This window comes from Lontra canadensis, unplaced genomic scaffold, assembly GCF_010015895.1.
Source record: "Lontra canadensis isolate GAN:19392208 unplaced genomic scaffold, GSC_riverotter_1.0 scaffold191, whole genome shotgun sequence".
NCBI classification, from domain to species: domain Eukaryota; kingdom Metazoa; phylum Chordata; class Mammalia; order Carnivora; family Mustelidae; genus Lontra; species Lontra canadensis.
In genome coordinates this window covers 1,225,893-1,286,840 of record NW_022631185.1, presented here as the reverse complement: position 1 = coordinate 1,286,840, position 60,948 = coordinate 1,225,893, and the positions used below count along the sequence as shown (strand labels likewise).

Here is a 60,948-nt window from a genome sequence, read left to right as displayed (position 1 = left end):
GAAATCACATATACCCTGTGCTTTAGTTTGCTATCATTGCAGAAACAAAATACCACAAAATTAGTGGTTTGAACGATACAGATTTGTTATTTTACCATCCTGGAGGTCAGAAGTCTATCACTGGCCTGAAATCAAGGTATCTCCAAGACTGTGTTCATTCTGAAGGCTCTAGGAAAGGAGTCCATTTCCTTGCCTTTACCGACCTCTAGAAGCCACTCACATTCCTTGGCTTATGGCCCTGCATCACTCCAACCCCTGCTTTTGTCATCGTATCTTCCTCTCTTACTTGGACACTCCTGTCTCCCTCTTGTACCGACCCTTGTGATGACACTGGGCTTATGGGATAATCCAGGATGATCTCCCTGTTTCCAAATCCTAACATAATCGATCACATCTGCAAAGTCCCTCTGGCCTTGTGAAGTACCATTTTCATAGGTTCTGGGGACTAGCAGTGGACATCTGTGGGGCCGTCACTCTGCCTCCTGTGACCCCCCCCAGGAGATTCAGACACCCTGAGCCCTGATGACAAACTTGTGAATGTAACTGTGGGTGCTGCTGCTATGAATTATGTGTGGGTGGGAAAAGATGGGGAACCACCACCTTAGTATATTCGAATCCTGCATCAACTCGTCCTACTTTAAGGAAAGTGGGAATTCTCCCATTCACTTCAGAGAGGAATTTCTCTGGCCTTCTAAAGCAGCCAACGGGATTTCCAACTTGGTCACTTTCAGTAAGTGACCCCAAACCTCAGGGGCCCTGGCTGAGCTTCTAGGCAAGCTCCCCCTCATCTGTTCACCCTGAGGGGATGATTTCTCCTCTCCTCATTCGCCACCCAACATCATGTAGCCTTGTCCCAGTTCCAGTAGACAACAACGCCTATCACTTCCCTGAGGAAACAGAAAACCCCAGCATCCTTAATGGCCTCATCTCATGGAAGTTACACAGCGTGACTTCTGCCGACGCTATGAATGGAAGCAGTCACAAGCCCAACCAGATTCTAGGACTGGAGGAAAGGCAAAGCATTTGTAGCCATATCTGAAACCAGCACAGATGTGAAAGCAGTTAGCTTACCTCCTTCAGAGACCATCTTCTGGCAACAAATCAGTATATGACATTTCAGGATGAACTGACCTTGTTTGAGGATAAGGTTATGGCCTTCACCAGTGGACACTGGGCATCACGGTGAGGCCACTCCCAAGGTAAACAGACATCCCTGCATCACCAGGACTTGGAAAAGGAGCTGCTGATGTTCTCCATTGAAAACTGCTCTCTCAGAGCGCCTGGGTGGCTCAGTGGGTTGAGGCCTCTGCCTTCGGCTGGGATCATGGCTGGGATTGTGGTCCCAGGGTTCTGGGATCAAGCCCTACATCAGGCTCTCTGCTGAGCGGGGGGCCTGCTTCCTCCTCTCTCTCTGTCTGCTTCTCTGCCTACTTGTGATCTCTGTCAAATAAATAAATAAAATCTTTAAAAAAAAAAAAAAAACTGCTCTCCCCCTCCGGAAAGGTCTCCAGGGGAGAGCGGGCAGCAGGCCCTGGTAAATTCTCCAGCCCCCAGATAGTTCTCTCGAAGATGTGAACGTGTGAATATGTTTAAATGTGATATAGCCGCCCCGAGCGCAGTGCCTGATGCATGAAGGGCAATAGGACAGAGGGTGTGCCATCACCAGTCTCCAAGCACCTGGCCTCCTGACTCTCTTTCTGGAAGAGAAAGGAGTGAGGTACTCTCATTCCAGAAGGCATGACTGTGCCTCATCCTTGTCAGCATGAGCTGACACGCTCTCCAGAGGTGTGCCCAGCAGCATTCAGCCAATGTCTGGTAAGCACAAGTTCAGTATCTGACCCAGAATTTTAAACATGTATTGAAATATTATGCACAACTCAAGAGAGCCGAGGTGGAGCTGTAGAGCAAGGGGTGGGATTGGCTGCAGGTTACAGGCTGTGTGACCTGGATAAAGGCTTTTAATCTGTCCTTTCAGGTAAAATGTGAAATGTGGGCATCGAACACATGCCCTAATGCTGCCAGTTTCCTTAACTTGGTGATGAGCACCCAGCCAGGGTAATTCCTTCCCTTGAAGGAGTCCTGTGGGAAAAGTGGATGTGTAAAGTGAATGAACATTCCCAGGGAGTTCCCACACTGGCCTGGGGTTTCCTTCCCTCTAGGCCTTCAGTGGTTGTTCAAGGCTCCCATTCCCTGAACCTAACATTCCCTGCATATTGATGATGTTCTAAGGATCAGAATGACCCACTCATTTTACTTCATTTGGAATCTTGGGCCAGAGGCACTGCAGCCTTGCACAGAGTCTTCTAGAATTGGTCTGACAATGTTTTGTTTTCGCGCTGTTTACTATAAATATGAAATTATTAATGAAAAGATATTTAATAGGTGAGGAAAACACACAGATTCTATCACAGAAATATATAGTTTATTTATCCTTGTTCTCTTTTAGGCCTTGTCCATATGGATAAATACTTTACCACAAATATAATATCAGTGCACAGACTTTTTGGTACCTGGCTTTTTAAACTTACATTATAAGCATTTTCGAGTTTTACTGTTATCATTTTTTTTTTTAAAGATTTTATTCATTTACGTGACAGAGAGAGATCACAAGTAGGCAGAGAGGCAGGCAGAGAGAGAGAGAGAAGGAAGCAGGCTCCTTGCTGAGCAGAGAGCCCGATGCGGGGCTCGATCCCAGGACCCTGGGATCATGACCTGAGCTGAAGGCAGAGGCTTTAACCCACTGAGCCACCCAGGCGCCCCTACTGTTATCATTTTTAATGACCAAATTGTACCAGCAAATCAAGTGAGTGAAAAATTGAATGTTTTCCCAACCTATATTCAGTAGCAACAACCCCCCACCAGTTTTCTTATTTACTCCTGTGCAGGGCAGTTTCCTTGGTTGTCCTTTGCTTTTAAGATCATCACTCAGTGCTGCTTTCACGTTCGGATCAGGCCCGTTTGTGTAACTTGGCAGGGTCAGGCTGAAGAGGCGACGTCTTCGCCCGGCTCAGCTGGACGGCTGCGAGGCAGGCTGTTTCTTCTTGCATCTCACCCTACTGTGTGTCTTCTGATGCCCGATGAGGTGCGAGCTCTGGGTGAAGGCCTTTCCGCATTTGTTGCACGTGTAGGGGCGCTCCCCAGTGTGCGTCCTCTGGTGCCTGATGAGATGGGAGCTCTGGCGGAAGGCTTTGCCGCAGTCCTGACACTGGTAGGGCTTGGCTCCGGTGTGAGTCCGCAGGTGCTGGGAGATGGCCGAGCGGTCATTGAAGGTCCGCCCGCACTCCGGACACTCAAATGGCCTCTCTCCAGTGTGGATTCTCTGATGCTGTGTGAGGGAGGAGCTCTGAACAAATGCCTTCCCGCAGTCCTGACACACGTACGGCTTCTCTCCTGTGTGGATTTTTTTATGTACAGAGAAATATCTTGGGTTCCGGAACGTTTTGCCACATTCGCTGCATCGGCAGACTTGGCTCCCTTTGTGGATTCTTGTGAATGTGATCTGCTGAGCGCTCCGGCTGAAGGCTCTCCCACAACCACTGTTTTCTCTGGCTTTTTCCCCTTTGCGGTCCTTCTGATGAATTTTTACACCTGGACTACGTGTCACCTTCTTAACCCGTGAGCCACGCTTACGCAAGCGTTTTGTAGGGAGAGTTTTCTGGAGTGAAATATGGCTTGTGCCAAGGCCAGTGTTCGCCCGCGACGAGGAGCTTTTCTGAGGGAGGGTTTCTTCCCCAGTCGGCCCCACCCCCTTCAGTGCTGCGTCTGAGACTTCCTGGGCCTCACCCTGTGAGACATCTCTTGACATAGGGGACCAGGTGTCATCCCTTGAGAATTCTTCCAGTTTCAGGTCATGGGCTGGTTCTTTCTCACGAGTGTCAGACTTCGGAGTTAACTCTTTACTTTCCAGTGTAGTCTCCCACCCTAAAAGAACCCAAAAGGTGTGGATACGGTAAAGAGAAAGTGCTACATGGGCTAGGAGTATGACATAGCTAAGTATTCAAAAGCTGCTTTTTCCCCCCAAGAACAGTCCGATAGTCTGGGGGGACTCTGAAGAGCATGAAGGAGCAAAGAGAAGTACATGAGCTCGGCGGCTGGGGACGGGGCTGGGGACGGGTTTGGAACTGGGAACACTCTCCTGGCTCTCTGACTCCTCTTATGCCTTCAAGGTAGGCAGCAAGTCAGTCCTTCACTGGATCTGAGGCTGCTGCTGCCCACACAGTGCCCAACCCTCCAGGTCCACAGGGCCAGCTGAAGTCACGGATGGTGCACGGAACTTTCCGGGGTGTGCCCAGTTCTCACACTAGGTCCAGAGAAGGCAAGAGCCCCAACCCAGGGCTTCTGGTGTTCCCAGTCCTGGAAGGCTGGAGTGGCCAGCACAGGCAGAGCCTTACCCAAAGAGACCAGGTGTCCAAAGGTTTCCAACATCACGTCATGGTACTCAGTCCTCTGCGTCGGGTCCAGCAGCCCCCACTCTTCCTTGCTGAAGTCCACGGCCACATCCAGGAAGGACACTGGTTCCTGCAATGCCACATTCTGTGTCTGCTGAGCAGTAGGGTCATTGACAGGGACAGAAAGAAGGATGACTGGGGCCTCCCAACAGTCTGCTGAGTGGAGGGTGCCCCTGTTTGCACAGAAATGCTGACTTGAGCCGTAAGAGGCCCAATAAGTCCCTTCTCACAAAATCAGAGTGTGGGGCCCAGGCTGGAGGAAGAGTCCCTGCTTCACTAAGAGCTACAGGTGCTATAAGCAAACTGCCTCCACTCTACCCACCCCTGTGTGCAGCTCACCATTTCCCAACGACTCCCTACAGAAGGTTGCCCCTGAGACAAGCCCCCCGACTAGGTATACCCCCCCAACATGTGGTGGAACTGCCTTTGTGGACTGGGGCTGCTTGAGGGTGGGTAACCAGAGGCTACACTGAGGTCAGTCCTTCTGGGGAGCTAGCAAGAACTCCAGCAGGAAGGGGCCTCCCCATGGCACTGTGCCTATATGTGGGAGGTCTTTTGCCCATGAGGGGCAGAGTCTGCTTGAGAAGGAATGGGAGAAAGCAGAACCATTAGACCAGGACTAGACAGACATACCCCTCTCTCAACACCAGGAAGCCCCTGGATACAGCCTTGCCTGAAGCCTACTCCAGACCACTCGTTATGTGAGAGCCAGTAAGTTTACCTTATGCTTGAACGAGCTGTGAGCCACCTGCATCAGAAAGAGTCCTGACCAATGCCACACACACCATCATTCAGTCGCACTCTCTGAGCTTCAGTAGTTAGCAAGACAGGGACAGTGCTGTTTCACCTATGTCCTGGCTCTGGGATATTTTTGAAGCAAATCCCAGATAATTTTTTCTGTCATAAACACCTAAATATACATTTCTGAAGGACAAGAGCTCTCTTGTTCTCACCCAGATCCAGACATGGTCTGCAAGCCCCTGCCTGGGGCTCCTAAGTGTCTATAAATACTTGGCCCCTCCCTTTTGCCTCCAAATTTTTTGACTTCTAGTCACTGCGCCCTTTCTTGGTCTCCATGGTGGCAGCAAGGCAGTCCAGCCCTTCACAATCAGAAACTCTGAAAGGCCTGGATGGTGGGAGATGAGAGGTGGAAGGGGAGGTCATCTCACAGGCAATGCTCTGACCAGAGAAGGAAGGGGTGGCACTCCCCACTCACCTCGGGTGGTTCCTTCACTGGCCACGTAGTCACTTGCTCCTCCTCCTCTTCCTCAGGAGCAGTGGTCTGGAGAGAGAAGGTGGAGTCCTGGCCGGGTAATGCTGGGAGGAGACATCAGCACAAGTGATCAGCCAGGTTTGGTGCTACTTCCAGGACAGGGCAATGACAGCCATTTCTCTTTCTGGGACCCATGGGGCCAGCACACGTTGTGTATCTTGTTGCTGCTGCTGTCAGGGACATCTGTGCCCATCCTTCTCCTCACCAGCTCAGGTCCCCACGCTGGCTCCTCTTCACAGCCTGTGCCCAAATCCCCACACCTGGATCATTCAGGATGCATCACCCCATATGACTATAGGGCCCTGGTGTCCCCACTGCTGAGACCCCTGATCTCACTCCTTCCCTCTCCAGACACTGTTCTGGACCCAGTCCCTCCTCCAAGGCAGCTGCCTCTTCTCTCCATTAGCCTCGGCAGCTGGCCTCACATCTGTCCTCAGAAGCAAAGGCCCCACTTCTGGCCTCTGACTCCCAAGACTGGATTTATTCTCATAACACATACCCATCTTGATGAGAATTCTATCATGTTTCCTCTACCTTAGAAAACAGCTCTAACTGGCCTTACGGCCCCCTTTCAACCACAGCTCCTTCATGCCTGACTCTTCATCTGTCCCCAGCTGGTCCATGGGCTTCTATAATGACCTCACCCCCCCCCCCCCGCATCACGGGGAACGCTTAAGTGACACAAGCTGGCACACCAGGCTGCTTCTTCCTTCTGGCCACAGTGATTTGATCATGGATGAATACAGGGCCTACAGCTAGACAATCAGAGCCAAAGAGGCTTTTGTTAACACTTGGGAAAGAGAAATTCTGTGTGGGGAGGTCCCACATGGAGATAGCTTGCCTGTGAGTGAAACTGACAGAGGCCAGGAGAAGTATGACAGAGGAGAGATGAGTCCTGAGGACACTACAGGAGGCCCTGGGTCCAGCCATGTCTGAAGCTAGTAGATCACCATGGGACTTTTTCAGTAAATTCTCCTCCCTTGGCAATCACAATTGAGAGTCCCAACTAACTTGCTGATCACAAATGCAGGATTTTTAGAATTATCTGTAAGCCCTCTCTGCCCCGTCCTCTATGATATAAACTGACTTCATCCCAAGGTGTGAAACGTATGACAGACTCGCTTTCATCTCGTGAGCTCTACAACTATCTCCTCGGCATCTCTATCAGTTTCCTGTTGCTGCTGTAACAAATGACCACAACAGTGGCTAAAAATAGTATGTATTTGCTTTCTTGTGATTATAGAGATCAGAAGTCTGACACCAGCCTCACTGGGCTAAAATCAAGGTGTTGGCAGGGCTACCATCCTTTTGGAAGCTCTGGGGAAAAATGTATTCCTCACCTTTCCAGTTTCTGGAGGCCACCTAAAATACTTGGCTTCTGGCCCTTTCTCATGTCACCCCACTTCGGGGGTCATATGTCTTCTCCACCCTTAATGTTCACGACTGCCTCTCTATAGGTACCCTTGTGATTGCATTTGGGTCCACCTAAGTAATCCAGGAAAATCTCCTCGTCTCAAGACCCTCGGTTTAGTCAATGGCATCTGAAAAATCACTCTCAGTGTGTGAGGTTATATGTTCAGTGTCCGTGTTCCATGGAACTCAGCCGGACAGAAATCAAGTTTCATGCCATCTTACCCCCAAATGCACCCTACACATGTACTCCCATCTCCGCTCCCCACCACTGTCACTCCTGCCCTAGCCACCACACCGCGTGGAGGGCACAGTGATAGCTCTGGGTGGCCAATCTGCTTCTCATTTTGACCTTCTCTGTCCACCATCCAGAGCAAGCTGCCACCTGGTAGGTCTTTAAAACGCAGTCAGACCATGCCGCATGTCTCTAGGGAGAGTTCATGGATTGGTTCCCACTGCTTTAGAGTGACACTTCTCGTTGCTTTAGGACAACATAAAAAATCTCTTCAAGGGGCCTGCCAGCCCTGCCTCTGCTCCCTTCTACTAAAGACCTACCCAATTTCTCTCTAATTTTGGATTATACTGTTACTGCTCCCATTTTGGCCCTTCACAGGTGATGCTCCCCTGCCTGGAACACCCTGCCCACTTCTTTTTTTTTCTTTTTTTTTCTTAAAGATTTATTTATTTGGGGGGCGCCTGGGAGGCTCAGTGGGTTAAAGCCTCTGCCTTCGGCTCAGGTCATGGTCCCAGGGTCCTGGGATCAAGCCCCGCATTGGGCTCTCTGCTCAGCGGGGAGTCTGCTTCCCCCTCTCTCTCTGCCTGCTTCTCTGCCTACTTGTGATCTCTGTCTGTGAAATAAATAAATAAAATCTTAAAAAAAAAGATTTAGGGGCACCTGGGTGGCTCAGAGGGTTGGGGCTCTGCCTTCGGCTCAGGTCATGATCTCAGGGTCTTGGGATCGAGCCCCGCATCAGGGAGCCTGCTTCCTCCTCTCTCTCTGCCTGTCTCTCTGCCTACTTGTGATCTCTGTCAAATAAATGGATGGAATCTTAAAAAAAAAAAAAAAAAAAGATTTATTTATTTGGGAGAGAGAGATAATTGGGGGAGGGGTAAAGGGGAGCTTGAGAGGGAGAGAAGCAGACTCCCTGATGAGCATGGAGCCTGCCTTGGGGCTCAATCTCTCGACCTGAGCTGAAATCAACAGTCAGCCACTTAACCAACTGAGCCACCCAGGTGCCCCTTCCTGCCCACTTCTGAGTTCCACTCCACACCAGGTGTTGGCTATAGCAGTTTGCCTCCTGGAGCTCCGCCGGCACCCTTGAGTTCTTCTCAACCCCGTATTTGTCACATGCATATTTGTCAAATTCCCATCAGTCCTGCTGGACCTAAGGCTTACTGAGCTCATGAGTCTGAGTCCTGTCTGTCTTGGTTACCACTTTATCCACAGCCCCCACTGAGCGCACGACATCAGACAGCACTCTGGAAGGGTGTCTGGATGGCTCAGTTGGTAGAGCATGTCACTCTTGATCTGGGGGCTGTAAGTTCAAACCTCATGTGGGGTGCAGAAATTACCTAAAAAAATAAAATCTTAAAAAAAAGTGCATTCGGGGCACCTGGGTGGCTCAGTGGGTTAAGCCTCTGCCTTTGGCTCAGGTCATGATCCCGGGGTCATGGGATCGAGCCCCACATCGGGTTCTCTGCTCAGCAGGGAAACTGCTTCCTTTCCTCTCTCTCTGCCTGCCTCTCTGCCTACTTGTGATCTCTCTCTGTCAAATAAATAAATAAAAATCTTAAAAAAAAAAAGTGCATTCTTGGAGTATACCTACGTGATTAAAATCACATTTTCTATTAGCTTGTAGTACAGAAGAGATCCCAAAAGGACGAAAATGAAGGCTTTAACTGTAAGCTTCTCTCAGAAGCCTCGGGAGGTCTGGTTAAAGAGTGTAGCCCCAGAGCCTACCCAAAGGTTTCGGTAGCTGTGAAGTGCAGCCCGAGACTCTCCATTTCCACAGAGAGTTCCAGGGATAAGGCCATTCTCAGATTCCCTGACCTAGAGACTACGGTAGGTACTTCAGCAAGGAAGCATCTAAAACTCTGACTCGGAAACATGTTCGGGAGGCAGATGACCTTGGCCTAAATGGAAACAGCATGACCTTTCCCCAAGCTCTCCCAGGAAGCCTGAGTTCCTCCTCTCCCCATCCTCCAGGATGCCCCCACAGGAGTGTCTCTCTCTACCCCTCCATTGCACTTACTTTCCTCCTCAGACATCCAGGTTACATCCTCCACCAGGGACACTGCCTCCTGGCAGTCCTCTGGGTGCTGCGACTCCACCCACATCCGGAGCTTCCTGGGCAGTGAGCCCAGGAACTGCTCCAGCACCAGCAGCTCCAGCATCTGCTCCTTGGAGTGCGCCTCGGGCTGCAGCCACTGGCGGCACAGCTCACGCAGCCGGGCCAGGGCCTCTCGGGGCCCCGCCACCTCCTCAAAGCAAAAGCCCCGGAACCTCTGGCGCGCGGCCTCAGGGTCAGCTGGCTGCTTGCCTAGCTGTTGAGTGGGCTCCCCAAGCACATCTGGGCTCAGGCCCTCATCTTCGGCATAGAGGGCCCGGATCTGGGCGTTTCGGGGACGAGCTACCTCTTGGTTCAGTGTGAGGACTTCAACGACTTCAATCTTCATCAGGGGATTCCCAGCAGGAAGAGGATCCAACTGAGGGTCCAGTGGAGCTGTAGGATACTCTGTGAGTCAAAAAAGCACAGCCAGTCAGATGGCCAACAAGCACATCAACATTATCTGCCACCAGAGAAATGTAAATCCAAACCACTGTGAGATACTACCTCACACTCACGAGGAAGGCTATTATCAGGGATGAATGGTAACAACTGTTGGTGACTATGTGGAGAAATCGCTGCTGGTGGGAACACAGAATGTTGCACCATTCTGCAAAACAGCCTGCCAGCTCCTCGAAAAGTTAAACAGACTTACGTTATGACCCAGGAATTCTCCTAGATATACCTCCCAGAGAAAAGAAAAGAGAAGTCAACACCAACACTTGTAGAGGAATGTTCACAGCAGCACTATTCATAAGTGCCCAAACCAGAAACAACTCAAAATGTCCAAATGAAGAATGGATAAACCAAATGTGGTATACCCACACAATGGAATATTATTTTGCAGTAAAAAGGAATAAAGTACTGACACAGGCTACAGTACGGCTGAAACTTGACAACATTATGCTGAGTGCAAGAAGTCAAACACCAAAGGCTACCTATGGTATGACTGCATTTACATGAAATGTCCAGAAGAAACCAACACAGACACAAAATAGATTAGTGGTTCCCAGGAAATAGGGAATTGAGGCAGTTGGGGAGTGTTGGCTAATAAAAATGATTTTTTGGAGGATGAGGAAAATGTTTTGAAATTAGACTGCAGTGATGGCTACGGAACCCTGTGAATATAACGAAAATCACTGAACATACACTCTCAAAAGGTGAACTTCATGGTATATAAATTATATTCCAATACAGAGTGGGGGAAAAAAGGAAGAGGCAAGAAAGATTAAGAGACCTGTGATGCTGTATAAGTCTGCAGCCATGCACAGGGAACAGAATCTGATCCTGCCTCCATGGGGGCCAAGATGACTGGGAAAGTCAGGGGCTCTGTCTTGGCACAGAGTTTACAAGAGCATCTGCTGAACACTGAACAGAACTCCAGCATGGCCCTAAAATACTAAGGAGGAAACATGAGCCAACAGGAAATAAGAAAGCTCTCTACAACTCCCAGGAAGAAATGCTAATTGACTAAAGGACTTAAAAGCTTTAAGAAAGAAAAAAAAGTTAATAGAAAAAATTTAACCACGGATTATAATTTACTTTCATTAGATTTATGATTCTATAAACAGAAATGGCAGGGCTGATGTCTAGAAAAAAATGTACCCTCTCACCCTTGCTGTTTTCAATACACATGATTAGCACAACTCTACCTGGAACAATGTGGACTCAAAGCCTTAGCAACAAATGCCCAGGGGAAGGCTGGGGGACTTTCATCAGATAAATCTACTGGTGGTCCGGGAGCTTTCTGAAGAGAAACACAGATGTAAAGACACCAAGAGGAGCGCCTGGGCGGCTCAGCGGGTTAAGCCTCTGCCTTGGATCATCGGGCTCTCTGCTCAGCGGGGAGCCTGCTTCCTGCCCCCCATCCCCGCCGCTCTCTGCCTGCCTCTCCGCCTACTTGTGATCTCTGTCAAATAAATAAAATCTTGAAGAAGAAGAAGAAAAAAAAAAAAGACACGAAGAGAATGAGTATTCAGAGCGAGTGACACTGGAACCCGTGTCAACAAGCCCAGACCACCAGAGCCTGTGTCACGACTGCCAGTGTCTCCTTCTGCCCTCCAGGGAGAACCTTCCTTTCTTGCTGCAACTCTCCCCAGTCCCTGCCTCCTTCGCAGCGGGCTCCCAGAAGACAGCCTCTGCCCACCCTCCCCTGGGGGGTCCTTACTGCACAACACATCGCTGAGCAAGAGCACACGACAGATCAGAACTGGAAAACAGGCGGTGTTAAAACAGGGCTCAAGAAAACTGTGGATTCACGTGCAAGCGTTATTTTAGTGTGACTCTTCCAGCGCAGAAAAGCTGCTGCCACGGGAAGCAAAAAAGAGCAGGGAGCTACTGGTACGGAGTCACTGCAGCTGTGTTATTCAAAAAGAAAAAGAGAAAGAACCACCGACTCGTCAAAGACGGGAACAGCGGCTGCCTGTCCAGGCGCAGCCAGTTCCCCGCCCCGCGCGAGCGCCTGCAGATCAAATCTGCCATCAAGCAACTTTTCAAGCGGCGCTGGGCGGCTGGGCTTCCCCGTTGGCGGGGAAGAGGCTCCCGCGGAGGCCGCAGCCACAAGCATACATTTCCGCTCGCTTTGGGGAGACTGAAGCAGCCTCCCTCCCCCACCCCCGTGAAACGCGGGGACACCATGTCAGCACAGCCACGCCCCCCCCCCCCCCCCCGGTCTGGAGGACCGCAGGCCGCAACTTCCGGCCGGGCCCAGAAGTGCGTCACTCGCCCGACACGGGCGCACTACAGCTCCCAGGAGCCTCCGCGACATAGACCTCCGGTGCCGCCATTTTGGGGTTCTGGGCCCGGCCCAAGCCCTGCCCGGGCGGCGGCTCCTTGGGGCTGCGGCCTCTTCCGCTCTGGTCCCTCCTACGACCCCCCGCGAGGGCGGACGCAGCTGGAACTTCCACACCCGCCTTGCTGGTTTGCGCTTTTTCCCCCCTTGGGGCCAGTGTGGGAGAACGCGGTCGCTTCCACTTAAGGCAGCGACGCACCCGGACTCCTAGTCCATCTTCGTGCCCGTGATTCGAAATCCTTCCCGTTCCCGTAGGGCTTCCCACCCCCCAACCCCTCCAAATTCCTGATGACAAGCCTTGGCTCTCCTGTGTGTTCCCCGGTTTCACAAACCTGTTGCTGGAGACTGCTGGCGCGCTATCCGAGAAGTGAGTCAGCGCGAGGTCAGGAGTCTCTCGCGATGGGTGGGGCCGCGCCCGCCGCCCAGGACGGGCCTTGGGCGCTTGAGGTTGCAAAACCCGTCCTGGGCCGCGCTTTTAATCTGGGCCACAGCCACATCCACATCATTTCCTAGGTTTATGTCCCTTTTCAGACCCCTTCCCCTAAACTTCTGTATTAATTTCATCGGGGGGCTTCCCTTTCCAACTCGTTTGCACCTGCATTGTGTCTGGCGTTTAATTACTTTCCTGTGCTCAGGACTTATGTTGGCTCACTACCCCAACCCCAACTCCTGATTTGAAGGCAGAGTTCACGTATTCCCTTTCAGTTAGAGCTCTTAGAGCCTGAAATTTCCCTAGAGTAACTCAGGAAGCCAGGGACGAAGTTCCCGAATTCCCAGCAGCCCTGGACCTTGAAAGTGCCCCTGATACGGGATATTGGGGCGCGAGGGGAGGTAGCGCTCCCTAGCGGCTCCTTGCTGGGCCACGGGTACCACTTTGAGCAATAATCGTGCATTAGACTTGAACAAAACAAAAACAAAACTTCATTCTTCACAATGCTTCCCAGCTTTCCAACTTCTAAAACTTGTTTTACTCCTTGGTTAACCACAGGGCTTATTTAGTACTTTGTCTCTTAACTGTAGATTTTTATTTCACTCCATGCCCCGTATTTCTTCTCTAATCCTAATCATGAATTTTGTTCCTCCTCTTATCTTTGGAGGCACCATGGCAATTTCTCCAGATCTTGAACTCAGTGCTCATTCAAAAATGTTTAACTCTTGCCGTTTTAAGTTTTAGAGCCTGTAGGTTTGTACGTTGGGAACTGTGCTGATCCTTGTGGTGCCGAGAGCTCAGTGCATCTGCAGCCTGGCTCTCACGGCTGTAGCCGCGCTTCAGGACAGCACATTCTGCAGGGTAATCATAGAGCACCGACTGGGTGCTACGCAGTAAATGAGACGGGCCTCAAGCCTGGAGGCTGGTGGGTACGCATCCTTCTAGGCACTGCAGTCCTCCGAATCTCATCCTTTAGACCGTCCCTCAACCACTGCTTCTGCCAGGAAGTGTTCGTCCCACTTCACAAAGTGAAACCTCTTAAGTTTACCAACCGGCAGAGCTAGAATTGGATCCTTAACTCACTGGGGCATAGTGGGACTCACTAACCCGCTCGTCTGCGTGGGGCTACCTGAAACAGTCTATCCACTGCAGCTCCAAGAACTGGTTTCCAGTCCCCCAGCTGAATGATCTGGGCTGGGGATTTGAGTAATTTAGTCCCCTCACTTGCAACTAACTATTTAGTGAGTTGTTTACAAATTCCCAAGCCTTTAGGCAAGGTGCTTAATCCTTTTTAACTTATTAGAGACACAAGTGATTAGGTATAGTATGTAGGAAAGGCTGATGGGAGCTGCTGTTTTCTTCGTCCTTAATTTTCTTCTCCCATGTTGTCTTTGCTGCTTCCCTTCCAGGGTAAGCCATCTCTCCCTCAGTGCTCAAGAGTTCATGACTAATCTGGTATCCTAAGGCTACCAGTCCACAAATATAACAGTAACTAATAGTGACTTCACACACTTGCTGGGGGTCAGGGTCAGGAAGAGTGCTTATCTCAGCTCCCCTCATCTCTGTGCACTCCCCTGTTCCTTTTCCTCCTTGTCCAGAATGTTCCCTGTTCATCATCCTTTCTCCTCCCCTCCCCATCATTCACTCTTCAGCTCTGCTGGGCACCCCATGCCATCACCTAAGTTTGTCTACCCCACTGGACTGCTGAGGATGTCAACCGGGTCTTGTGCCTTCAAAACCCTAAAGCCAGGCTCAGAGGACCTCCCAAAGGTGTTGATGATCTTCTTTACATCAAAGTCTTTGAGTAACAGTAATTACTGTTATATGAAGGTCTCCAAGACCTAGGCTTTACATACCATAATCCCATAAGCAATAACATCCGTCCTTCACACAAGGGGAAATCCATGCTGGGAGAGTCTAGGAGCCCTGCCCAGGTCACAACTGGGAACATAGCAGCTGGGATCCAAACCCTGTTCTTTTATGCCCTTTATAGCAAAGGGTGCTTCTCACAACGTGCCAAAGTATGCTTTGTCTATAGGTATTTGTACTCCCCTCATCCCTGCCTTGTAGTCTTTCTGACATCTTCACCTGGCAGCCCTTCCAGTTCTTAAGTATCACCTCCTCAGAACTGTCTTCCTGCCCAGTTCTGAAGTAGTTCTGCCTACCCATGCCACTTCCCTCCAGCATATTCCACTGTTTCATTTTTCTTCAGGGCACTGACTGCCAGTTTGAAGTATCTGCTTCATTATCACTCACTCTCTACCTTCTCTACAACACTGCCCAATGCAGCTCTCTTTGTTTAAGAAATGTTCTTGATACACTGTCCAACACAGTAGTCTTTAGCAGCAGGTGACCAGTGACCATCTGAAAGATGGCCAGTGTGACTAAGGAACTGAACTGCTTAAGTTTACTGTATTCTGTTTACATGTAATCAGCCATATGCTAGCCGCTGCTCTGGAATGCAGACCCAAGGAGACAGGGGGCCTTACTACCCTGCACAACACTAAGGCATTTTGCCAGGCGCTCAAGCAGTGTTTATTGACTCAACACAGCTTCAAAGAGTGATTTGAGTGTTTTAGCTGTCTGGATTTTCCCATATTTCTGTCAAAATATAGGAAATCTCACTAGCATTTTAATTGAATCCCACCTGTAAATTATTATGGGATGATTGCTGTTGCTACAAAGTTCCCTTCTACTTGAGAGCCTGAGCAGGATGGGAGTGCAGGCCACCAGGTAAGACGACACCTGGTTTACATTCCTCCTTCTTCCCAGACCAGCCAGGACAGAGACTTGCATTTCTGCTTCCACTGGTAGGATGGCTCCATCAACACTTCTCTAGAGGCTGCTGGCTGGAATGATGGTAGGATTTATGAAAGGGACTTCATACACTTCTAGCCTTTGTTAAATCCTCAAAAAGAAGTCACTGCATTCTACCTCTGAAACTAATGATTTAAAAAAAGAAGTCACTGCTTCTACCTATTCTATATCCCACTTACAATTTTTTCAAATAGAAATTCCTTAATACTTTATTCCTTATCAGTTCCTAATCATTTCTTAAATAATTTATTCCTCGATCCCATTTCAAAAACCTACTAAAATCTTTTAAGTTGGCTACTCCTGGTATAAGCCAAGTCTATTAGTCTATTATTTTATAATTTGTCACACTGATTAACTCTTAAAAACTATTTCAGAGGATTAGTTTTTTTCTAAGTCGTTGTTGAATTACAAGTATTTCCTTTTTAGTATTTTTCTTATTCTATGCTTTAGTGAGAACAATGCTATGTATACTTTGTGGAATCTGTCAACATTCCAACCTGTTCTGTCACCAAACTGCTCACGTTCATGGAAATTATCTTTTAGCAAGAGGTAGGAAAATACTCACTGCCCAAGTCAGTAACAGGCAGCTGGCCACTTTGTTCTAATAAAGTTAACTTCGGTATTTTTCCTGTGACCAATTTTGACAACCTTACACTTTTCCAGGTATCTTTCCATTTTATTGTTTGTTCATTCCTACACTCAACGATTACTGGGCACCTATACTGTGTCAGGGACTAGTGACACAGCAGGAAGGAGACAGCAATTTTCAATTCATCAGCATGGTTATGGGCAACATTTCTTAAAATGCAACGTTACCCTCCCACCCAGTTTCTTCTCAGGAAGCCATTACAGCCTACCAGCTTCTATATTCAGTGATAACCAACTGACACAATTGTTTTTGTGTATTTTCTTAAAGACATTGATATTACGTGCATCTATGTACTTTATACATCTTAAACTGTATGTATTTAAGAAACACATGTATCTTGGAGACTTTCACATCAATACACAGACCTGGCTCACTCTGTTACAGCTGTACAAAGTATTATACTGAAAACTACACATGCTGTTGAATGTACTGCTGTTTCCCTGTGCAGGTTTTTAAACTGCCTTTTATTTATCCTCTATTTTATCAGTTGGTTTTTGCATTTTATCCTCCCAAAAAATTAGCTTGGGTTCCTTTTTTTTTCTTCTCCATTTCTGATTCATGTATTTGAACCGTATTTATCTTTCCTCCTTCCTTTGGACTTCTGGAGTCAAATGCTTCGTAGTTCATTTGTTTTCCTTCTTCTTTTTTTTTTTTTTTTTAAAAAGCAATCTCTAGGGCGCCTGGGTGGCTCAGTGGGTTAAGCCTCTGCCTTTGGCTCGGGTCATGGTCTCAGGGTCCTGGGATCGAGTCCCGCATCGGGCTCTCTGCTCTGCGGGGAGCCTGCTTCCTCCTCTCTCTCTCTCTCTCTCTCTGCCTACTTGTGATCTCTCTGTCAAAAAAATAAATAAAATAAAAATAAAATAAAAAAAAAAATAAAATAAAATAAAAAAATAAATAAAATCTTTAAAAAAAAAAAAAAAAGCAATCTCTATACCCATTGTGGAGCTTGAACTCAAGACCCCTGAGACTGAGTCACATGTTCCTCCTACTGAGCCAGCCAGGTGCTCCTATTGTCCTTCTTATCAATTAAAAGCCATTTTCAGGCCTTGAAATTATCCCGGGAATTACATCTGGACTCCAGGCAAAGCAGTTTCCAGATAAAAGGATCAAGATTACATGGGTCCAAAAGAGCAAATATATGGAAGGTGACAGAGAATGTTTTCTTGAATAACAGTTGCACGGTATGTGACCACACTTTGCCAGGCTGAATTCTTGCCAAAAATGTTCTGATAGTCACTCAAGATTCTAAACTCGTGGCCCACTCCCTAGGATGTGAGCCTGTCAGAGTTCTTAACAGTATTATGTATCTCAAGAGTTCCCTGTATCATTACCCACCCTCTTGTTTCACAGCCTGGCATTGTCTTCAAAATCTCCGTTTTTGTTTGTTTTTTTTTTTAAGATTTTATTTATTTATTTGGCAGACAGAGATCACAAGTAGGCAGAGAGGCAGGCAGAGAGAGAGGGGGAAGCAGGCTCCCCTGCCAAGCAGAGAGCCCGATGTGGGACTCAATCCCAGGGCCCCGAGATCATGACCTGAGCCGAAGGCAGAGGCCTAACCCCTGAGCCACCCAGGCGCCCCACATCCTCTTGTTCTTTAGTTTCTTCAGCCATTCCTTCTCCCAACAGTTTCCTGAGCTAGAGACTGTCATTGTCTTAGCAATTGGGAACATATATGGGAAACTAAAAGGCGACTCCCCTCATGTTGTTTAGTATTTGTTCTAACTGTTCAGGTCAGATAACAGAACAAGCTGGGAAAGACAAGATCTGTTTTGTTGTATCTGTATACTTACGTGACCAAAGTTTTATTTAGAGTTTGCCTTCTGCATGCTTATCTGATATAAAAATAGAATGAGATATTTCATTTTTATTCTTTAATGTGGTTCTCTCTAGTGTACGTTTTTTGTTTTGTTGTTGCTATTCTGTCAAATACAGTGGGAACTAAGGTTTATGATTTGCCTGCACAGATTACATTGAGGGTCTGCTTTCATATGAGTCCTCTGATGTTGAGTACAATGAGGACTCCTACTGAAGGACTTCTTGCCAGTGGGTTCAGTGCCTCTGAAGCCTTCCTAACACTGCTTATTGCATTCTCAGGTGTTTTCCAGTATGATTGCTATGATGTTGAATAAGAGAGCTGTACATGAAATCTTACCACAGCAGTCACATTCCCTTGGCTTTGGAGTTCTGAGGTTAATTATTTGGCGTGAGAACTTTACCGCATCTGATACAACTGGGTTTTTTGTGTTTTTATTTTTTCCAGTGTGAGCCTTCTCAAGTCAGACCAAAGTGAACTAGGCCGGAAGCCTTTCCCGCTATGATAATATTCCTGGGCTTTCTTCCCTGTTTGAATTCTCATGTCAAAAAACTCAAGAATTTCCTCCATTCAAGGTCTTTGCACATTAGTGCAAATTAGCCTTTCCTTAAAGGCTGAGCTGAAAACAGGCTTTCTCACACTAAACACATTTATGTACTCTTATTCTTAAATCAATTATCCTTTGTGTAAAACAACTGATTTCCTACACCCACTACACATTTGCTTTATAGTCTGAGTCCTCTCAGGCTACACAAAGGGTGAACAGATAAAAAAGGATTCCTTCTCATCCTCCCCCAAAATAATCTCCTTGTAGAAATTATTTTTTTTCTGCTAAAGCTCACAATAATTATGAGTGTTGCTACATTCATATTTGTAGGGTTCATCTCTCTTGCTTCATTCCTTGACAGGTCCAAAGAATTAAATGTCCTGCAAGCTGTAATCTGTAGGTTGTAAAACCTGAAGGTCATGTAATCATGACCTTCAACATAGTGTCTTTATTCCATTGCTTTCCTATAGATCTACTTTCCTACAGATTACATCTAGGTTATATCGTTTTCCTCCCAAAACACACATGTGGCAATACTTTCTTGAAAGGACAGAGTGATGGCTAAACACTTGAGTGCCATCAAATAGTGGTCCACATTCCTTATATTCACAACATCTTCCCCAATCAGTGCCTTCTTAAAGATGAATGCCATGTAGGGACACCTGGGTGGCTCAGTGGGTTAAAGCCTCCGCTTTCAGCTAGGGTCATGATCCCAGGGTTCTGGGATCGAGTCCCGAATCGGGCTCTCTGCTCGGAGGGGAGCCTGCTCCCCACCCTTCTCTGCCTGCCTCTCTGCCTACTTGTGATCTCTGTCAAATAAATAAATAAAATCTTAAAAAAAAAAAAAAAAAGATGAATGCCATGTCTTAAGTGCTTATTACTCAGTGTCCCTTCTACTTCAGCCAATGTCTGTGCTGGCATTTTTGCTGTCACAGAGAGCTGCAGAGCCACACAAAATGAGTTGCCTCAGAAAGGCTGAGCTTTCCACTTAAGCCCCGTTCCCTGCATTGGAAGAGGTACCACTACACCAGTGATGGCAGAGACCACTGCTGGAGATGATGGTCTCATCTTACAGTAAATAAAGCATGCCATTTCAAACACCTATGATTCCCAAGTTTTTATGCCTCGCCGGGACTCCTTCTGAAGTCCAGAGAAGGGCATTCCACTGGCTTCACAAACCTCTACTTGGAGGTCTCCAAGTCCCTTCTCATTCACACTTCATTAACAGAACCAGTCAGGACATAGGACAGTTCCACAAACTTGAATCTAGGTGAACGCTGTAGGGGAGTTCTTTGTACCATTCATGTTACTCTCTTTAAAATTACTTCAACAAAGAAAAAACAAAACAAAACCTTTATTTCTACCCTTCAGAAGTTTATGCCTTTACCAGATTTCCTCATGTCACTGACTAAAACCAAATATTCAGGAAGAGTAATTTTTCTCCTTTTTAAGTTAGATGGTGATACATACAAAGAGTGTATATGGTAAACGCATACATTACAAATAGTCGTAGGAAATCCCTGAAGCTTTCACCTCTGAAGAATTCTTGGCAGCTTCCTTTCCTTTGGCCACTACTCACCTGTCCCCAGTGAATCCACTTATGAACTGGGAGAAGGCCATGCAGGCTTATCCCCAGCCCTTCTGCTATTCTCAGGCCAGGAGTCATCACCTCTTCCCTAGATGCTACCTACACGGCTCCCTGGCCTGCTTTCATCTGTGCCCTGCTACAGTTCCTTCTTCATAACCACCTGAAGTGTGCTTGAAAAGCCACATCACACACCTGCCTGATAACAATCAAAACTCTACTCACAGTGGAAGCCCCGTGTGCGTTGCCAAACCTAGCTTGCTTGTCAGTACACCTCAGCTACCTCCTCCCACCCCACTCAGTGGCTGTTTCCTGAGTGTGCCAAGCTTACGCCATTCTCATGGTCACCCCAGATACGGTCTCTGTACCTGGAAGCTCTCTTTACCACCACTCACGTGTCTGCAGAATTCTTTTTCTTTGGGAACTGGCTTAAAATTTCACTCCTGCAGTGCCCCCCCAACCACCTCCTCTAGTGTAGTAATTCCCCATGACCCCCACATCACATTCTTTTTCTTCTCAGTCCTTCCACTACTTATCTGTTCAGAGTTGCATCTGGGGAACCTGTTTGTAAAGGCCATAATCCATCAGACTACAAAGTCCAGCATGGCAAGGCTTATGTTATCTCTGGTTCCCTACCAAAGTGGTTAGTGTACTACGTAAGACCCAAGAGAACTTCCACAGTATTTGTGAGGTGTAACCAGGACAGGCAGTGGAGGGAAAACAAGCAAAGGACTCTTTGTGACAAAGCACAAAACACCTATTACCTCAGGCACAGTCTGTAATAAAGTGTCCTGGTAAGCCTCCCTATACATGGTCTCTTGCTCTGGGATATCACCTCAGAATCTCCTGTCACCTGTTAAGCCAGTCCTCTCAAGATGTGCCCCAAATCCCTCAGGAAGCGAGATTAGAGGAACTACTAGATCACCCAGAAGTCCAAAGCTGGAAGGTCTGCCAACACAGGACTTGAGCTCCAGGGAGGATGAGACACAGACCTGCCACAACCAGAGCCACCACCCAGGAAGGGGCTGTGGAAGGCCAGAGCAAGGGGAACAACTAGGAAAGACACCACAGTGGGTGGATACAAAGTGCCTGTGTTGCTGGGAACCTTCCAAGTGAGGTATAGTCTAGTGACCTGTGCTCATGGCTGGAATTCATAGGGAATGAAAGGAATGACTCTGATTATGGAAAAGAAAAAAACACTAATGCTGAGCCATCAAACTGATTCCAGGAGAGGAAGGGCAGAGAGTCACAAGAGATGCCAGTCTGTGTTGTGGCAAATGGAAAATCATCACCAAAGATGGGGACCAGGTGCAGATTTCATTGGTGAACACAGCTAGAAGCTGGTAGTTCTAATATCAGTTGCATTAGAATACACAGAACAAAGGGAAGGGAGAGCATCCCAAGTTTTCTTTACAAAGTCAGCACATCCCCATATAAAAGTTGACTAAGAAAAGCCACAAGAAAGAAATCCACCCACCTCCCCCACCTAATTTACGAATACTGATGTGTCAGTGGATGTCCGCATCATGTTACAACAAAGGCACTTCTATTTTTATTAGGTCACTGTGTTAACTGTTCAAAGGAGAAAATCACTATGATCACTGTGGAAGGCTATGAGGGAAAACTGGGGCTATTGCTATCATTTATCAGAAAGGACTAAATGACTATTTCTTTATCCAGATATAACTGATTTAAATTAAAGCAGAGTCCAGCACATGCTCATCAAAGCTGAGAAACTTTCCTATTTAGGTCAGACATTCACTCTTCACCCTCTCAGCTTCAGTGTTTTAGAAGTACCAGCTGTGATGAAATGTCATTATGTAATTGGGCAAAAGAAGTAAAAAAACAAAACACTAATACAGTTGCCTCTTCCTTTATACTTGCTGATAAAATGACTCTACCGAGAAAATCAGTAAGAAACTAGTAAGACAACTAGTAATAGAAGTTAGCAGCATGACAGGCTCATCTGGATCAACTACGTGGTATTTCAAAGGAAGACTAACATGAGCAGATCGACAGCAACCACACAGAAAACCCAACAGCACTCAGAAGGCCTGACATAGCACAGTGAGGAGAGCAGATCTCTTTGTATACTTGTGTCAAATCTTTTTTTTTTTTTAAGATTTTTCATTTATTTGAGAGAGAGAGAGAGAGAGAGAGAGAGAAATCATGAGAGAGGAGAAGGTCAGAGGGAGAAGCAGGCTCCCCACAGAGCTGGGAGCCCCATGCAGGACTTGATCCCAGAACTCTGGGATCATGACCCAAGCCAAAGGCAGTAGTTTAACCAACTGAGACACCCAGGCACCCTACTTGCGTCAAATCTTGACTAGACAGGCCAATTCTGCCTCAAGGAATTCTAAATCCAATCATTCTAACAGGATTTTCTCAATGAATCCCTGACAAACTGATGCTAAGTGTTCATATGGTAAACCATGTGGTTGAGAACAACAAAGAATTTTTTTAAAAATGAGGGGAGCTCCCATTTATCCGAGTTTGTTATAAAACTACCATCCATACAGCAAAAAAGTATTTACTCAGACCGAGATGAAGGACACAGAAGGGACCAAGACAGAGGCCTGCTACCCATGAGGACTGTGGAAGTTACGTCTATGATAAAGAAGCTGTTTCTGATAAGTGGAAGAATCTAGTCAGAAAATGTGCTGACAGAACTTACGCTCCATGCCTTATACATAAAGAAACTCCATGTAAGTGCAGCCATTAAACAAAAACCAATACTGAAACACAAGAAAGTATTTATAAAATCTTCCTTTCTGTGTTATGAATAGGAATAAAAACAGATTTGAAAGGAAAAATACCTGAATCATAAAACTTCTTTATGGAGACTAAATTTAAAGGTAGTGATAAACGTTTGTCTGGGATATTTGTATTACTAATGCCCATAATTAAGAGTTCCCAACAAAATATTGTACCCCAAAAAACAAAAATTAACAGAAAAAAAGGGGGAGTAAAGTATATAACTCACAAAAGAAAAAATATAAATGGTCTGTAAACTTGTAAAAATACTTCATGAGGGATGGGTGGCTGGGTGGCTCAGTGGGTTAAGCCTCTGCCTTTGGGTCAGATCATGATCTTGGGGTCCTACAATCAAGCCCCACATCGGACTCTCTGCCTGCCTCTCTGCCTGCTTGTGATCTCTGTCAAATAAGTAAATAAATAAACAAATCTTTAAAAAAAAAAAAAAAAACCTTCATGAGGGAAATGTGAACTAAACTGAACATACTATCAGATTTGAAAACCTTAAGAAGATCATTCTAAATTTCTGGCAATGAACAGGAAAAGCTCTCACGTAATTGAGGAGCTCCATGCATTTTAAAGAATTTTAGACAGCAATCTGTTGCTACCAGATTTTTAGCTTCTACTTGGTTGATTCCAAAGTTCTATCTCACAAATCCTACCTACAAAAAAACCCACACACAAAAAAAAAACTTGAAAGTGCAAAAAAATGTATGCAATGAAGTTTTCTGCCAACAACTTGAAAGATTATCAAGAGGAAAAAATCAAATACGGACCACACAGTATGTTAAAATAAATGAAACAGGCCTGTTTGTATCCAGTATAACACCCCCAAGTCATAAACATACGTTCATATACCTACCTGCAAAGATCTATAAAGAAAAAGTCTGGAAAGACACACCAGTTACTGGTGATTACATGAAAGAGCAGCAGAACAGATGGAGCCCCTAGGGCCAACCTGCCACTGGCAGCAAGTTCACGTTTAACCAAGTGGGACACCCCTGACTCTTGAGACCAGAGGAAAACAGTTTGATTCAGCTTGTCTGCAGCTACTCCTCATACCACCCCACCTGGGTTTTCTCCTGTCCATCTTCTTTTCTCAGACACCAGTCCCTGACTAACCAGTCAGCCCATTCCCTACCAGGACTCTGTGAGCCTGGTTCTCACCTGAAAGGGTGTCTTGAGGAATTCCTCTCTCCACCGACCAGAGCGCTTCCTCCTCCTCTAACTGAGATACCACATCTGGCTTGGAAAGCTGATGTTCTGCCCAAGGGAAAAGAGACAGGGCTTGGGGGTCTGTGTTCAGAAGAAAATGCGTTTGTGCTGTGGCACATGCTGTCCCTGAATTCTTCCCTCCAAGGGCATGACTTCTGGTCTACTGTGGTGATGATAACCCAATCCATTCCCTTTTTTAGCTACATGCCTTCCTGGACTCCCTTGCCACTAAAGAAGCAATGGGACCCACTTCTGGCTGGCAAGGTACAGAGAAAACAAGTCGGCTGGGGACCTTAAGGCTTTTTTCTCCCTTGCTAAATATGGAAGTGGGAAAAGAGAACTAATCAGGGCTGTCCCCTCCCCTTCTTTCCGCCCTGAATATGAACATGATGCTGGGTGCCATAGCCATGCAGTCACTAACCTAAGAGTGGAAAAGTTCACACCACAAAGAAATGGAAGCAATCAGTCTCCAGTGATACTCCTGAACTGCTAGAACACTTGACCCCACATCCTATGGAATTCCTGTTACATAAATGAGCATCCATTACAGTCAGCTACATCCCTGAGAGACCTACCTCCCTAGCGTTCAAAACCTCTGAGGGACAGACTAGGTGGCTTCAGAAGTCATATGTGAAGTTGCCCTCTCCCTGCAGGTACAAATTAAAGCCTTCTCCCTCAGGCCCCAGGGCCTTGACAAGTGCACGCTCCTCCCTGCAACCTGAGCCCAAGCAGACACACACTTCAGAGGCACCACATTCGTGCTGCAAAGCGCATATTTTTATTGACATGGAGACCATCCTTACCCACTGAGACCAGGTTCCTGTAGTTCTCCAGCATCACCTCCCTGTACAGGGACTTCTGTTCGAGGTCCAGCAGTCCCCATTCCTCTGAAGTAAAACCGAGGGTCACATCTTCAAAGGCCACTGGTTCCTAAAACCCACAGGTTTCTGTTCAGCCACGGTGTGTCATCACCTACACTGACATGAGGGGGAAGGCTGACCCCGCACGTGAGGGCACAGTCTACAAGGTGACCTGCACGCATTCCAGGTGGCTCAAGTGTTCCTGCAATTGTCTGAAACTGAGCAAACGCAAGCTTGACCCTGTTCAGGTCACGGCAAGGAGGACAGCATGAGAGTTCAGAGAGGGCTCTTCTTTCTCTGGACCTCTCCATTTATCTTAACTCGGGGATTCCGATTCTGGCTTTAGCGTCTATACCCCCTAGCAGGGAATTCTGAGAGCGGAATCATCACACCCAAGCCTTCAGCCCCCACCCACTGCCTGTGCTGCCTCTCTACTTCCTTCACAGGTCAAGGATCCATCCTCCTGTTTTCCCTTAATCCCCTCTAGCTTAGACGCCAAAGTACTACTAAAATAAAAGTGTGAGTTTAATCCCTGTTTAAACCTACCCATGCCTACCCACAATAGAAAGGATAAATCAGAATCCCCCAGACCCCAAACTGTACTCTTAACCATTTTCTGGGAAAGCTAAGAAACCTTTGGTTCATCTGTTCAGCAGTGTCTCATTCCCGGCCAGTCTCTCAACCCTCCCCAAGATGCTCTGCGGCCTAACGTTACCTCAGGATGGTGGCATCCCACTACCATCCGGCCGCCCCCACACCCAGATCCAGGGGTAGACTGAGAAACTCTACTCACACGGAGCCAGGCCGTCGGAAGCCCGGAGGCCATAACTTCCTTCTCGACGTATCTCGTGGGAGTTGGCAGTTCTGAGGTCAAATTTGGGAGGTAGAAGGGGTGTGAGGGCTACGCAGAGGGGTGGCCCCTCCTTTGCCCAGTAGCAGTCCTGTCAATGTGAAATGATAACCCCAACCTAGAAAAACGCCCTGAAAGAGTCGTCTCCACTTACTCCCCGACACCTAGAAGGCCCGTTTCCCCTACTTGAGAGGAGATCCTCCTCATACCTTCCCACCCAAAGGGAGTTACTCCCTTTCCCAATCCGCACACCGCTCGGTGCGGGTCGGGCCACCCTGACCCCACGCCTGCAGAGTTGGCTTTCCTCAGGGCCCCGAGTCCCCAACTACACCGCCCCTTCCGGCCCCGCGGCGGGAAGACGGCAGGCAAAGCCGGTCTCCGGCTGCTGAGCTTGGCTGGTAATGGACTGAGGCTACACACCCCGAGGAGTTGCTCTGGGACCTTTCCGCACAACCCCGACGGGAGATTTCGCGCCACACTCACCCAGCGCGCGGCGCACAATGGCGACCGTCGGCCTGCGGCGATATGCGTCAGCGCGTCAGCCTGGACTACAACTCCCAGCCACCCCTGCGGCGTGCCCGCCCGACCTCGCCCAGGTGGCGGCCATCTTGGCCGGCCATCTCGGATAGCAGGCGAAGCCCGGGCTGCCCGGTGGAGGGCCCTCGCCGGCGACCCTCGGTGGGCCAGCTGGATTGGGGGATGGCTCGAGTTGGGTACGCCAGGCCGCGGGGCCTCAACAATTTTCCAAGTAACAGGGCAGGCCAGGACAGAATCGTGCTCCGCCACGAGGGCGACCATTCGTGGGATGAACCGGAAGTTGGAAAGGGAAGGAGCGCCCAGGGGGTGGGCCGGAAGTTAATTAAAGTTGGGTTGAGTGGGTGGTTGGAGGATTACTGCGTCCCTGCGCGGAGGAGGAAGAGCGGGCAGGGACGGGAGCGCAGAGGGTTGGGGCAAACTGCTACTCCTACCCAAGATGGAGGAAGGAGGGTTAGGAGCCGGGGGGGAGGGGGAGGCGGGAAGCGCGTAGGGGGCGGAGCTAACGTCCAGCCACGATCGGGGGATGGGGAGGGACAGGCGAGTGACGTGGGAGGGCGGAGTAAAGTCCACCCAAGTTCAGGGAAGAGGCTATGAGACGACTGACGGAAGTGAGTGGGGGCGGCGCCGAATGTGGATCCTGGTCTAGGTTGCCACAAGGAAGGGGCGGGAGGGGAAGGGCAGAAATGTGCCGGAGGCGGCTCTAAGGTCACCCCTGCGTTCTGAGAGGAAAGGCGGGTAGCACCTGCCCAGAACGTGCACCTGGCGGGGTTCTGTGGCCTCCATGGGATGGGGAGGAGTGGGGAGGAGAAGCACGCATAAATGTCCGCTCAAGCTGTGGGGAGGACAGGGTTAATTGTGTCCTAAAGACAGGTGTGGGGGTAGGTTGTCAAAACCAGAGCTAGACAGACGTTAAAACAGTGGAAATATATTTTATTTACAAAAATGCCACAGGGAAGGAGACACTGCAGTATGGACCTGGGCTCCGTTCTGAATACAACTAGATCGAGTGGGACCTCATAGCTAAGAAGCAGTTGGAGTGTGTGAGGGTGAGGTGGGGGTTGTTGGGTGATGGAAAATGACAGTCTGGGGGCTGCTGGCTGAAGCAACCCAATAAGATTCTCGCTGAAGGCAGGTGGGGGTGATCAGATGCCAGCTGAGGGCGACAGTGGGGATGAGAAGTTTGATCGGATTCGAAGGTAGAGAAGTCTTATTAAACTGACTTAGGATTTTTGCTAAAACTAGGTCCTAGGAGGAGGCACGTAGATGGGCCTTGCCTGTTAGGGAGTGCGTTCAGGGGAGCCTGACTAATGCGTGGGTAAGCAAAGAATCTTTGTCAGGGAGGAGGAGTGAGGTGGGTAAGGTCCTCGGTACAGCCTCCTCCTCTGTGAGCGGGGTGCCTGTGTCAGGAAATGAGGGGTCTGCTGCTGCGCAGGATCTGATGTGTGCTCAGTGTGGGCCCAGTGTGTTCTCGTCTTCCTTGGGAGCCAAGGACCAGATAGTCTCTTATCTTCCTCAGAGTCCAGTATCTGATGTTCATGCATCTTCCTTAGGTCCCAGGGCCTACTGTGGTCTTGTCTTCCTCAGGGCCCAGGCGCTGATGTTCTTGGGGCTCTCCTATCATTCTTAGGCCCAGGACCTGATGTACTGTCCTCTTGGAGTTTCCTAGCAGATTTGAGCAGCCCTGTGCATCCCTTCGGGTCATCCTGCCCACTGTCTACCACACTTGTTCCTGGAGCTGTTAATTTTTACGGTCACTGTGGAGAGCAGCCACCTGCAGGCTGCTCATTGTTCATCTTATTTGTTGCAATTAAACGGTCTTGATTTTGATTAGTATTTACTCAGAGACCATACAGACGTTTTTCATTTTAACAGTATTTCCTTGGATTTTTTTTGTGGCTACTGTAGGTAAAACACCATCCCCATTCCATAGGTAATTTGGCTTCTTCCCTTTCCATATTTTGACTTAAAAAATTGATGTTGTATAGCCCTAGGTAGTGCAACAGAACCACATTAATTAGTCATGTTATTATTGCTTTATTTTGGGTGTGACTAGGGATGCTTGTAGTGGTTCACCAACAAGTTTGATAGTGAACTTTAACAATGTCCATATGCCAGGCTCGATCCCAGGACCCCCAGATCCTGAGCCACCCAGGCACCCCATGTTAGAGCATTTCTGAACAAATGTTAACTATTATGCATGTAATATATCAAAAATGTTATGCATCCTGTTTGCACACAGGGCCCCAATCCTTCATTCAAACCTTCAGGGCCAGACTAGTTTGGAACCCACAAGGGTTTTAGCAGGGTGGTAGGGTGCATTCACCACACAGTATGTAACAAGCTGAGCAGGTCTGAGGCAACATCTGGCTTTATATATATACAGCTGTAGCAAAATACTAGGCTGGAGAAAGACAATGTGTACATACCCTGGTTATTTATGATAAATTTGGCAGATACATGATAGAGGAAGAAACTCGATTAGCAAAGATTTGGGAATTTAGAACTGCAGAAAGGGCATTTGGATCATGTAAAAATGGCTGGATTAGCAATAATGCTTGTTTCATTCCATCCCAAAGTTTAATTTGTACTTTTCCTCTCTTCATATACCCCATATAGTCAAAGACATATTTATTGAGGTACAGAATTATTGAAATATATTAGCATTCTTCCTTATGCTTCCTTGGTATTCTACTGATTTAATTTAAACAACATATGACTAAGAATAAGAGATATAGAACTGTATATTGGCCAAATCTCTATGGCAGCTGGTGGCATTCAGTTGAGTCTTAAACCTGCCATGAGACTCAGTCATGGACCCAATTTGATCTCCACTCATCATTCTCTTTTCTTTTTTCATCACACAGAGCATCTCAGATTGTTTCATGCAAAGGGGAACACATGTTTAAAAGTCACTTAAAAAAAAGAAAAAACACAGGCCTCTAGGCCACTTCTCAGAATTCCTCAGACCTTTAAAACTTAAGGTTGGAGAAGCAGGAATAAATTAGCATTTTACCTATAAATTATTACTATGTAAATAGTAATACTATATAAATAAATGTACATAAAATATCTGGGATTGATTTGTTGGGAAATGCAGGGGACCTACAGGAAAATAAGTTTCTGGAAAGAGTTACAAGTAAACTTAGATTTTAAAAAACGCTTATCATATTCCAGGATGGGAAGTCCAATTATAAAATCCAAAATGATCAGGGACGCCTGGGTGGCTCAGTTGGTTGGACGACTGCCTTCGGCTCAGGTCATGATCCTGGAGTCCAGGGATCGAGTCCCGCATCGGGCTCCCGGCTCCGCAGGGAGTCTGCTTCTCTCTCTGACCTTCTCCTTGCTCATGCTCTCTCTCACTGTCTCTCTCTCAAATAAATAAATAAAATCTTTAAAAAAAAAAAAATCCAAAATGATCACTAGGTTCAATTCAAGAGGAAACAGGATTATAGAAGGGCCTGTTGGGATCCTGGACCTTTGACTTTACTCTGTATTTCCTTCTTCCTCAAAATGTGAGGGAAGGAACTGACTAGTTCTTCACAAGAATAATCAAGGTTGGTGTAATTGGGTAGTGCAGTCAGTTAAGCATCCGACTCTTGGTTTCTGCTTGGGTCATTATCTCAGGGTCATGGATCTCTGCATGGAGTCCTGAATTGGGCTCCATGCTCAGAGTGGAGCCTGCTTAATTCTCCCTTTCCCTCCCCACCCACTCTCTTTCTCAAATAAATAAATCTTGAAAAAAAAATAGAAAAATCAAGATGGATTCAAACTCATCTTAAGAGGAAATGGTCCCAGAAACTACTACTTCAAAAATGTCCCTTGTGTGACGCGGGTGGCCACTCAAGGGTGGCTCGGTGGGTTAAAACCTCTATCTTTGGCTTGGGTCGTGGTCCTGAGGTCCTGGGATTGGGCCCTTGCATTGGGCTCTCTGCTCAGCGGGGAGCCTGCTTCCCCCCTCTCTCTCTGCCTGCCTCTCTGCCTACTTGTGATTTCTCTGTCAAATAAATAAATAAAATCTTTAAAAAAAATTTTAAAAAGTCCTTGTTTTTTTGCCAATAAATTTTTTTTTCAGGATTTTTAATTTATTTATTTGACAGGCACTGATCACATGTAGGCAGAGAGGCAGGCAGAGAAAAAGAGGTGGAAGCAGGCTCCCCACTGAGCAGAGAGCCCGATGCGGGGCTCAATTCCAGGATCCTGGGATCATGACCTGATCCGAAGGCAGAGGCTTTAACCCACTGAGCCACCCAGGTGCCCATCACAGAACATTTTTTTTTAAAGATTTTATTTATTTATTTGACAGGCAGAGATCACAAGTAGGCAGAGAGGCAGGCAGAGAGAGAGAGAGGGGGAAGCAGGCTCCCCACTGAGCAGAGACCCCAATGCGGGGCTCGATCCCAGGACTCTGGGATCATGACCCGAGCCGAAGGCAGAGGCCTAGCCCTCTGAGCCACCCAGGTGCCCCATCACAGAATATTTTTTATGGTGGTGGTGGGAGACTCATTTTATGGTTCAGCAAGTTGGCACATTTTTAGATAAAGGCATATGGTTTGTTTCAAGCATTCTTATGTCACCTACTATGAAAAGGGACATGAGGGAGAGACTACCCATGTGTGCATGTGTAATTTGATCAAGCCACCATCTCGGCTTGGAGCTGCTCTGTGTTTTCACCTAGTACCTTTGGATCTCTGAAATGTCTCCCTGCCTTTTCTGCAGCCCCTTGGCTGTGCCTGTGAGACTGCAGCTGAGAGGACTTGGCCCTTCCTGCTGATTGCAGTGGATTTGTGCTCTTTGTGGGGTGTCCACCTCCCGAGGATTGCCTCTAAATCAAATGAGCACGGGTCAACCCGAGTCTGAAGAACTTGATTACCTATGATGGCTACTTCTCTCCCTATATCGTGGTTCAGCATGACTAAAGAAGAGACTGGAAAGCAGAAGCTGGTTGGGAGTGAGAAAGGGTTACAATAAAGAAATTTGTGGGTTTTCTCTTTCAGGTAACAGAATATGCCACCATTCATTATCTGACACTGCATAATCCGGAGGCAAAGGGCTTCCAGGCATAGTTCTTGGGCTCGACTATCACCCTTAGCCAGGTACTGTCCCTTATAATGTACTGTCTTGGTTATTCCTAAGGCTTGTGTCCCCATGGTCTCAAAGTGGTTATCACAGTTTCAAGCACTACATGGAGCCATACAACATTTGGCTGAAAATATCAGCATCAGGGGGTGTATGTGTTTCCTGTGCTACTTTAACAAATTACCACAAATTTAGTGGCCTAAAACAACACAAAATTTTCATCTCAAAGCTCTAGAGGTCAGAAATCCAAAATAGGAGCGCCTGAGTGACTCAGTCAAGCATCTGCCTTCTGCTCAGGTCATGATCTGCAGGGTCCTGGAATCGAACCCCACATCTGGCTCCCTGCTCAGGGGGGAGTCTGCTTCTCCCTCTGCCTCTAACCATCCCCCACTGTGTTCTCTCTTCCTCTGCTCTCTCTAAAATAAAAAAAAAAAGTCCAAATGGGTCTTAATGGGCTAAAATCAAGAGATTGGAAGAACTGCAGTCCTTTCAGAGGCTCTAGGGGAGAATCCGTTTCCTTGTCCTTTCCACTTCTAGAGACTTTGTGCATTCCTTCGCCCACGGCCTCTTCCTCTGTCACTTTGTGTATTCTGCCTCCTTTGTGGTTTATGTCTGATGTTAAATGAAATGGAACTCCAACTAACAGCTTTTCCATATTGATTACAATCAATGAGTTTCTCAAATCTATATGAATTTCCCAGGGTCAAATAAGGTGAAAGCCATAGTTGAAAGCCTGCCGACATTGACTCTATTCATAGTGTTCTCTAGTATGAGTCCTCTTGTGTTGAAAAAGTGAGAACACCTCCTGAAGGCTGGTCCACATTGATTACATACACAGGGGTTTTCCCAGTATGAGTTCTCTGATATAGCAACCTAAGTGCTATGTTTAAAGCCTTTCCTACAATGAGTATGTCCATAGGTTTCTCTCCAGTGTGAATTCTGTGGTGTTGAGAAAGGAATGAGAAAAGCATGAAATTTTTCCTGAACGATTACATTGTAGTGTTTCCCTTCTTTATAAATTATTAGATGTAGAGTAAAGCAGTCCATCCTTGAAAATTATTTCCTGAACTCACTGCAAATATAAAGTTTTCCCTAAGTATAAATTCTCTCGTACTGAGTAATGGCTCGTTGGTGTTTATACGTTTATAAGGTTTTTATCCTGTATGAATTCTGAAACCTATGGGAGGCAATATTTCTCAGTGAAAAGTCTCCCACACTCAACACATTTGTGAAGTTTGTCTCCTGAGTGAATTTGCTCTCAGTTAAAAGGGTTGAGCTCTGTTTGAGCTTCTCTACATTCATTACATTTATATGATCTCTCTTGAGTATGACTTCTCTAATATCATTGCATAGTGGAAGAAGGGTCGAGTTCTAATCAGCTTTTCCCCCAAATTCATTATTATTGCAGCCTCTGTCCTGAATCAGTGTTTCCTGATATGTACTGTGTTTCACAAGAGATCAAGTAGAAGGAAAATAAATAAATGCTTTGTTGTAGGCAGCTTCCAAGATGGCCTCTAGTGATTCCCCATTCCTGGAATTCACACTGTCCTGTGGTTCCCTCCTCCTGCACTGTGCCAGGATTGGTCTGTGTAACTCATAGAATGTGGTAGAAGTAATGGTACATCCCTTCCAAGAGTAGATTGTAAAAGACACTGTGGCTTTAGTCTTTTTTTTTTTTTTTTTTTAATATTTTATTTATTTATTTGACAGAGATAGATCACAAGTAGGCAGAGAGGCAGGCAGAGAGGAGGAAGCAGGCTCCCCGCTGAGCAGAGAGCCCGATGCGGGGCTCGATCCCAGAACCCTGGAATCATGACCTGAGCCGAAGGCAGAGGCTTAACCCCCCGAGCCACCCAGGTGCCCTGTGGCTTTAGTCTTGACTTGTTTCTCTCTCTCTCTCCTCATTCTGGAGGAAGCCAGATGCCATGTTATGAGGACACTCAAGCAACCATGTACAGAGGCTCAAGCAATGATGATCTAAGGCCTCTTGCCAACAACTACATAAATAAACTTGTAAAATGCATCCTCCATTACAGTTAAGCCTCACATGACCACAGCGCCAGACAATATCTTGATTACAGCCTCATGAGAGACCTTGAGGAAGAATCACCCAGTTAAGTTGCTCCTAAATTCCTGACCCACAGAAACTGTGACAATATCAAATGTTTGCTGTTTTAAGCTAGGAGTCAGCAAACTGCAGCATCCAGGCCTAATCTAGTTGGCTTTTTTTTTTTTTAAAGATTTTATTTATTATTTGACAGAGACACAGCAAGAGAGGGAACACAAGCAGGGGGAGGGGAGAGGGAGAAGCTGGCTTCCTGCTGAGCAGGGAGCCCGATGTGGGGCTCGATCCCAGGATCTTGGGATTATGACCTGAGCCGAAGGTCAACCGATTGAGCCACCTAGTCACCCCAAAAAATACCATTTTAGTGGTCTCCTAAAGATAGCTTTGACCCTGGGTACTGTTATTTCTGTGCCTCATGGAAATCTAGGATGTCTAGGAATTGAAAGATCAGAGGCCACACACACCAAGGGGCTAGAACTGCCGAAGCCGAGGGGCATGGCCTTGTGAACTGAATGAAGGATTCTAGTCTTAAAAGGAACACGTGTGGGGCACCTGGGTGGCTGAGTGGATTAGGCCTCTGCCTTTAGCTCAGGTCATGATTTCAGGGTTCTGGGATTGAGCCCTGAATTACTGGGCTCTCTGCTCAGTGGGGAGCCTTCTTACCCTCTCTCTCTGCCTGCCTCTCTGCCTACCTGTGATCTCTGTCAAATAAATAAATAAATAAAATCTTAAAAAAAAAAAAAAAAGGAACACGTGTGTCAACAGAGGAGAAGGTGCCACGGATAGAGACTTGGTTTGGCTGCTGCCAGAATTCCCCTTTAAGGAGGGGCCTGCTGTCATAAGCAGTGAGCTCCTCCAGGAGCCAAGGTCATGCTCCTTTCCTAGCAGCCCTGGCCACAAAGGGAGTAAGGCCATGGTCCAAAAACCTGAATGTTTGCACTTAACATGACGCTCCTTTAACCAGCAGTCTCTTCTCTGGAGCACACTGCTGGGCGGCACTGCGGTCACAGAGTGCTTCCTCCCCCTTTTAGTCTTTTTGTCTCTTTCACCAGTGTTATTCCCCACTAACCCATTTGAGGTAGGTAGAATAGGGAAGCGAGGGGAAATTACAGGAGGACAAAACACAGAGAAACTAACGATATTACACCATGAGTAGTTTAGCTTGTATGACAAAGATGACGGGATTTGGAAGATGCAATTAAGGTTACAGATTAGTTGATTTAATCGAATCAAATGGGAGATTCTTCTGGGTCGGCCTGATTTGGCCAGTGTGAAGTCTTGAAAAGAGTGTTAAGAGACTCTCCTTTTTTTTTTTTTTTTTAAGATTTTATTTATTTATTTGACACAGAAAGAAAGATCACAAGTAGGCAGAGCAGCAGGCAGAGGGAGAGAGAGAAGCAGGCTCCTAGCTGAGCAGAGAGCCAGATGCGGGACTCCATCCTAGGACACTGGGATCACGACTTGAACCTAAGGCAGACACTTAACCTACTGTACCACCCAGGTGCCCAGGTGCCCAGGACACTCTCCTGCTGGCTTGGAAGAGGCAAGCTGCTGTGAGCTCTACAGCTGCAAGGAAATGTATTTAGTCACAATCTGAATGAGCTTGGAAGCAGGTTCTTACACATTAAGTTTATTGATGAGAATGCAGCCCGCTGCCACCTTGACTGCTGCCTTTGGAGACCCGAAGACAGAGGACCCAGCTAAGCCTTGCCAGACTTCTGACTCACAAGAGCAATGAGAAAATAAACGCATATTGTTTTAAGCTATTAAATTTACGGTAGCTTGTTACACAGCAAGAGCAACAATAGAAACAGGCTCAAGTCCAGGTGAAAAACGCTGTGTACCTGGGCGCTTTTTTACTGTTACGTGCTTCTACCAAAGAGCAGAACCGGGGTGCAGCCAGGATACGACCAACCCCATATACAACCCAGACTTAAAACAGAGGACCCTGACTCCAAAAAGCATCAATGAGTTGCCTGAGTTGACTGCCAGTATCTACCAATCAGAATGAGTCATTTTCCGCCTTTCCACCGTTAGCATATTGGACCTGAGGAGGAGCCCTAGCAGGGCGGCACTTTATATAAGCAGGGCCTCTCCACAGCTAGGTCTGGTGGATTTAGTTGTCGTGTGTCAGTGCTGTCTTCCTTCATTTGAGCTGTCACCCCAATATATCCTTGCCTATGCCTTTGATTTCTGGTCCTGCGTCATTTCTTTTTTTTCTTTTTAAGATTTTATTTATTTATTTGACAGACAGAGATCACAGGTTGACCGAGAGAGAGGAAGGGAAGCAGGCTCCCTGCTGAGCTCAATCCCAGGACCCTGAGATCATGACCTGAGCCGGAGGCAGAGGCCTTAACACACTGAGCCACCCAGGCGCGCCCCCCACCCCCGGCCTCATTTCTATTGTTGGTCCCAAAGACCTGACTTCAGAAACACCTGCTGGCCTACGTGGGTGCGAAAAGTATGAAGGGAGATTTCATAAAACATAAAAGTATTTAAAATGTTTATACTATGCTATGGGGCGCCTGGGTGGCTCAGTCCTTAAGCGTCTACCTTCAGCTCAGGTTGTGATCCTGGGGTGGTGGGATTGAGCCAGCATCCGGCTCCCGGTTCAGCGGGAGGCGTTCTTCTCCCTCTCCCACTCCCCCTGCTTGTGTACCCTCTCTTGCTGTGTCTCTGTCAAAAAAAAAAAATATATATATATATATATACATATATAGGTATGTATGTGTCTATATATATTCCTATATATATTCTATATATAGTGTCTATATATATAGTGTATATATATATTCCTATATATGTATATATTTTTTCTTATATATTAGGAATATATATATATATTTTTTTCCCCACACTATTTTCTCTGGCATTTAAGAATTTAAGAATTCTCTGGCATTAAGAATTTCACTTCTAGAAGTTCTTCTTTAAAAGACCTTAGTAATTAAACAATAGTGAATTTACATTGAAGGTTTAGTGTGCGTAGAGCGCACAAGTATGAGCAGTATAGTCTTCTCACAGCTTTCTAATTACTCTGATTTGCAGATGATGGTAAGTCTTAGAGAGCTGAGGTCTTTTTACTTGGGTTAGGGAGCTGGGAAGCATCTGTGCTAATCTGAGGCACGGGTTGTGTCTTTAAATCCAGTCACTCTTAATCCCACTTGATTATTATCAGCTGTGTACAGTGATAAAACACATTGTCAAACGTATATTTCTAATTTAGGAGCAGGGTACACGGCTACTCACACAACCTCGTTAAGTTATCTGAATATCCGAAAATGTTGTAAACAGAATGTTGAGGAAAAGTAAATCCAATAAATGCAATATTTTCTGAGGTTCACATATCTCTGGCTGAGGGAGTTGCCCCTCATTCGTTTCTAGACAAATCGTCTCCAAGCCACTGACTTTTCCTTGTATTAAAAATATATGTATATTCTAAGTAAGAACATCTAGTAAGAGCCCAAAGTACATTTCAGTCACCAGAAAAAGGTCTCTACCGCCCCTACAGGCCGGCTGGGTGCTCCGCGTGTAGTCGGCAAAGGTGAATCCAATGAGGCTGCGGTGGATTTCAGGCTCTTGTTGTCGGCCTGTGCTCGAGGCTGAACTCCGCGGATGAGTTTTCCTTTTACTTGTGGGGTCACCTTAGAGCCCCGCGATCGGAATCCTTCGTGAACGCCCCGAGAATCTTAACATTCCAGAATCCGCTGTCGTCTTCTCTTATCGCCAATAGAGGCCATCGCCGCCGCCGCAGCCAATGCGACCTACAGGAAGAGGCGGTGCGCCGCGTCCCGCGGCCTTCTGGGAGATGTAGGTGGTGGCGGAGTACGCACGCGTAGCGGAGAACCGGAAGCGGGTGCGCCTGCTCCGGGAGGGGTGGGCGGTAGCGTTGCTAGTGGGAAGTGGTGGAGACCCTGGCGTCTACCTTGCTGTTTGTGAGAAAGCTGCGCGATTAGCGCTAGGGCTGAGGCGGCGGTGGGGCTGCCGGGAGGACCCGGGGTAGGGTCGCGGGTGGCTTCAGTGGGGCCAGGTGCCTGCTGCTGGCTGTCACTGGGGTGTCTTCTCCCAGATACACTGTCTGGGCAGAGCCTTTCTCTGGATCCAACCTCGCTTCCCAGCAAGACGTCCGTCTTCTAGAGGAGGGGAGGCGCTGGGGCAGACCCTCTCTGACCCCTGGATATCTGTACATCCCACACGTACTGCGCTCCCCTCCCAAGGGGGTAGCTCAGTTCCTGTCCAGTCACAAGAGACAGCTGAGGGCCCCAGAGTCCTTGGGATCCACTGACCTTGAAGCTAAAGGGCAAATTCTGAGCCCCACCCCCACTCCCCAGGTACAGTGGTGAGCAGGGTCCAGATTCTCAATGGAAAAGGCAGATTCCAGTGTACGGCTCTTAAGAAATCCTGTCCTGGGGCGCCTGGGTGGCTCAGTGGGTTAAAGCCTCTGCCTTCAGCTCAGGTCATGATCCCAGAGTCCTGGGATCGCCCCGCATCTGGCTCCTGCTTCCTTCTCTCTCTCTGCCTGCCTATCTGCCTACTTGTGATCTCTGTCTGTCAAATAAATAAAATCTTAAAAAAAAAAAAAATCCTGGGGTGCCTGGGTGGCTCAGTGGGTTAAGCCTCTGCCTTCGGCTCAGGTCATGATCTCAGGGTCCTGGGATCAAGCCCCGCATCGGGCTCTCTGCTCAGCAGGGGGCCTGCTTCCTCCTCTCTCTCTGCCTCTGCCTGCTTGTGATCTCTCTGTCAACTAAATAAATAAAATCTTAAAAAAAAAAAAATCCTGTCCTGACCACAGAGGAGACTTTTTTATTTTTAATTTAAAATCAATATATAGTGTATTATTAGTTTCAGAGATAGAGTTTAGTGATTAGGCGGGGTTTGTTTGGTTTTGTTTGCCCTGATTTTTCCCTCTGGAAGAGAACCTCCTATTCTGTGTCCTCTGGGGTCCCTGGCCTGGCCTCCGGGAGGCCTTTTCTCCATTCTGGAAGGGGTATCACAAATACACAAATCAAAAATAAAATATTTTTTTAAAGAATTTATTTAAGATGGGGCGCCTGGGTGGCTCAGTGGGTTAAAGCCTCTGCCTTCGGCTCAGGTCATGATCCCAGTGTCCTGGGATCGAGCCCCACATCGGGCTCTCTGCTCCGCGGGAAGCCTGCTTCCTCCTCTCTCTCTCTGCCTGCCTCTCTCTGCCTACTTGTGATCTCTGTCTGTCAAATGAATAAATAAAATCTTTAAAAAAAAATTTAAGAGAGATCACAAGTAGGCAGAGAGGCAGGCAGAGACAGAGGGGTAGCAGGCTCCCTGCTGAGCAGAGAACCTGATGCAAGGCTCCATTCCAGGACCCTGGGATAGTGACCCGAGCCAAAGGCAGAGGCTTTAACCCACTGAGCCACCCAGGCGCCCCCCAAAATAAAATACTAACGTGCCCCCAAGATGCTTCCTTTCTGTTTCATTCCAGTCAATATCATCTCTCCTCCGAAGGTTTACAAACACTATCCTGATTTCTGTTGCCATGGATTCCTTTTGGCAGTTTTTGAACTTTGCATAAATGGAGTTAAGTATGTATTCTTTTTGCCTCCTTTTGCCCAACACTGTTTTAAAGACTTATCCTTTTCTTGAGTAAGCAGTGGTTTATTTGTTCTAGTATCCCGCTGTATGAAAATGCCAGATTCAGTTCATTCTACCACTGGTAGGTATTTGGGTTGATTATACTTTGGGACCTTTATGAAACTACTGTTAGGGACATTCTTGCATATAGCTTTGGTTGCATCTTCGTATGCCTTTCTGATTGAGAATATGCCTTGGAGTGGAATTGCTGGGTGACAGGTTGTCCTGTTGTTCGGCTTTAGTAGATGCTGCCAAAGTCTTCCGAAGTAGTTCTACTAACTTATACTCCTGCAAGTAGTATATGAAAGTTCCAGTTGTGCTACATTCTTGCCAATGCAAAGATATTATGAATCATTTTTATTTTAGCCATTCTGGTATGTGGGATTAGTATCCTGGTTTTTTTTTTCTTTTTAATTACCATCATTGAGATACAATTATGAAAAATAAAATGTACCCGCTATATGTTCATTGTGTTTTTAGAAATGTATGCAATTCTATAACTGTCAGCACAACCAATATAGAGAACGTTTCCATTACTCCAGAAGTGCCCTGTGCCCCTTTTAGTTGATTCCCTCTCTTCACCCAAGACACTTGCCATCCTGACCTGCTTTCTGTTTCTACAGGTTTGTTCTTTCTAAAATTGCATATAGTTTCTGGTACTGGTCAAGCTGGTGTAAGCCAATTACAGCCTACCTCTCCAACTGACTACAAATGAAATCTCTGAATAGAGTTCAAAAACAGCTACTTGAGGGGCACCTGGGTGGCTCAGTGGGTTAAGCCTCTGCCTTCGGCTCAGGTCATGATCTCAGGGTCCTGGGATCGAGCCCCGCATCAGGCTCTCTGCTCAGCAGGGAGCCTGCTTCCCTCTCTCTCTGTCAAATAAATAATATCTTAAAACAACAACAACAACAACAACAAAAAACAGCTACTTAAGAACTCTGAAAAGTAAACAACAGCGGGCAGATTGGGGACCAAAATAAAAACTTGAATGATGATATGTATGTAACAGAGGTGTGGTTTGTGTTTTCTCCCCCTCCATTTTCTCCTAGTTTTGACACAAGAGCAGGCCAAAGCCTGGAACTATACTGTACGCACAAAGAGCAAAACTCCAGGACCCTTCCCCCACCTCCATATTTCTAGCCAGAGGACCAGTAAGAGAAACCTTACTTGACCAAAAAGTTTCAGGGGATTTCTGTTAATTTTTTCTTACTCTTTTCACCCACCAATTGCCTGGAAACCATACCCCATTGGATGGAACTGCGTAATAGCACAGGGGCTAAAACAGAGAAGCTTGTCTCTCTGACCAGAGAAACCAGAAAAAGGCCACTACTGTCTGAAGACTGTGGGGGTGGGGGAAATCTCTGTTACTTTTTCTGTTGTTTTCCTCACTGCTATACCCAAATGGTGGCTCCAGTGGACAGAACTGAACTCTTAAAGAACCCCAAATTTCTGGCCAGAGATACTAGGAAAAAGAGCTGCTGGGTGCCCAAGTTTGTGTGGGCGGGGAGGGGGGATCCTGGTAAGGAGAGAGCTGAAGAAGAGCATCCTGAAATCCATTTCTGAACTGACGTAAATCCTGGCCTCACCCTCGTGAGGAAATATTGAAACAGCCAAAAGGAAAGGGTTTGGGAACTAAAATATAAGCCACCACCAAAATTCTAGAATAACTCTGAGTGATGCATATGTCAGGTAGACCCACACACCATACCAGAACTTAAAACAGCTGACACTGGAGGGCAACTGGGTGGCTCAGTTGATTAAGCCTCCAGCTTCTGCTCAGGTAGTGATCTCAGGGTCCTAGAATAGAGCCCGACAGTAGCTCCCTACTCAGCATGAGATCTGTTTCCCCTGTCCCTCTGCCCCCCCACCTCAGTTCCTGCTCTCCCTGTCTCTCTCTCAAATAAAATAAAATAAAACTGAACTGACATTGGAACCATCATCCGCTGAAAATGAGGCAGAACTTACAGTTTAAACCTAGCTGGGTTGATTGCTGATAAAACAAAAAATCAACATTTTCCAGCTGATTTTAACAAATCTCAGTCTTATCACATAATATTCAAAATATCCAGGACACAATGCAAATTATTTGACATAAAGAGAACCAGGCAAGTGAACAATGACCAACACTTAAAGGAAAAGACCTGGATGCCAATCCTGAGATGAACCAGTTGTTGCAATTATCAAAGACCTTAAAGCAGCTATTGTAACTATGTTCCATGAGGTAAAGGTAAACACAGATGAAATGGAAAGATAGAATTCTTAGTAGAAGCTTAAATTAGAGGCACCTGGGTGGCTCAGTGGGTTAAGCCTCTGCCTTCGGCTCAGGTCATGATCTCAGGGTCCTGGGATCGAGACCCGCATCGGGCTCTCTGCTCAGCGGGGAGACTGCTTCCTCCTGCTCCCTCTGCCTGCCTCTCTGCCTGCTTGTGTGCTCTCTCTGTCAAATAAATAAATAAAAAATCTTAAAAAAAATACTTTCCCCTCCTTAGTTGATCCAGTATATTTCCTATTCTACTATTGGTCTCTCTCCACTTTTACAACTAAACTTTTTTTTTTTTTTAAGATTTTATTTATCTGACAGACAGAGATCACAAGCAGGCAGAGAGGCAGGCAGAGGGAGAGGAGGAAGCAGTCTTCCCGCTGAGCAGAGAGCCCGATGCGGGTCTCGATCCCAGGACCCTGAGATCATGACTGGAGCCGAAGGCAGCGGCTTAACCCACTGAGCCACCCAGGCGCCCCTAAATAAATAAAATCTTAAAAAAAAAAAAAAGTTTAAATTAGACCATATGTGAATTTGGAACAGAAAAATAAACACCTGAAATAAAGAGTTCACCAAATGGATGTGCTCCGGAGCAGAATAAAATAAGAGGAAAGAATCAATAAAGTGGAATGAAGATCAAGCTGAAAATAGGCATAACAAAACAAACAAAAATAATGAAAAGAGCCTCAGTGACCTATGGGACAGTATCAAAATGTCTAAAGTGTCATTAAAGCATTGGGAAAGGAAAAAAAGATTGGTAAGAAAAAAATACTTTAAGAAATAATGGCAAAAAAAAAAAAAAAATAGCCACCTGTGTGTGGCCAGGCTCAACCACATGGCCTTTGCTCTGTATAAGTTAGTCTGCGAGGCTGGGAAAGGTTGCTCTCTCTTTAAGTGATGGCCCGACCAGTTGGTTTGATTCTCGATGCTTGGCACGAAATAAAGCTTTGCTTGACCTTTTAAAAAAAAAAAAAAAGGAAGGAGGGGAGGGAAGGAAGAAAGGGGGAGAATATTGAAAGAAACAAGAAAAAATATTTTTAAAAAGGAAATATTTAATGTAAGAGAATAATGATTCCAGCAATGGTGGATTTCACATTAGAAATCACAGAAGCTACAAAACAGTAGGAAAACAACTTTAAAGTGCTGAAAGAAAAAAAAAAAAAAAACCCTGCTAAATGAAAGCTCTATATCTACCAAAACTATCCTTCAGAAATGAAGCAAAGGAAAGGCATTCTTAGGTGAAAAAAAAGTGACTTCATCACCAGCATACCTGCTCTCTTAAAATGTTAATGGAAGTTCTGCAGGCTGAAAGGAAATGATACCAGAAGAATAACTGGTATCCTAACATTTCCTCTCAAATTCTTTAAAATATGCATTGTTGACTTTAAAATTAAAAGTAATTTTACCAGCAAAAATAGGTTTATTTGGGAATAGCAGAGGGTTGCATTTTGGGGTAAAAAAGCTACAGCAAGACCACAAGCTAGCCAGAAAACAGAGGAGAGGGATGTTATTTTATGGGGAAGAAAGAGGAAGTTGGGAAGGAGTGTTTTGAGCAAAACTCCATTGGAGAAAAGTTAGAGTTTGGGATGATGACAGTTTCTCATTGACTGAGTTGTAGGGGCAGTTGATTTCTTGTGGGACTGAGTTGATTTCTTTCCATCTTTTCCAGCTGGGGCCTGCAATTGATGATTCTTTCCTATTGAGATTCTTCTGTTAGAGTCTGTTATCAACGATTCTTGACCTGGAGTGGTACAGCATGACAGCTCCAACTTTTGGCCTCCGTTTTAGTGAGACTTCCCTGTGTGATTTTCACAGCATGAACATAGAAAGCAAATACTGTAACATTGCCTGAGGTCTTTTCAATATATGATGATATAATACATATAAGTAAAGAGATCTATATGACTGTAGGGCATCTATATTTTATTTATTTTAATTTTTTTTAGCATTAACTTTTATTTATTTTTAAGATTTTATTTATTTGACAGACAGAGATCACAAGTAGTCAGGCAGACAGAGAGGGGGAAGCAGGCTCCCCGCTGAGCAGAGAGCCCGATGTGGGGCTCGATCCCAGGACCCTGAGATCATGACCCAAGCGAAAGGCAGAGGCCTTAACCCACTGAGCCACCCAGGCGCCCCTAGGACTGCACTTCTGAGGGAGACTGGAGTGCAGTTAGTTTAGGTATTAAGTCCTGGTTTGGTGGCTTGGCCTAAGTAATACCATCTTGGGTCTGTGGTTTTCTTTTTTTAAACATTTTTATTAAGTAAGCTCTACATCCATAGTGTGGCTCAAACTCACAAATTCAAGATCAAGAGTCACATGCTCCACTGACTGAGCCAGCCAGGTGCCCCTGTGGTTTTCTTTTTAACATAGAAAAGCTGCAAATAATAGACTTTCATAGACCTTTCACCAGCTTCCCCTAATGCTAACATTTTAGGTAGCCATGACATACTTACCAAACCGAGGAAATTACCAGGGTGCCTGGATGGTTCTAGTGGCAAGAGTTCACAACTCCTGATCTCAGGGTTGAGTCTGAGTCCTCCATGTTGGGTGTAGAAATAACTTTAAAAACAACAACTAGGTGGGGCACCTGAGTGACTCAGTTAAGCATCTGCCTTCTGCTCACGTCCTGATTTCCTGATCAGTCCTGGGATGGAGCGTGTTTCAGGCTCTCTCCTCAGCCAGGGCCTGCTTCTCCCTCTCCCTGCTGCTCCCCCTGCTTATGCTCTCTCTCTCAAATAAAAGTCTAAAAATAAAATAAACAACTAGGAAATGACCACTGGTTCACTGTTAATGACTGAAGTACAAACTTGAATTCTGTTTTTCCCCAAACGTCCACTTTTGTTCTAGGATCCCACATTTCATTTATTTGTGGTATCTCCTTAGTCTTATCCAGTCGGTGACAATTCCTTCATCTTTCCTTCGCTTTCATGACCCTGACCCTTCTACTTAGTACTGCTCAGTTATTTTCGGTAATGTCGCTCAGTTTGGCTTTGGTGCTTTTAATGATTACATTGAGACAGTGCATTTTTGACAAGAATTCCAGAGAAGTGATGGTTAAGGTGGTGCCTGCCAGTTTTCTCCATTATCAGGTACTGTTTTCCCCTTTAGAATAAAAAAATACATTGGTGGAAATTCTTTGAGTCTCCTCATCCTTTCCCAGGCTGTGCTGGAGGATCCCGACCTAGGACCCTGGGCCTCAAACCCTGTTGGGGCTACTCTGGGGGGTCGCACATTCTTCCCCAATGTTACTGCTGGATGGTGGGAATACGAGTATTACTTTTTTTTTTTTTTTAAGATTTTATTTATTTATTTGACAGAGATCACAAGTAGGCAGAGAGGCAGACAGAGGGAGAGGGGGAAGCAGGCTCCCTGCTGAGCAGAGAGCCCAATGCAGGGCTCGATCCCAAGACCCTGAGATCATGACCTGTGTGGAAGGTAGAGGCCTAACCCACTGAGCCACCCAGGCGCCTCAGCATTATTTTCTACATGTATCTAAATTGTTATTGGAATTATTAATTACACATATGGAATTACACATGTGGAATTAATAATTACACATATGTACATAAAATTGAGAACAAGTATTTTTCAAAGCATATTTTCTGCTTGTTACCAATATATATTTTCCATAATGTATTTACTGATTTTTATTAATATTCTATCTAAAATCCTTACTTAGCTGTCTTATTCAAAATTGTGTAGTTTGTTCTAAGGAAATAATTATATTGTCAACGAATAATGAGATGTACTTACCTGAATTTTTAACTTCTCTTTCTCAGAAATAAATGATAAATTAATAAATGATAAATTATAAATAAATGATAAATTATGGTATAAAATTATGGTATATATTATAGTATATGCTATAGAATTATGGTACCTATTATGGTATACAATTTATTTTAAAATTATTAAGTTGTATTAATTAAATTATAACTAGAATTAAATTACATTAAATTATTTAAAATTATAAAATATGCTGTAAATAAACATAAGGCTGCACAATCATGATGGCGTCGGATTAGAACCATAAGAGAAAAAAATTACCCGTGAGCCCGTATTGATTTCAATAAATATTCGGGTCAGTAAGTAAAAAGGGGAGTAGGGACGGCTCTGCCGGAGAACTTTCTCCCCCGACCGGCGCTGCTGGGGTCAAGGATGAGCGAGGTGCAAACGCGGGGCGGCCGAGGCCTAGTCTGCAACCCCCTCCAGCCCCGCCGGGCCCAGGCGGAGGGGTACACCGGCCGCGGGGTCCACGAGAGGCGACACACGAGCGGCGACACATCGCACAGACCCGTTTCCACGGCCCGCGGAGGTCGCAGCCGCGGAGGTTCCTGGGATGCGCACATCCGGGTCCCGGCGCGCGCACGCGTACCCACCCCAAACATGGCCGCCGTCTCGCGCCCGGCTGCCTGCCCACCTGAGGTGAGTCCCACCGCGCGCTGGACCTCTCGGTTCCTCACCCTCCCTGTGGACGGTGATGTGTGTGTGTGTGTGTGTGTGTGTGTATGTGTGTAGGGGGGCGTGCTGAGGCGGGGAGAGGTCTGGCGAATCCTGGTGAATCCTGGTGTGGCGTGTGCGGCGCGTCCGCGGGCGGTTTACGAGGGCAGTGGGCGCGTCCGGCTCGCAGGGGCGCGGGTCGGCCCGGGGCACTACTGCCCCAGCGACGAAGAACGCAACGTCTCCCGCGGGTGTGGACGCACCCGGCGGGGTGAGGACGCTTCTGTTCTTTTCTGCGCGTCGCTCCGGGGTTCCGCGTTCCCGTCCGGCTGGCCCTTCCGCAGGGACCGTTCAGCCCCGCCTGCCTGATGGCCCGGCCGCGCTTCTGCCGGGAGCCGGTGGGTCCCGGTCGGTGGGTCTCAGGCCCGAGTGGCCGCGTTGCGCCGGCGGACTGTGCGGTTTCCCGTGGAGCCCCGCAGGGGTCAGATCCCGGTTTTCCTCCACCTAAGAGCTGCCCAGCCAGTTCCTGCTGCTCCCAGCGAGGGCCGCGCTTCCCCACCCGTTTCGTGGGTGTCCGGCTTTACTGCTTCGTGTCGTTCGCTTTCCCGACTCCTCTTTCCGCACTGGTTCGTGGAGGAAGTGTTTGTACATACAAAGAAGCTGACGTCTTGTGCTACCTCATGCCGACCGCTTAAGATCTGCTCTGCTTGCTTTATCCTACGTATTCCTCTGTCCGTCTTTTCAACCATCCATTCATCTTTTGGGGGAACATTTAAAGTGATTTGCAGGGGCGCCTGGGTGGCTCAGTGGTTGAAGCCTCTGCCTTCAGCTCAGGTCATGATCTCGGGGTCCTGGGATCGAGCCCCGCATCGGGCTCTCCGCTCAGCGGGGAGCCTGCCTCCTCCTGTCTCTCTCTGCCTGCCTCTCTGCCTACTTGTGATCTGTCTGTCAAATAAATAAAAAATAAAAAAAAAAATAAAGTGAGTTGCAGATTTTACAGAGCTCCCCCCTCAAGCACCTTATTATTGCTCTTCGAAAAATTTGAGGCAAAACTGACTTAGAGTGAAACGGTGAAATGCATAGATCTTCGTTGTGCCACTGGATGAGTTTTGACAAATAGAGCCCAAAGCTTTATCAAAATTACCGTCACCCCAGAAAGGCCCGTTATTCTTTGCCAGTAAAGAACACGGGGGTTGGGGCGTCGCCTGGGAGAAAAAAGAAAAAGAAAGAAAAAGAAAAGAGCTTTATTTATTTTTAAAAGATTCTGTTTATTTATTTGACAGAAGAGAGATCACAAGTAGGTAGAGAGGCGGGCAGGGTGAGGCGGGGAGGCTCCCCGCTGAGCAGAGCGCCCAACGTGGAACACGATTCCAAGACCCTGAGATCATGACCCGGGCCAAAGGCAGAGACCCAACCACTGAGCCACCCAGGCGCCCCAGAAAAGAGCTTTATTGAGATATAATTTATATAGTATACCATTCACCATTTAAGGTTTACAAGTCAGTGTTTCTAAGTATACTCACTAGGTTGTGAATATATCGCTATCAATTTTTAAATATTCTCTCTTTTTTTTAAGATTTTATTCATTTATCTGGTAGAGACACAGCGACAGAGGGAGAGAACACATGGGCTCACAAGCAGGGGGAGTGGGAGAGGGAGAAGCAGGCTTCCCACTGAGCAAGGAGCCCAAGGCAGAACTCAATCTCAGGACCCTGGGATCATGACCTGAGCCAAAGGCAGACGCCCAGCGACTGAGCCACCCAGGTGCCCCCAATTTTTAAAATATTTTCATCACCCCCCCCCAAATAAAACCTATGCCCATTAGCAGTCAGTCCTTGTCTTTTATCCCTCCAAACTCTAGACAGTAATTAATCTACTTTATGTCTCTATGCATTTGCCTATTCTAGACATTTTAAATAAATGACCATTCAATAAATAGTCCTTTTGGGGGCTTTCCTTGACTTAGCATGATGTTTTCAGGGATCATCTGTGTAGGAGAGTAGCATCTGTCAGTACCTAGCTTATTTTTATGGATGAGAAATGTTTCGTTGATTGGTGTACCTCATTTTGTTTATCAGTTCATCAGTAGGTGGACATTTGAGTTGCTTCCACTTTTTGGATATTGTGAATAATGCTTCTGTAAAGATTCATGTATGCTTTTTAAAATTTTTTATTTTTTGGTGGATGTGTGTTTTCATTTCTCTTGGATAACGACCTAGGAATGAAACCTATTACAGTCATCCTACTGGATGTGAAGCGGAAGCTGAATGTGGTATTGATATGCATTTTCCTAATAGTTGCTGGTGTTGAGCATCTTTTCATAGTGTTTATTTGGCCATTTATATATTTCTTGGGAGAATTACCAATTCAGATCCTTTGCCCCTTTATTAAGTGGGTTATTGATCTGCTGCTCTGCAGAGAGCCTGCTTCTCCCTCTCTCTCTGCTGCTCCCTTGCTTATGTGCTCGCGCGCTCTCTCTCTCTCATACAAATAAATAAAATCTTTTAAAAAAAAGAAAAAAAAAAGCGTTACAGGATCTTAACTGAGCCAGCCAGATGCCTCTCTGAGGGTTGTATTTTTGTTTTTGTTTTCTTTTGTCACTTTCTTAGTGAAGTTCTTTGAAGCACAAATACTTTAATTTGATTAGTCAACTTTATTTTTTTTAAAGATTTATTTATTTATTTATTTATTTTAAAAGATTTTATTTATTTATTTGATAGACAGAGATCACAAGCAGGCAGAGAGAGAGGAGGAAGCAGGCTCCCTGCCGAGCAGAGAGCCCGATGCGGGGCTCGATCCCAGGACTCTGGGATCATGACCCGAGCTAAAGGCAGAGGCTTTAATCCACTGAGCCACCCAGGCACCCTATCTATTTTTTTTTTTTTTTTGATCACTTGTGCTTTTGTGTTGTACCTGCTTCTGAAAATCTATGCCTATATTTCTTTTAAGAATTTTATGATTTCAGCTTTCATATTTAGGCCTGTGATCTATTTTGAGTTAATTTTTGTGTAATGCTCACTCTTTGTGATCAATAGTTTCCACTGTGTGTTTTACTATTCTGGAATATGTATAAAAGAAATTTTATAGATAATATTAAACATCCATGGGGACGCCTGGGTGGCTCAGTTGGTTAAGCAGCTGCCTTCGGCTCAGGTCATGATCCCAGCGTCCTGGGATCGAGTCCCACACCGGGCTCCTTGCTCTGCAGGGAGCCTGCTTCTCCCTCTGCCTCTGCCTGCCATTCTGTCTGCCTGTGCTCGCTCTCTCTCCCTCTCTCTCTGACAAATAAATAAAATCTTTAAAAAAAAAAAAATATTAAACATCCATGTAACTTAAAAATGCTAAAGTCTTACATGCATAAAAAGAATCAATAAAAGGAAAGGCAGGGACCCCTGGGTGGCTCAGTGGGTTAAGCATCTGTCTTTGGCTCAGGTCATGATCCTGTAGTCCCAGGATTGAGCCCATCATCGGGCTCCCTGTCAGTGAAGAGTCTACCTCTCCCTCTCCTTCTGCTTCTCCCCAGCTGCTCTCTTGCTCTCTCTTGCTCACTTACTCTCTCAAATAAATAAAATGTTAAAAAAAATACAGGAAAGGCATTTGTGTAAAAATATGTGTTTCTTTATTTAAATGCTTGGGCACAATACCTTAGAAGACATAAGAAGCAGTCCAGTGCTGAAGGTTTGAATTAAGACAAACAGGACAGGAATAAGTTACTGTCCTCAGTGAAACTGAGCGGGGTGTGTATGTGGATACTGCTGGAACTGTGAGGGCTGCGGTTGGACCCAGACCAGCTGTATTGCATGGAAAAGGGAGACAGACCTTACTTTGCTGAAAGCAGATTCTAAGTACAGATGCATTAAGGCAGCCCAGGCTGTTGAGATGAGTTGGGACTTAGTCACAGGTGGAGGATCCGTCACCCCTTGTCATTTGGCCTGGAACAGCATCAGGACAATTTATGACAGAAAATAACTCCTCAGACCTGAGGTCTCACCTCAGCCTGTGTGGGACAACATTCAGTGTGTGAAAGGCCTTGGAGACCACCTTCTTTGATGGCCACGGGAAGAGGACAGGCTGGGGAGAGTACTGGTGCTTCAGAGAAGTAGTATGATGGACATCTGAGGACAGGGTCAGAAGAAGAGTTGGGGAGAAACGGAACCCCCAAAATATGTATATGGCATCAAGGTGAATTTTTTAACAGCATAAATTTTGTATTATACTACTAAAAGGAATAGTACATAAATATATAGGAAGTCAATAATCTGAGATATTTATTTATTTATTTATTTTCTTAAAGATTTTATTTATTTATTCGACAGAGAGAGAGAGAGAGAGATCACAAGCAGCCAGAGAGGCAGGCAGAGAGAGGGGAAGCAGGCCCCCGCTGAGCAGAGAGCCTGATGCGGGGCTTGATTCCAGGACCCTGAGACCATGACCCAAGCCAAAGGCAGAGGCTTAACCCACTGAGCCACCCAGGCACCCCGATATTTATTTTTTTAAAGTTTTACTTATTTATGTAATCTCTGCACCCAGTGTGTGGCTTGACTCACAACCCTAGAATCAAGAGTCGGCATGTTCTGAGCCAGACAGATGCCCCAACCTGAGATATATATATTTTTCCAACCTGAGATATTTTTAAGACAACCTTAATTAACAAAATTCAGTATAATTCCTATCTTAAATTTTCTAATATTATTTCCCCAAAGCCTGTTCTAATATCCTCCTGTGTACTGGAGATCATTTGCCTTTTTTTTTTTTTTTTCAAAAAGACTTTATTTATATATTATATAGAGAGAGTGCATGAGAGAGAGAGCACAAGCAAGAAGGAGGGGTGGAGGGAGGAGCAGACTCCATCCTGTTAAACAGGGAGCCGGATGTGGGACTCAGTCCCAGGATTTTGGGATCATGGCCTTAGCCAAAAGCAGATGCTTAACTGACTGAGCCACCCAGGTGCCCCAGGTCTGTCTCTGTCTCTCTCTCTTTTTTTTTCCTGTAATCTCACTATGGCCCTCAGGCCCTCACTGATGGAGGGTATAGTTGGAATGGCCAGTTTTTGTCAAGGAGATGTAGAATAGGCAAGGAGTCCATAAATTCAGGGAATTAGCCTGATTTCTTTTTAGCTTGCTTCTCTTGAATGAAGGCACCTTTTTCTTAATGTCTTGTAGTACATGAAGTGTTGTTATGTTCTAAGGTATCCCAAGTTGATACCTGCAGGGACTTTGGTCCACAGGGTGTTCGAACATCATGTGGTCCTGAGCCCGGTAGCAAATCTAGTATTCCCGGCTGCCTGCAGCTTTCTGACAACCTAACACCTCCCCGGATTTTGAGATGCTCGCCGGAAGTACTATCAAGGTCAAGAGCTCTGATTCAGGGTGGAAGAGACTATGTCTAGCATCACTGGCATCATTCTTGAAGGTGTAAATTTACTTATTACAGGTTTATTGAGATTTAATTCATAATATCATATGACTCATCGAAAGTGCACAAGTCAGTGGTTTTTAGTATATTCACAAAGTTGTGCAACCATCACCACTGGGTAATTCCAAAATGTTTTCATTAGGCCAGCAAGAAACCATGTACCCATTAGTAATCATTCCCCTTTTCTCCCAGCTCCTGGCAACCACAAATTGATGTTCTGTCTATATGGGATTGTCTGTTCTGGACATTTCATGAGATCATATAAAACGTAGTCTTTTGTGTCAGCGTTCTTTCACTGAATGTAATGTTTTTAAGCTTCATCTATGTTGTTAGACCATGTATTAGTAATTCGTTCCTTCTTATGGCTGAACAATATTCCATTGTGTGGATTTCTGTGTTTTGTTTAGCCATTCCTCAGTTGTTAGACATTTATTTGAGGGTTGTTTTTTTTTAAGATTTTATTTATTTATTTGACAGAGAAAGAGAGAGATCACAAGTAGGCAGAGAGGCAGGCAGAGTTGGGGAGGGGGAAGCAGGCTCCCTGCTGAGCAGAGAGCCAGATGTGGGGCTCAATCCCAGGATCCTGAGATCATGACCTGAGCTGAAGGCAGAGGCTTAACCCACTGAGCCACCTAGGTGCCCACTTTTGTTTGTTTTTTTGTTTTAAAATATTTTATTTATTTATTTGACAGACAGAGATCACAAGTAGGCAAAGAGGCAGGCAGAGAGAGGGGGAAGCATGTTCCCTGCTGAGCAGAAAGCCCAATGCGGGGCTGGATCCTAGGACCCTAAGATCATGACCTGAGCCTAAGGCAGAGGCTTAAACCCACTGAGCCCCCCAGGTGCCCACTAGGGGCCCCTTTATTTGAGTTTCTACTTTTTGTTTATCATGAATAGTGCTGCTATCAACTTGTAATTTGTGTACAAGTTTATGTGTTGGACATATGTTTGCATTTTTCCTGAGTAGAAAACCAGGAGTAGAGTTGATAAAGTTTAACATAACTATCTTAAACTTTTTTTTTAAAGATTTTATTTATTTATTTGTTTATTTATTTATCTATCTTAGAGGGTCGGAGGAGAGGAGGAGGGAAACGGAAAGGGAGAGAATCCCAAGCAGACTCCGAGTGGAGCCATATGTAGGGCTTGATCCCACAACCCTGAGATCATGGCGTGAGCCAAAACCAAGAGTCGGATGTTCAACTGACTGAGCCAGCTCGGTGCCTTGTTATTGTCTGTTTTTTATATTGACCACACTCATGCTTATGAAGTGGTATCTCACTGTGGTTTTGATTAGCATTTCCCCAATGACCATGATGTTGATCATCTTTTCATGTGCTTATTGGCCATCTGTATGTCTTCTTTGGAGACATGCCTGTTCACATCCATTGCCTCTTTTTAAAATTTGAGTTGTTTTGTTTTTGAGTTGTTAGAGTTTTTTTATATTTTCTATATATAAGTCCATTATTAGTTGTATGCTTTTTAAATAGTTTCTCCCATTTGATGGGTTAACATTTCACTTTTTAAAAGAATTTTATTTATTTATTTGACAGAGAGAGAGGGAGCGAGAGCGCAGGCAAGCAGAGTAGCAGATAGAGGGAGAGGGAGAAGCAAGCTTCCTGTTGAGCAAGGAGCCCAGTTTGGGGCTTGATCCCAGGACCCTGGGAATTGTCACCTGAGCTGAAGGCAGTCTCTTAACAAGCTGAGCCACTCAGGTGCCCAACGTTTCACTTTCTTAGTGGTGTCTAACTCGTACTGCAATAAAGGAGATAGCTATTACAGATTGAATGGGTGTTCCCTTTGCTCCTCAAGGCCCATTCTCCATATGCCCACAACAGTCATGATCACAGCTTTGGTAGGTGTCTTGCTAGGGCATTACTTGCAGAATATGTGTGTCTAGAAAATTTCCCCAAGTGATATTTTGGTGTATATATGTCTGACTCATTTCTTTTAAGAACACAAATGCATCCTTCCCCTACAGACCCGAAGGAAGGTGCTCTCTATCTCTTGTCTTCACGGGACATCCACAGGCCATCCAGGCCCCAGTGCACTCAGGAGACCCAGTATGGGAAACATGCAGTATGGTGGCAGGGCAGCCTTAGGAGGCCTTTTCTGTAGGTGAGGAATGCAAAACGTTCAGGAGTAACATTTTGTGACATGGTCCTACTCCCACCTAGCCCCTCCATATCAGCGTTGAATGCTGTGGATGTAGCAGGTGTTTTCACATTATGTGTGATGTTTACTTTGATTCCTTGTGTCCCTAATAGTTACGAATTTTCATCAAGAGTTGAGTTTCCTTAAAGTACTTTCTGAATTTATTGATATAGGTTAAGGGGATCTACGACTTGAATCTGAGAGCAGTTTGGTATGAGTTTGGGTGAGATTTCCTCAAATTACTTTCTTAATTTATTGAGACAGGGTGTAGGGGACTACTTCTTTCAGAAGATATGGGGAATTACATTAGTAGACATTCTAATTTGTGTGTGTGTGTGTGTTTTAAGGATTTTATTTATTTATTTGACAGGGAGAGATGCAGTGAGAGAGGGAACACAAGCAGGGGAAGTGGAAGAGGGAGGAGCAGGGAGCCTGATGCAGGGCTCTATCCCAGGACCATGGGATCCTGAACTGAGCTGAAAGCAGACGTTTAATAACTGAGCCATCCAGGTCCCCCTAAACATTCTAATGTTTTACAGTCCTTACATTCTTAGGATAAATCCAATGTTGCCATTTTGGTAACTTTCTTCTGTGTCTTAGTTAAATCCCCTTTTCATGATTGATAGTGCTAATGTGTGCCTTCTCTTTTTCTTGGGTCACTCTTGCCAAAGTATGTCTTTCAAATAACAGACTTGGTTTTCAGATAACAGATTTGGTTTTCTTTTTTTTTTTTAAGATTTTTTATTTATTTATTTGACAGAGATCACAAGTAGGCAGAGAGGCAGGAAGAGAGAGAAAGGAAGGGAAGCAGGCTTGATGCTGAGCAGAGAGCCCGAATGTGGGGCTTGATCCCAGGACCCCGGGTTCATGACCTGAGCTGAAGGCAGAGGCTTTAACCCACTGAGCCTCCCAGGCACCTGATTTTCTTTATCTTCTTGTATATTCTTTATTTTGTTCTTTAATTTCTGCTGTTACCTTTATTATCACCTTCCTTCTATTTCCTGTTGGCTTACTCTTTCGCTCTTTCCCGTAAGTCTTAAGATGAACCGTGACTTAGTCTTTTTATTTATTTATTTATTTATTATTTTTTAAAAAGATTTTATTTATTTGTCTTTTTTTTTTTTTAACATAAGCCTTAAAGGTCAATATTTCCTGAGGAATGGTGTTAGCTGCATCCTGATTTGCCACGTTTTGAGATGTACCATTTCCATTGTTCAGTTTGGTTCTAGGTGTTTTCTAATTTCTGTTGAGATTTCTCTTTGATCTCTGAATTCTGAGAAATAGGTTTTTGTTTTTCCCAATAAGTAGAACTTTGTTTTACTTACTGTTTTTCTTGTATTTGGTTTTCTTTCTGCCACTGGTTCTTAACTTGACCACATTTCTAGTTAAGAGGTTGGGGTCTGGGGTGCCTGGGTAGCTCAGTCATTTAAGAGTCTGCCTTCTGCTCAGGTCATTACCCCAGGGTCCTGGGATAGAGCCCTGCATCAGACTCCCTGCTCCTCCCTCTCCCACTTCCCCTGCTTGTGTTCCCTCTCTCACTGCGTCTCTCCCTTTCAAATAAATAAATCAAATCCTTAAAACACACACACACACACACACACACACAGGGCTCCCTGCTTGGGGGGGGGGTCTGCTGCTCCCTCTCCCTTTGCTTTCCCCCACTCCCCACTGTGCTCTTTCTCTCGCTTGCTCACTCAAATAAATAAGAATCTTAAAAATAAAAAGCAGGCTGCATGGTCTGTGTCATACTGTGGTCTTATTTTGTTTGAACTTGTTCTTTGGCCGGGTTTATTGACAGTGTTAGCGAATGTCCTACTTGTGCTCAGAAAGCACTTGTTTGGCTCTGACTGTTGTTTCGTGGCTCTTCATCCTGCTGTGGGTCAAGCTAGCTAATTACATTCTCTCCTTCGTTCTATTTTACTACAACAGGGGCTTTCTACCTCAGCACTATTGACACTTGGGGCTGGGCCATTCTGTGTTTTGAGGGACTATCCTGTGTATTTAAAGGTGTTTAGCAGCATCCCTGGCCTCTGCTTCCTAGATTCCTGTAGCATGTGCCCCCCCATTCATGACAACCTAAAATGTCTTCACACATTGTCAGATGTCCTTTGGAGAGTAACACTGAGTCTGGTTGAAAACCACTGCTCTGTGGGTTTGGAAGTTTTACATTGTATTTATTCTCTTATTTCTGATTTGACTAGGTCTAATGTGAATTCTGAGCAATGGATGGATGTCAGGACACTTAATTTTGTTATGCCTTTCCCATCTCAAAACACATTGCCATTTAACATTTTAGTCCATCCTGTTGTTAACTCCTAGTCATTGTTACTGCTGCGTTTTATGTGATGTTGTTGCGTTTGATACATTGGATTTGATTTAAATACATGTTCATCATTTCCTTCTCTTTTTGCTCTTTTTTTTCCCCTGTGAACAACTTTTCAAAAAACAAAAACAAAGAACAACTTTTCCTAATTCTTTTTTTTTTAAGATTTTATTTATTTATTTGACACAGAGAGAGAGAGGGAGATCACAAGCAGGCAGAGAGAGAGGGGAAAGCAGGCTTCCCGCTGAGCAGAGAGCCCAATGCGGGGCTTGATGCTAGGACCCTGAGATCATGACCTGAGCCAAAGGCAGAGGCTTAACCCTTAACCCTCTGAACCACCCAGGTGCCCCCAACTTTTCCTAATTCTTTTGGCTAGTATCCTTGGAGATAAACTCTTGCTTTTCTGAAGTTGTTTTTGTCTTACCCCTATGCAGTAGTGTATCTGAGAGTATTTCCCCCTCAGCACTTTTTCCCCCCAATCGGATGCTTTTATTTTTATTTTTTTCTCCACACTTTTTTTTTTTTTTTAAGATTTTATTTATTTATTTGACAGACAGAGATCACAAGTAGACAGAGAGGCAGGCAGAGAGAGAGAGAGGGAAGCAGGCTCCCTGCCGAGCAGAGAGCCCGATGCGGGACTCGATCCCAGGACCCCGAGACCACGACCCGAGCCGAAGGCAGCGGCCCAACCCACTGAGCCACCCAGGTGCCCATTTCTCCACACTTTTTAAATCAACATGTAATATGTTATTTGCCCCAGGGGTACAGGTCTGTGGGTCATCAGGCTTACACTTCACAGCACTCACCATAGCACATACCCTCCCCAATGTCCATAGCCCAACCATCTTCTCTATATCCCCCTCCCCCCGGCAACCCTCAATTTGTTTTGTGAGATTAAGAGTCTCTTATGGTTTGTCTCCCTCCTGATCCCATCTTGTTTCATTTTTTTTCTTCCCTTTCCCCCCAAGCCCCCCACTTTGCCTCTCAAATTCCTCCTATCTCCCTCAGCACTTTTTAAAAATAGATTTCATTTATTTGACACAGAGATCACAAGTGGGCAGAGAGGCAGGCAGAGAGAGAGAGGGGGAAGCATCCCCACCAAGCAGAGAGCCCGATGCGGGGCTCGATCCCAGGACCCTGAGACCACAACCTGGGCCGAAGGCAGAGGCTTAACCCACTGAGCCACCCAGGCGCCCCTCCCTCAGCACTTTTAAAATGACCTTCCATTACTTTCAGGTTTCTACTTTTGGTATTAAGTGATCTTTTGGACTCCTGGATGGCTCGGTTGGTTAAGCAACTGTCTTCAGCTCAGGTCATGATCCTGGAGTCCCAGGATCGAGTCCCACTTCAGATTCCCTGCTCAGTGGGGATTCTGCTTCTCCCTCTGACCCTCTGTCCTCTTGTGGTCTCTCTCAAATAAAACCTTAAAAAAAAAAATCTGTTAAGATAGTTTTTACTCCTTCCCCAGTGCTCTTTTTTCTCTCTGTTGGTCTTTAAGACTGTCTCCCTAGGTGTAGATTGATACCCACTTACGCTTGGGACTCATGCTTCTCAGTATGAGATGCCTACATGTGGAATTGCTGGACATTGGAATGTGCCCATTTTATGTTTTGATGCTGCTACCATTCTGTATTGCTGAGTGTACTGACCACTTCACATGCCCACCCACACTCTTTTTCCATGAGGTGCCTAAGCTTTATATTCTCATGCCTTGTTTTATTTTCTCTCGTATGAAAAGTGAGCAGATACTCATGTTTTCAGGATATTTGTGTTTTCTATAAAGTGCCTTTTGGTGTCCCTTTTCCCCTTTTTGTGCTGTTTTGTAAGAATTCTTTATAGATCTTAGGCACTTTTCCTTTGTCTCTTTTATATATTATGACATTATTTCTTCATTTGCCCCTTGTGTTTTGGCTCTTATTTGTTTTTGTTTTTGTGAGGAAATTTAAAATGTTGATATTAAATTTATTATTCTTTATCTGTGTGGTTTATGTTTATTGATCATGAAGGTGTCCTACGTAATTTAAACTTTGATTTTGTGTCAGTGTTTTTCTCCATCTAGAGTTTTTAAAAAAAATACTTCTTTCTGAGGTAAGGAGCAAATTTCATTTTGCTTAAAAGAAACGAGGAGCCAGTTGTCTTGATATCATGTAGTCAAAGGGGTAGGGGGTTGGTTAGAGGAAGATCAATATGGTGGAGACACTAGCAGCCACATACAAAATGCCGTCCATTCCCCAGGTCAGAGGCAGTGTTAGACATGATCTAACTCTCATAGTAACCCTGCAGCGTGGTCACTGACTGATCTAGGACTCTCAGACCTTCGTGTCTTCAAGTTTATGCTTTGTCCCATCCATGGAGACAGAACTCTGACTACAAAGCTGGGGTGAAAACTGCTCATTCAGCACTGTCATAAGCACATGGTGAGGTTGGGTCTTTGAAATATGTATTGAATGTCGATGTGGGCAGTGGGTGGAAGGGGCTAGCACACAAGAGCCAAGATGGTGTTCCAGTGTGAGCAGTGACCCTGGGCCTCTGGTCTCCCACATCTCAGTTTCATTCTTTTGGTGATACTTGTTTGTACTGTTCCTCCTGCTTGTTCTCTGGGGGGATGAAGATGCTCTATGGGTCTTTGAAACTGTTCTTGGCTCCGTCTCTTGACTCTCACTTTACCTTCCCCTTGTACAGGTGTTAGTTTGAAGAAGTCAGAATACCCACAAATGTAAATTGGTTCAGCCTCTGTCTAAAACAGAATGGAGTTACCTCAAGAAATTAAAAATAAAAATGCCGTATGATGTAGTAATTCCACTACTGGTTATTTACCTCCAAAAAGGAAACAAAACACTAATTGGAAAAAAATATATGCCCTACTATTCATTGCAGTATTATTTATAATAGCTAAGATACGGAAGCAACCCAAGTGCCCACTGATAGATGAATGGCTAAGATGTGGTATGTATGGGGGCGCCTCGGTGGCCCAGTGAGTTAAGCCTCTGCTTTCGGCTCAGGTCATGATCTCAGGGTCCTGGGATCGAGCCCTGTGTCGGGCTCTCTGCTCGGCAGGGAGCCTGCTTCTCCCTCTGTCTCTGCCTGCCTCTCTGCCTACTTGTGATATCTGTCAAATGAATAAATAAAATCTTAAAAAAAAAAAAAAGATGTGGTATGTATGTACGATGGGATGTTACTCGGCCGTAAAAAAGAATGAAATTTTTGCCATTTGTGACAACATGGATGGATCTAGAGGGTATTGTGTTAAGTGAAATAAGTCAAGCAGAGAAAGACAAATGCCATATGATTTCACTTATATGGGGAGTCTAAAAAACAAATGAAAAAACAAAAAGTAGAAACAAATCCATAAATACAGAGATCAAACTGATGGTTGCCAGAAGGGAAGGGTGGGGAAGTGGGTAAAATGGGTGAAGGGGATTGGGAGGTACATGCTTCTCATTATGAAATGAATAAATCACAGGGATTAAAGGTACATTGCAGGGAGTGTAATTAGTGGTATTATAGTAGTGTTACCTGATGACAGATGGTAGCTACACTGTTCTGAACTTAGCTTAACATATAGACTTGTCAAATCACTATGTCCTACACCTGAAACTAATGTAACATTGTGTGTCAAATATATGCCAATAACAAAATAAGCTGGGAAAATTTAATTAAAAAATAAAAATATGGATCCACACACCTGGCCTGTCATTATTTTTTATTCCTCTTCCAGGTATAGCTTTACATACTTAAGTCTGTCTTTTTCATTGTTTACTTTTCAGCCTGAGACATGAGATTGAAAATTACAGAATATTTCTGAGGAAGAACCAACCTGTGACGTGGAAATGGAAGGATTTACAAGAGAGGGTCCCCATCTTTCCATTCTAGGTGATAATTGGGACTGTAAGAACGGGGAGGGTTATTTGAGGCAATCAGCTTTAACTCAGGAGAAACCAGGGGCTCAGGAAGCAATTTGTGAATATTCTGGACTTGGAGAGCATTTGAGTGCAAGCTCAGACCTTCTGCCATCTAAGAGAGTACCTATAAATGGTTTTCATATATGTGATTCAGGTGTTAAAAGTTTGGATTGTGACCCAGCTTTACAGAGTTGTCAGAAAAATTATGTAGCTAAGCGAAATAGTGACAGTGACACATGTGGAAAAGTCTTCAACCACTCTGTGGAAGTTTTTCAACTTGGAAGAGATCAAACGAGAGAGAAACCTTATAAATACCCTGAAAGTGGTAAATCTTTCAACCATTTTACCCCTCTTGGTGAACAAAAAATAGCGAAAAGAGGGAAGAAACTGTATGAAGGTAAGGACTTCGGGGACATCTTTTCCCTGAGTTCATCTCTTAATGAAAACAGGAGGAATCACCTTGGAGAGAAACTGTATAAATGCACTGAATGTGGCAAATGCTTCAAACGGAACTCTTCTCTTGTTTTGCATCACCGAACTCACACTGGAGAGAAACCTTATACGTGTAATGAATGTGGAAAATCATTTTCCAAGAACTACAACCTGATTGTGCATCAAAGAATCCATACAGGAGAGAAGCCCTATAAATGCAATAAATGTGGGAAAGCCTTCAGTGATGGGTCAGCTCTCACACAACACCAGAGAATTCACACTGGTGAGAAACCTTATGAATGTCTAGAATGTGGGAAAACCTTCAACCGAAATTCGTCTCTAATTTTGCATCAAAGAACTCATACAGGAGAAAAACCATATAGGTGTAATGAGTGTGGAAAACCTTTCACCGACATCTCCCATCTCACTGTGCATCTCAGAATCCACACTGGGGAGAAGCCCTATGAATGTAGCAAATGTGGAAAGGCTTTCCGGGATGGCTCATACCTTACCCAGCATGAGAGGACTCACACTGGAGAGAAACCCTTTGAATGTGTGGAGTGCGGGAAGTCCTTCAACCGAAACTCTCACCTCATTGTACATCAAAAAATCCACTCTGGGGAGAAACCCTACGAATGTAAGGAGTGTGGGAAAACGTTCATTGAGAGTGCTTACCTCATTCGGCACCAGAGGATTCATACTGGTGAGAAGCCCTATGGCTGTAACCAGTGTCAGAAACTTTTCAGAAACATTGCTGGCCTCATCCGGCACCAGAGGACTCATACTGGTGAGAAGCCCTATGAGTGTAATCAGTGTGGCAAAGCTTTCAGGGATAGCTCCTGTCTGACCAAGCACCAGAGAATTCACACAAAGGAGACCCCATACCAGTGTCCTGAATGTGGAAAGTCCTTCAAGCAGAACTCTCACCTGGCAGTACATCAGAGACTCCACAGCAGGGAGGGCTCCAGCC

The 60,948-nt window shown here is 45.7% G+C and overlaps 2 protein-coding genes across 2 annotated transcripts in view; one reads left to right on the top strand and one right to left on the bottom strand.

Moving 5' to 3' along the window:
* Positions 1 to 2,686: 2,686 nt before the first annotated feature.
* On the bottom strand, positions 2,687 to 26,381 carry ZNF274 (zinc finger protein 274). The gene is made up of 8 exons (XM_032847634.1): positions 26,253 to 26,381; positions 25,715 to 25,783; positions 24,863 to 24,989; positions 24,012 to 24,107; positions 9,384 to 9,866; positions 5,665 to 5,765; positions 4,392 to 4,518; positions 2,687 to 3,921 (listed from the first exon to the last, which is right to left on the bottom strand). Exons 3-8 carry the CDS (start codon positions 24,894 to 24,896, stop codon positions 3,008 to 3,010), a joined length of 1,755 nt encoding a protein of 584 aa, XP_032703525.1. The 5' UTR covers positions 24,897 to 24,989; positions 25,715 to 25,783; positions 26,253 to 26,381; the 3' UTR covers positions 2,687 to 3,007.
* A 19,312-nt stretch (positions 26,382 to 45,693) lies between these two features.
* ZNF329 (zinc finger protein 329) overlaps positions 45,694 to 60,948 on the top strand; it is a 15,852-nt gene continuing 597 nt past the window's right edge. The window contains exons 1-2 of the mRNA XM_032847677.1: positions 45,694 to 45,740; positions 59,412 to 60,948. The exon at positions 59,412 to 60,948 is cut by the window's right edge and continues 597 nt beyond it. Of these exons, the coding sequence (XP_032703568.1) occupies positions 59,475 to 60,948 (1,474 nt within the window). The 5' untranslated portion in view covers positions 45,694 to 45,740; positions 59,412 to 59,474. The remainder of the gene's footprint in view (positions 45,741 to 59,411) is intronic.

Bases quoted from the DNA above. Each gene is read 5' to 3' on its own strand.
- ZNF274 (XM_032847634.1), bottom strand. From the start codon at position 24,896: ATGCTGGAGAACTACAGGAACCTGGTCTCAGTGG. The intron at 9,867-24,011 runs GTGAGAACCAGG...TTTGACTCACAG, and splicing joins TCCTCAAGACACCCTTTCAG to AGTATCCTACAGCTCCACTG. The intron at 5,766-9,383 runs GTAAGTGCAATG...GTCTCCTCCCAG, and splicing joins CTGGATGTCTGAGGAGGAAA to CATTACCCGGCCAGGACTCC.